The following is a 72,089-nucleotide window of genomic DNA, read 5'->3' on the forward strand; positions in this document are numbered from 1 at the left end:
GAAAATTTTTCTAAGTCCCAGAAAGTTGATTTTTTCAAAAAAATTTTTTTTTGAGATGACACTAAATTTCGATGTTTTATGCAGTTTTAAGAGTTTTGGCATCAAAAAAAATTTTCGATTTTGGAAATTTCATGTACTCCCCCCTATGGTGCTTTTTCAAGATCGATAATTGTCAAACCTTTACCACCGGGCAGCACCCCTTAAGCATGTCCGATTTAGGTCAAATTTTGCATGAAGGCTTTTTTCGAGGTGCTTAAACTTTTGAGCACTAGAACTTTACGAAAATAGAGTTGATCCCAAAATTTTGGCACCCTTATATATACAAGAGCGGTAAAAATCAACGTGTTTTGTCGGTTACGTCACTTATACCATCATATATCTGGAACCAAAAGTCACAACCATTTGATCTTCGAACTTGATCAACGGCCCGACAGTAGCTTTCAAACGAGCCCAAGTTTGTTAAAATCGGATCAGCCATCTCTGAGAAAATTGAGCGCGTTCAAATACAACGCTTTTTGTCGATTACGTCACTTATACAATCATATCTCCGGAACCAAAAGTCACAGCCATTTGATCTTCGAACTTGATCAATGGCCCGCCAGTAGCTTTCAAACGAGTCCAAGTTTGTTCAAATCGGTTCAGCCATCTCTGAGAAAATTGAGCGCGTTCAAATACAACGCTTTTTGTCGGTTACGTCACTTATACAATCATATCTCCGGAACCAAAAGTCACAGCCATTTTATCTTCGAACTTGATCAATGCCCCGATAGTAGCTTTCAAACGAGCCTAAGTTTGTTAAAATCGGTTGAGCCATCTCTGAGAAAATTGAGCGCGTTCAAATATCTTCGAAAAGTGCACACACATACACACACACACACATACACACACACACACACACATACACACACACACACACACACACACAGACATTTTCCGATCTCGTCGAGCTGAGTCGAATGGTATATAACACTATGGGTCTCCGAGGCTCCGTTCGAAAGTCGGTTTTTCCAGCAATTCTAATACCTTTCTATAGAGAAAGGCAAAAAGCCTTCTTAGTCCACTTAGTGAAATTTTCATATATCTTGAAAAATCACCATAGGGGGGAGTACATGAAATTTTCAAAATCGAAAAAAAAATTTTGATGCCAAAAGGCTTAGAATTGCATGAAACGTCGAGATTTAGTGTCATCTCGAAAAAAAATTTTTTGGAAAAAATCGACTTTTTGGGACTTAGAAAAAATATGAAAATTTTTCTAAGTCCCAGAAAGTTGATTTTTTCAAAAAAATTTTTTTTTGAGATGACACTAAATTTCGATGTTTTATGCAGTTTTAAGAGTTTTGGCATCAAAAAAAATTTTCGATTTTGGAAATTTCATGTACTCCCCCCTATGGTGCTTTTTCAAGATCGATAATTGTCAAACCTTTACCACCGGGCAGCACCCCTTAAGCATGTCCGATTTAGGTCAAATTTTGCATGAAGGCTTTTTTCGAGGTGCTTAAACTTTTGAGCACTAGAACTTTACGAAAATAGAGTTGATCCCAAAATTTTGGCACCCTTATATATACAAGAGCGGTAAAAATCAACGTGTTTTGTCGGTTACGTCACTTATACCATCATATATCTGGAACCAAAAGTCACAACCATTTGATCTTCGAACTTGATCAACGGCCCGACAGTAGCTTTCAAACGAGCCCAAGTTTGTTAAAATCGGATCAGCCATCTCTGAGAAAATTGAGCGCGTTCAAATACAACGCTTTTTGTCGATTACGTCACTTATACAATCATATCTCCGGAACCAAAAGTCACAGCCATTTGATCTTCGAACTTGATCAATGGCCCGCCAGTAGCTTTCAAACGAGTCCAAGTTTGTTCAAATCGGTTCAGCCATCTCTGAGAAAATTGAGCGCGTTCAAATACAACGCTTTTTGTCGGTTACGTCACTTATACAATCATATCTCCGGAACCAAAAGTCACAGCCATTTTATCTTCGAACTTGATCAATGCCCCGATAGTAGCTTTCAAACGAGCCTAAGTTTGTTAAAATCGGTTGAGCCATCTCTGAGAAAATTGAGCGCGTTCAAATATCTTCGAAAAGTGCACACACATACACACACACACACACATACACACACACACACATACACACACACACACACAGACATTTTCCGATCTCGTCGAGCTGAGTCGAATGGTATATAACACTATGGGTCTCCGAGGCTCCGTTCGAAAGTCGGTTTTTCCAGCAATTCTAATACCTTTCTATAGAGAAAGGCAAAAAGCCTTCTTAGTCCACTTAGTGAAATTTTCATATATCTTGAAAAATCACCATAGGGGGGAGTACATGAAATTTTCAAAATCGAAAAAAAAATTTTGATGCCAAAAGGCTTAGAATTGCATGAAACGTCGAGATTTAGTGTCATCTCGAAAAAAAATTTTTTGGAAAAAATCGACTTTTTGGGACTTAGAAAAAATATGAAAATTTTTCTAAGTCCCAGAAAGTTGATTTTTTCAAAAAAATTTTTTTTTGAGATGACACTAAATTTCGATGTTTTATGCAGTTTTAAGAGTTTTGGCATCAAAAAAAATTTTCGATTTTGGAAATTTCATGTACTCCCCCCTATGGTGCTTTTTCAAGATCGATAATTGTCAAACCTTTACCACCGGGCAGCACCCCTTAAGCATGTCCGATTTAGGTCAAATTTTGCATGAAGGCTTTTTTCGAGGTGCTTAAACTTTTGAGCACTAGAACTTTACGAAAATAGAGTTGATCCCAAAATTTTGGCACCCTTATATATACAAGAGCGGTAAAAATCAACGTGTTTTGTCGGTTACGTCACTTATACCATCATATATCTGGAACCAAAAGTCACAACCATTTGATCTTCGAACTTGATCAACGGCCCGACAGTAGCTTTCAAACGAGCCCAAGTTTGTTAAAATCGGATCAGCCATCTCTGAGAAAATTGAGCGCGTTCAAATACAACGCTTTTTGTCGATTACGTCACTTATACAATCATATCTCCGGAACCAAAAGTCACAGCCATTTGATCTTCGAACTTGATCAATGGCCCGCCAGTAGCTTTCAAACGAGTCCAAGTTTGTTCAAATCGGTTCAGCCATCTCTGAGAAAATTGAGCGCGTTCAAATACAACGCTTTTTGTCGGTTACGTCACTTATACAATCATATCTCCGGAACCAAAAGTCACAGCCATTTTATCTTCGAACTTGATCAATGCCCCGATAGTAGCTTTCAAACGAGCCTAAGTTTGTTAAAATCGGTTGAGCCATCTCTGAGAAAATTGAGCGCGTTCAAATATCTTCGAAAAGTGCACACACATACACACACACACACATACACACACACACACATACACACACACACACAGACATTTTCCGATCTCGTCGAGCTGAGTCGAATGGTATATAACACTATGGGTCTCCGAGGCTCCGTTCGAAAGTCGGTTTTTCCAGCAATTCTAATACCTTTCTATAGAGAAAGGCAAAAAGCCTTCTTAGTCCACTTAGTGAAATTTTCATATATCTTGAAAAATCACCATAGGGGGGAGTACATGAAATTTTCAAAATCGAAAAAAAAATTTTGATGCCAAAAGGCTTAGAATTGCATGAAACGTCGAGATTTAGTGTCATCTCGAAAAAAAATTTTTTGGAAAAAATCGACTTTTTGGGACTTAGAAAAAATATGAAAATTTTTCTAAGTCCCAGAAAGTTGATTTTTTCAAAAAAATTTTTTTTTGAGATGACACTAAATTTCGATGTTTTATGCAGTTTTAAGAGTTTTGGCATCAAAAAAAATTTTCGATTTTGGAAATTTCATGTACTCCCCCCTATGGTGCTTTTTCAAGATCGATAATTGTCAAACCTTTACCACCGGGCAGCACCCCTTAAGCATGTCCGATTTAGGTCAAATTTTGCATGAAGGCTTTTTTCGAGGTGCTTAAACTTTTGAGCACTAGAACTTTACGAAAATAGAGTTGATCCCAAAATTTTGGCACCCTTATATATACAAGAGCGGTAAAAATCAACGTGTTTTGTCGGTTACGTCACTTATACCATCATATATCTGGAACCAAAAGTCACAACCATTTGATCTTCGAACTTGATCAACGGCCCGACAGTAGCTTTCAAACGAGCCCAAGTTTGTTAAAATCGGATCAGCCATCTCTGAGAAAATTGAGCGCGTTCAAATACAACGCTTTTTGTCGATTACGTCACTTATACAATCATATCTCCGGAACCAAAAGTCACAGCCATTTGATCTTCGAACTTGATCAATGGCCCGCCAGTAGCTTTCAAACGAGTCCAAGTTTGTTCAAATCGGTTCAGCCATCTCTGAGAAAATTGAGCGCGTTCAAATACAACGCTTTTTGTCGGTTACGTCACTTATACAATCATATCTCCGGAACCAAAAGTCACAGCCATTTTATCTTCGAACTTGATCAATGCCCCGATAGTAGCTTTCAAACGAGCCTAAGTTTGTTAAAATCGGTTGAGCCATCTCTGAGAAAATTGAGCGCGTTCAAATATCTTCGAAAAGTGCACACACATACACACACACACACATACACACACACACACACATACACACACACACACACACACAGACATTTTCCGATCTCGTCGAGCTGAGTCGAATGGTATATAACACTATGGGTCTCCGAGGCTCCGTTCGAAAGTCGGTTTTTCCAGCAATTCTAATACCTTTCTATAGAGAAAGGCAAAAAGCCTTCTTAGTCCACTTAGTGAAATTTTCATATATCTTGAAAAATCACCATAGGGGGGAGTACATGAAATTTTCAAAATCGAAAAAAAAATTTTGATGCCAAAAGGCTTAGAATTGCATGAAACGTCGAGATTTAGTGTCATCTCGAAAAAAAATTTTTTGGAAAAAATCGACTTTTTGGGACTTAGAAAAAATATGTAAATTTTTCTAAGTCCCAGAAAGTTGATTTTTTCAAAAAAATTTTTTTTTGAGATGACACTAAATTTCGATGTTTTATGCAGTTTTAAGAGTTTTGGCATCAAAAAAAATTTTCGATTTTGGAAATTTCATGTACTCCCCCCTATGGTGCTTTTTCAAGATCGATAATTGTCAAACCTTTACCACCGGGCAGCACCCCTTAAGCATGTCCGATTTAGGTCAAATTTTGCATGAAGGCTTTTTTCGAGGTGCTTAAACTTTTGAGCACTAGAACTTTACGAAAATAGAGTTGATCCCAAAATTTTGGCACCCTTATATATACAAGAGCGGTAAAAATCAACGTGTTTTGTCGGTTACGTCACTTATACCATCATATATCTGGAACCAAAAGTCACAACCATTTGATCTTCGAACTTGATCAACGGCCCGACAGTAGCTTTCAAACGAGCCCAAGTTTGTTAAAATCGGATCAGCCATCTCTGAGAAAATTGAGCGCGTTCAAATACAACGCTTTTTGTCGATTACGTCACTTATACAATCATATCTCCGGAACCAAAAGTCACAGCCATTTGATCTTCGAACTTGATCAATGGCCCGCCAGTAGCTTTCAAACGAGTCCAAGTTTGTTCAAATCGGTTCAGCCATCTCTGAGAAAATTGAGCGCGTTCAAATACAACGCTTTTTGTCGGTTACGTCACTTATACAATCATATCTCCGGAACCAAAAGTCACAGCCATTTTATCTTCGAACTTGATCAATGCCCCGATAGTAGCTTTCAAACGAGCCTAAGTTTGTTAAAATCGGTTGAGCCATCTCTGAGAAAATTGAGCGCGTTCAAATATCTTCGAAAAGTGCACACACATACACACACACACACATACACACACACACACATACACACACACACACACACACAGACATTTTCCGATCTCGTCGAGCTGAGTCGAATGGTATATAACACTATGGGTCTCCGAGGCTCCGTTCGAAAGTCGGTTTTTCCAGCAATTCTAATACCTTTCTATAGAGAAAGGCAAAAAGCCTTCTTAGTCCACTTAGTGAAATTTTCATATATCTTGAAAAATCACCATAGGGGGGAGTACATGAAATTTTCGAAATCGAAAAAAAATTTTTGATGCCAAAAGGCTTAGAATTGCATGAAACGTCGAGATTTAGTGTCATCTCGAAAAAAAATTTTTTTGAAAAAGTCGACTTTTTGGGACTTAGAAAAAATATGAAAATTTTTCTAAGTCCCAGAAAGTTGATTTTTTCAAAAAAAAATTTTTTCGGGATAACACTAAATTTCGATGTTTTATGCAGTTTTAAGAGTTTTGGCATCAAAAAAAATTTTTTATTTTGGAAATTTCATGTACTCCCCCCTATGGTGCTTTTTCAAGATCGATAATTGTCAAACCTTTACCACCGGGCAGCACCCCTTAAGCATGTCCAATTTAGGTCAAATTTTGCATGAAGGCTTTTTTCGAGGTGCTTGAACTTTTGAGCACTAGAACTTTACGAAAATAGAGTTGATCCCAAAATTTTGGCACCCTTATATATACAAGAGCGGTAAAAATCAACGTGTTTTGTCGGTTACGTCACTTATACAATCATATTTCTGGAACCAAAAGTCACAGCCATTTGATCTTCGAACTTGATCAATGGCTCGCCAGTAGCTTTCAAACGAGTCCAAGTTTGTTAAAATCGGATCAGCCATCTCTGAGAAAATTGAGCGCGTTCAAATACAACGCTTTTTGTCGGTTACGTCACTTATACAATCATATCTCCGGAACCAAAAGTCACAGCCATTTGATCTTCGAACTTGATCAATGGTCCGACAGTAGCTTTCAAACGAGCCCAAGTTTGTTAAAATCGGTTCAGCCATCTCTGAGAAAATTGAGCGCGTTCAAATAGCACGATTTTTGTCGGTTACGTCACTTATACAATCATATCTCCGGAACCAAAAGTCACAGCCATTTGATCTTCGAACTTGATCAATGGCCCGCCAGTAGCTTTCAAACGAGTCCAAGTTTGTTCAAATCGGTTCAGCCATCTCTGAGAAAATTGAGCGCGTTCAAATACAACGCTTTTTGTCGGTTACGTCACTTATAGAATCATATCTCCTGAACCAAAAATCACAGCCATTTGATCTTCGAACTTGATCAATGGCCCGACAGTAGCTTTCAAACGAGCCCAAGTTTGTTCAAATCGGTTCAGCCATCTCTGAGAAAATTGAGCGCGTTCAAATATCTTCGAAAAGTGCACACACATACACACACACACACATACACACACACACACATACACACACACACACACACACAGACATTTTCCGATCTCGACGAACTGAGTCGAATGGTATATAACACTATGGGTCTCCGAGGCTCCGTTCGAAAGTCGGTTTTTCCAGCAATTCTAATACCTTTCTATAGAGAAAGGCAAAAAGCCTTCTTAGTCCACTTAGTGAAATTTTCATATATCTTGAAAAATCACCATAGGGGGGAGTACATGAAATTTTCAAAATCGAAAAAAAAATTTTGATGCCAAAAGGCTTAGAATTGCATGAAACGTCGAGATTTAGTGTCATCTCGAAAAAAAATTTTTTGGAAAAAATCGACTTTTTGGGACTTAGAAAAAATATGAAAATTTTTCTAAGTCCCAGAAAGTTGATTTTTTCAAAAAAATTTTTTTTTGAGATGACACTAAATTTCGATGTTTTATGCAGTTTTGAGAGTTTTGGCATCAAAAAAAATTTTCGATTTTGGAAATTTCATGTACTCCCCCCTATGGTGCTTTTTCAAGATCGATAATTGTCAAACCTTTACCACCGGGCAGCACCCCTTAAGCATGTCCGATTTAGGTCAAATTTTGCATGAAGGCTTTTTTCGAGGTGCTTAAACTTTTGAGCACTAGAACTTTACGAAAATAGAGTTGATCCCAAAATTTTGGCACCCTTATATATACAAGAGCGGTAAAAATCAACGTGTTTTGTCGGTTACGTCACTTATACCATCATATATCTGGAACCAAAAGTCACAACCATTTGATCTTCGAACTTGATCAACGGCCCGACAGTAGCTTTCAAACGAGCCCAAGTTTGTTAAAATCGGATCAGCCATCTCTGAGAAAATTGAGCGCGTTCAAATACAACGCTTTTTGTCGATTACGTCACTTATACAATCATATCTCCGGAACCAAAAGTCACAGCCATTTGATCTTCGAACTTGATCAATGGCCCGCCAGTAGCTTTCAAACGAGTCCAAGTTTGTTCAAATCGGTTCAGCCATCTCTGAGAAAATTGAGCGCGTTCAAATACAACGCTTTTTGTCGGTTACGTCACTTATAGAATCATATCTCCTGAACCAAAAATCACAGCCATTTGATCTTCGAACTTGATCAATGGCCCGACAGTAGCTTTCAAACGAGCCCAAGTTTGTTCAAATCGGTTCAGCCATCTCTGAGAAAATTGAGCGCGTTCAAATATCTTCGAAAAGTGCACACACATACACACACACACACATACACACACACACACATACACACACACACACACACACACACACAGACATTTTCCGATCTCGACGAACTGAGTCGAATGGTATATAACACTATGGGTCTCCGAGGCTCCGTTCGAAAGTCGGTTTTTCCAGCAATTCTAATACCTTTCTATAGAGAAAGGCAAAAAGCCTTCTTAGTCCACTTAGTGAAATTTTCATATATCTTGAAAAATCACCATAGGGGGGAGTACATGAAATTTTCAAAATCGAAAAAAAAATTTTGATGCCAAAAGGCTTAGAATTGCATGAAACGTCGAGATTTAGTGTCATCTCGAAAAAAAATTTTTTGGAAAAAATCGACTTTTTGGGACTTAGAAAAAATATGAAAATTTTTCTAAGTCCCAGAAAGTTGATTTTTTCAAAAAAATTTTTTTTTGAGATGACACTAAATTTCGATGTTTTATGCAGTTTTAAGAGTTTTGGCATCAAAAAAAATTTTCGATTTTGGAAATTTCATGTACTCCCCCCTATGGTGCTTTTTCAAGATCGATAATTGTCAAACCTTTACCACCGGGCAGCACCCCTTAAGCATGTCCGATTTAGGTCAAATTTTGCATGAAGGCTTTTTTCGAGGTGCTTAAACTTTTGAGCACTAGAACTTTACGAAAATAGAGTTGATCCCAAAATTTTGGCACCCTTATATATACAAGAGCGGTAAAAATCAACGTGTTTTGTCGGTTACGTCACTTATACCATCATATATCTGGAACCAAAAGTCACAACCATTTGATCTTCGAACTTGATCAACGGCCCGACAGTAGCTTTCAAACGAGCCCAAGTTTGTTAAAATCGGATCAGCCATCTCTGAGAAAATTGAGCGCGTTCAAATACAACGCTTTTTGTCGATTACGTCACTTATACAATCATATCTCCGGAACCAAAAGTCACAGCCATTTGATCTTCGAACTTGATCAATGGCCCGCCAGTAGCTTTCAAACGAGTCCAAGTTTGTTCAAATCGGTTCAGCCATCTCTGAGAAAATTGAGCGCGTTCAAATACAACGCTTTTTGTCGGTTACGTCACTTATACAATCATATCTCCGGAACCAAAAGTCACAGCCATTTTATCTTCGAACTTGATCAATGCCCCGATAGTAGCTTTCAAACGAGCCTAAGTTTGTTAAAATCGGTTGAGCCATCTCTGAGAAAATTGAGCGCGTTCAAATATCTTCGAAAAGTGCACACACATACACACACACACACATACACACACACACACACACATACACACACACACACACACACACACACACACACACACACAGACATTTTCCGATCTCGTCGAGCTGAGTCGAATGGTATATAACACTATGGGTCTCCGAGGCTCCGTTCGAAAGTCGGTTTTTCCAGCAATTCTAATACCTTTCTATAGAGAAAGGCAAAAAGCCTTCTTAGTCCACTTAGTGAAATTTTCATATATCTTGAAAAATCACCATAGGGGGGAGTACATGAAATTTTCAAAATCGAAAAAAAAATTTTGATGCCAAAAGGCTTAGAATTGCATGAAACGTCGAGATTTAGTGTCATCTCGAAAAAAAATTTTTTGGAAAAAATCGACTTTTTGGGACTTAGAAAAAATATGAAAATTTTTCTAAGTCCCAGAAAGTTGATTTTTTCAAAAAAAATTTTTTTTGAGATGACACTAAATTTCGATGTTTTATGCAGTTTTAAGAGTTTTGGCATCAAAAAAAATTTTCGATTTTGGAAATTTCATGTACTCCCCCCTATGGTGCTTTTTCAAGATCGATAATTGTCAAACCTTTACCACCGGGCAGCACCCCTTAAGCATGTCCGATTTAGGTCAAATTTTGCATGAAGGCTTTTTTCGAGGTGCTTAAACTTTTGAGCACTAGAACTTTACGAAAATAGAGTTGATCCCAAAATTTTGGCACCCTTATATATACAAGAGCGGTAAAAATCAACGTGTTTTGTCGGTTACGTCACTTATACCATCATATATCTGGAACCAAAAGTCACAACCATTTGATCTTCGAACTTGATCAACGGCCCGACAGTAGCTTTCAAACGAGCCCAAGTTTGTTAAAATCGGATCAGCCATCTCTGAGAAAATTGAGCGCGTTCAAATACAACGCTTTTTGTCGATTACGTCACTTATACAATCATATCTCCGGAACCAAAAGTCACAGCCATTTGATCTTCGAACTTGATCAATGGCCCGCCAGTAGCTTTCAAACGAGTCCAAGTTTGTTCAAATCGGTTCAGCCATCTCTGAGAAAATTGAGCGCGTTCAAATACAACGCTTTTTGTCGGTTACGTCACTTATACAATCATATCTCCGGAACCAAAAGTCACAGCCATTTTATCTTCGAACTTGATCAATGCCCCGATAGTAGCTTTCAAACGAGCCTAAGTTTGTTAAAATCGGTTGAGCCATCTCTGAGAAAATTGAGCGCGTTCAAATATCTTCGAAAAGTGCACACACATACACACACACACACATACACACACACACACATACACACACACACACACAGACATTTTCCGATCTCGTCGAGCTGAGTCGAATGGTATATAACACTATGGGTCTCCGAGGCTCCGTTCGAAAGTCGGTTTTTCCAGCAATTCTAATACCTTTCTATAGAGAAAGGCAAAAAGCCTTCTTAGTCCACTTAGTGAAATTTTCATATATCTTGAAAAATCACCATAGGGGGGAGTACATGAAATTTTCAAAATCGAAAAAAAAATTTTGATGCCAAAAGGCTTAGAATTGCATGAAACGTCGAGATTTAGTGTCATCTCGAAAAAAAATTTTTTGGAAAAAATCGACTTTTTGGGACTTAGAAAAAATATGAAAATTTTTCTAAGTCCCAGAAAGTTGATTTTTTCAAAAAAATTTTTTTTTGAGATGACACTAAATTTCGATGTTTTATGCAGTTTTAAGAGTTTTGGCATCAAAAAAAATTTTCGATTTTGGAAATTTCATGTACTCCCCCCTATGGTGCTTTTTCAAGATCGATAATTGTCAAACCTTTACCACCGGGCAGCACCCCTTAAGCATGTCCGATTTAGGTCAAATTTTGCATGAAGGCTTTTTTCGAGGTGCTTAAACTTTTGAGCACTAGAACTTTACGAAAATAGAGTTGATCCCAAAATTTTGGCACCCTTATATATACAAGAGCGGTAAAAATCAACGTGTTTTGTCGGTTACGTCACTTATACCATCATATATCTGGAACCAAAAGTCACAACCATTTGATCTTCGAACTTGATCAACGGCCCGACAGTAGCTTTCAAACGAGCCCAAGTTTGTTAAAATCGGATCAGCCATCTCTGAGAAAATTGAGCGCGTTCAAATACAACGCTTTTTGTCGATTACGTCACTTATACAATCATATCTCCGGAACCAAAAGTCACAGCCATTTGATCTTCGAACTTGATCAATGGCCCGCCAGTAGCTTTCAAACGAGTCCAAGTTTGTTCAAATCGGTTCAGCCATCTCTGAGAAAATTGAGCGCGTTCAAATACAACGCTTTTTGTCGGTTACGTCACTTATACAATCATATCTCCGGAACCAAAAGTCACAGCCATTTTATCTTCGAACTTGATCAATGCCCCGATAGTAGCTTTCAAACGAGCCTAAGTTTGTTAAAATCGGTTGAGCCATCTCTGAGAAAATTGAGCGCGTTCAAATATCTTCGAAAAGTGCACACACATACACACACACACACATACACACACACACACACATACACACACACACACACACACACAGACATTTTCCGATCTCGTCGAGCTGAGTCGAATGGTATATAACACTATGGGTCTCCGAGGCTCCGTTCGAAAGTCGGTTTTTCCAGCAATTCTAATACCTTTCTATAGAGAAAGGCAAAAAGCCTTCTTAGTCCACTTAGTGAAATTTTCATATATCTTGAAAAATCACCATAGGGGGGAGTACATGAAATTTTCAAAATCGAAAAAAAAATTTTGATGCCAAAAGGCTTAGAATTGCATGAAACGTCGAGATTTAGTGTCATCTCGAAAAAAAATTTTTTGGAAAAAATCGACTTTTTGGGACTTAGAAAAAATATGAAAATTTTTCTAAGTCCCAGAAAGTTGATTTTTTCAAAAAAATTTTTTTTTGAGATGACACTAAATTTCGATGTTTTATGCAGTTTTAAGAGTTTTGGCATCAAAAAAAATTTTCGATTTTGGAAATTTCATGTACTCCCCCCTATGGTGCTTTTTCAAGATCGATAATTGTCAAACCTTTACCACCGGGCAGCACCCCTTAAGCATGTCCGATTTAGGTCAAATTTTGCATGAAGGCTTTTTTCGAGGTGCTTAAACTTTTGAGCACTAGAACTTTACGAAAATAGAGTTGATCCCAAAATTTTGGCACCCTTATATATACAAGAGCGGTAAAAATCAACGTGTTTTGTCGGTTACGTCACTTATACCATCATATATCTGGAACCAAAAGTCACAACCATTTGATCTTCGAACTTGATCAACGGCCCGACAGTAGCTTTCAAACGAGCCCAAGTTTGTTAAAATCGGATCAGCCATCTCTGAGAAAATTGAGCGCGTTCAAATACAACGCTTTTTGTCGATTACGTCACTTATACAATCATATCTCCGGAACCAAAAGTCACAGCCATTTGATCTTCGAACTTGATCAATGGCCCGCCAGTAGCTTTCAAACGAGTCCAAGTTTGTTCAAATCGGTTCAGCCATCTCTGAGAAAATTGAGCGCGTTCAAATACAACGCTTTTTGTCGGTTACGTCACTTATACAATCATATCTCCGGAACCAAAAGTCACAGCCATTTTATCTTCGAACTTGATCAATGCCCCGATAGTAGCTTTCAAACGAGCCTAAGTTTGTTAAAATCGGTTGAGCCATCTCTGAGAAAATTGAGCGCGTTCAAATATCTTCGAAAAGTGCACACACATACACACACACACACATACACACACACACATACACACACACACACACACACACACAGACATTTTCCGATCTCGTCGAGCTGAGTCGAATGGTATATAACACTATGGGTCTCCGAGGCTCCGTTCGAAAGTCGGTTTTTCCAGCAATTCTAATACCTTTCTATAGAGAAAGGCAAAAAGCCTTCTTAGTCCACTTAGTGAAATTTTCATATATCTTGAAAAATCACCATAGGGGGGAGTACATGAAATTTTCAAAATCGAAAAAAAAATTTTGATGCCAAAAGGCTTAGAATTGCATGAAACGTCGAGATTTAGTGTCATCTCGAAAAAAAATTTTTTGGAAAAAATCGACTTTTTGGGACTTAGAAAAAATATGAAAATTTTTCTAAGTCCCAGAAAGTTGATTTTTTCAAAAAAATTTTTTTTTGAGATGACACTAAATTTCGATGTTTTATGCAGTTTTAAGAGTTTTGGCATCAAAAAAAATTTTCGATTTTGGAAATTTCATGTACTCCCCCCTATGGTGCTTTTTCAAGATCGATAATTGTCAAACCTTTACCACCGGGCAGCACCCCTTAAGCATGTCCGATTTAGGTCAAATTTTGCATGAAGGCTTTTTTCGAGGTGCTTAAACTTTTGAGCACTAGAACTTTACGAAAATAGAGTTGATCCCAAAATTTTGGCACCCTTATATATACAAGAGCGGTAAAAATCAACGTGTTTTGTCGGTTACGTCACTTATACCATCATATATCTGGAACCAAAAGTCACAACCATTTGATCTTCGAACTTGATCAACGGCCCGACAGTAGCTTTCAAACGAGCCCAAGTTTGTTAAAATCGGATCAGCCATCTCTGAGAAAATTGAGCGCGTTCAAATACAACGCTTTTTGTCGATTACGTCACTTATACAATCATATCTCCGGAACCAAAAGTCACAGCCATTTGATCTTCGAACTTGATCAATGGCCCGCCAGTAGCTTTCAAACGAGTCCAAGTTTGTTCAAATCGGTTCAGCCATCTCTGAGAAAATTGAGCGCGTTCAAATACAACGCTTTTTGTCGGTTACGTCACTTATACAATCATATCTCCGGAACCAAAAGTCACAGCCATTTTATCTTCGAACTTGATCAATGCCCCGATAGTAGCTTTCAAACGAGCCTAAGTTTGTTAAAATCGGTTGAGCCATCTCTGAGAAAATTGAGCGCGTTCAAATATCTTCGAAAAGTGCACACACATACACACACACACATACACACACACACATACACACACACACACACACACAGACATTTTCCGATCTCGTCGAGCTGAGTCGAATGGTATATAACACTATGGGTCTCCGAGGCTCCGTTCGAAAGTCGGTTTTTCCAGCAATTCTAATACCTTTCTATAGAGAAAGGCAAAAAGCCTTCTTAGTCCACTTAGTGAAATTTTCATATATCTTGAAAAATCACCATAGGGGGGAGTACATGAAATTTTCAAAATCGAAAAAAAAATTTTGATGCCAAAAGGCTTAGAATTGCATGAAACGTCGAGATTTAGTGTCATCTCGAAAAAAAATTTTTTGGAAAAAATCGACTTTTTGGGACTATGAAAATTTTTCTAAGTCCCAGAAAGTTGATTTTTTCAAAAAAATTTTTTTTTGAGATGACACTAAATTTCGATGTTTTATGCAGTTTTAAGAGTTTTGGCATCAAAAAAAATTTTCGATTTTGGAAATTTCATGTACTCCCCCCTATGGTGCTTTTTCAAGATCGATAATTGTCAAACCTTTACCACCGGGCAGCACCCCTTAAGCATGTCCGATTTAGGTCAAATTTTGCATGAAGGCTTTTTTCGAGGTGCTTAAACTTTTGAGCACTAGAACTTTACGAAAATAGAGTTGATCCCAAAATTTTGGCACCCTTATATATACAAGAGCGGTAAAAATCAACGTGTTTTGTCGGTTACGTCACTTATACCATCATATATCTGGAACCAAAAGTCACAACCATTTGATCTTCGAACTTGATCAACGGCCCGACAGTAGCTTTCAAACGAGCCCAAGTTTGTTAAAATCGGATCAGCCATCTCTGAGAAAATTGAGCGCGTTCAAATACAACGCTTTTTGTCGATTACGTCACTTATACAATCATATCTCCGGAACCAAAAGTCACAGCCATTTGATCTTCGAACTTGATCAATGGCCCGCCAGTAGCTTTCAAACGAGTCCAAGTTTGTTCAAATCGGTTCAGCCATCTCTGAGAAAATTGAGCGCGTACAAATACAACGCTTTTTGTCGGTTACGTCACTTATACAATCATATCTCCGGAACCAAAAGTCACAGCCATTTTATCTTCGAACTTGATCAATGCCCCGATAGTAGCTTTCAAACGAGCCTAAGTTTGTTAAAATCGGTTGAGCCATCTCTGAGAAAATTGAGCGCGTTCAAATATCTTCGAAAAGTGCACACACATACACACACACACACATGCACACACACACACATACACACACACACACACACACACACACACACAGACATTTTCCGATCTCGTCGAGCTGAGTCGAATGGTATATAACACTATGGGTCTCCGAGGCTCCGTTCGAAAGTCGGTTTTTCCAGCAATTCTAATACCTTTCTATAGAGAAAGGCAAAAAGCCTTCTTAGTCCACTTAGTGAAATTTTCATATATCTTGAAAAATCACCATAGGGGGGAGTACATGAAATTTTCAAAATCGAAAAAAAAATTTTGATGCCAAAAGGCTTAGAATTGCATGAAACGTCGAGATTTAGTGTCATCTCGAAAAAAAATTTTTTGGAAAAAATCGACTTTTTGGGACTATGAAAATTTTTCTAAGTCCCAGAAAGTTGATTTTTTCAAAAAAATTTTTTTTTGAGATGACACTAAATTTCGATGTTTTATGCAGTTTTAAGAGTTTTGGCATCAAAAAAAATTTTCGATTTTGGAAATTTCATGTACTCCCCCCTATGGTGCTTTTTCAAGATCGATAATTGTCAAACCTTTACCACCGGGCAGCACCCCTTAAGCATGTCCGATTTAGGTCAAATTTTGCATGAAGGCTTTTTTCGAGGTGCTTAAACTTTTGAGCACTAGAACTTTACGAAAATAGAGTTGATCCCAAAATTTTGGCACCCTTATATATACAAGAGCGGTAAAAATCAACGTGTTTTGTCGGTTACGTCACTTATACCATCATATATCTGGAACCAAAAGTCACAACCATTTGATCTTCGAACTTGATCAACGGCCCGACAGTAGCTTTCAAACGAGCCCAAGTTTGTTAAAATCGGATCAGCCATCTCTGAGAAAATTGAGCGCGTTCAAATACAACGCTTTTTGTCGATTACGTCACTTATACAATCATATCTCCGGAACCAAAAGTCACAGCCATTTGATCTTCGAACTTGATCAATGGCCCGCCAGTAGCTTTCAAACGAGTCCAAGTTTGTTCAAATCGGTTCAGCCATCTCTGAGAAAATTGAGCGCGTTCAAATACAACGCTTTTTGTCGGTTACGTCACTTATACAATCATATCTCCGGAACCAAAAGTCACAGCCATTTTATCTTCGAACTTGATCAATGCCCCGATAGTAGCTTTCAAACGAGCCTAAGTTTGTTAAAATCGGTTGAGCCATCTCTGAGAAAATTGAGCGCGTTCAAATATCTTCGAAAAGTGCACACACATACACACACACACACATACACACACACACACACATACACACACACACACACACACACACACAGACATTTGCCGATCTCGTCGAGCTGAGTCGAATGGTATATAACACTATGGGTCTCCGAGGCTCCGTTCGAAAGTCGGTTTTTCCAGCAATTCTAATACCTTTCTATAGAGAAAGGCAAAAACTGGGGCATACAGCTACCCATTGCAGCAATAAGCCACGTTGTGCTAACTGTGGGGAAGCTCATGCGGACGGCTCTTGCGGTAAGGATGCTGAAAAGTGTCTCTACTGTAAGGAGGGTCCGGATGACCTCTCTGATTGTCCCGCTTACAAACTGCGAGGTGATCGAATGAAGCGTTCCCTAAAGGAGCACTCCAAGCGTTCTTTCGCAGAGATGCTTAAAAGTGCCACCCCTCCTAAACAGACAACGAACCCATATGCCTGCTTGTCAACTGACGAGAGCGATTCTGACGACCCTTTGGAAGGTCCATCTTCGGCGGTCCCTCATAGCTGTAGGAAAAGAATAAATAAATCCTCTCATAAGCTACCTAGTAAGGGTTCGAAGGTGTCTTCCGAAGGGCTTCGAAAAGTTACAGCTAACGGGAATCGGGACACAACACCGAAGCAAAAAGCTCCTGGTCTCGGAAAACTCAATTCCGAGATGGAATTCCCACGACTTCCCGGGACTACAAAATCCCCAAGCGTCCCAGAAAATCTACCAGAGAACCAACTAGGTGCTGGACTTATCAAGTTCTCTGATGTTGTGGACTGGATTTTTACAACTTTCAATATTTCAGACCCTCTTAGAAGCATTTTAATTGCTTTCATGCCAACAGTAAAAACATATTTGAAGCAGTTGACTGCAAATTGGCCCCTTCTCTCAGCGATTGTATCCTTCGATGGCTAAATCATCCACCGAGGTCACGGATCTAATCACTGTTTTACAGTGGAATTGCAGAAGTATCATCCCAAAAATAGATTCTTTTAAATTTCTAGTAAATAATCTGAAATGTGACGCATTTGCATTGTGCGAAACTTGGCTAACTTCTGAAATATCCTTAAACTTCCACGATTTTAACATTATTCGCCTGGATCGAGATGATCCCTATGGAGGAGTACTTTTAGGGATCAAAAAGTGCTATTCTTTTTATCGAATTAACCTCCCCTCGATACCAGGTATTGAAGTTGTCGCATGTCATGTTACAATCAAAGGTAAGGACCTTTGTATTGCTTCCATCTACATTCCCCCTAGAGCCTTGGTTGGGCATCGGTGGCTCAGTAATATCATAGAGCTCCTTCCCGCACCGACGTTGGTTTTAGGAGACTTTAACTCACACGGTACGGGATGGGGCTGTCTTCACGACGATAACAGATCAGCTATGATCCATGATATTTGCGACAACTTCAATATGACAATCTTGAATACGGGAGAAATGACACGGATTCCTGCACCACCAGCAAGACCAAGTGCGCTGGATTTATCCCTTTGCTCGACATCGCTACGGTTGGATTGCACGTGGGAGGTAATTCCTGATCCCCACGGTAGTGATCATCTACCGATCGTAATATCAATCACCAGCGGCTTAAAACCATCGAAGACAATCAATGTTTCGTATGACCTCACACGAAATATTGATTGGAATAGCTATGCGACCTCGATATCTGAGAAACTTGAAAGAACTCAACAACTTCCTCCGGAGGAAGAGTACACGTTTTTGGCTGGCTTGATTCTCGATACTGCGATTCAAGCTCAGACGAAACGTGTACCCGGCGCAAAAACTAACATCCGTCCTCCCAACCCGTGGTGGGACAAAGAGTGCACAAATTTAAACGCGGAGAGAGCCTCCGCGTATAAAAAATTCAGAAAAAATGGAACACCTGATAATTACCGGAATTACGCGGCGTTAGACGTTAAAACTAAGAACTTGATTAGAGCCAAGAAACGCGGTTACTGGCGTCGGTTTATAGACGGCTTAACGAAAGAAACATCTATGAGCACTCTTTGGAACACAGCCCGACGAATGCGCAATCATAACACCACGAATGAAAGCGAGGAATACTCCAACCGCTGGATATTCGATTTCGCTAAAAAAGTATGCCCAGACTCTGTTCCGGAACAGAAGATCACCCGCGCCGCGACACCAAATACAAACGAATCACCGTTTTCGATGGTAGAGCTCTCACTTGCACTTTTGTCATGTAACAATAAAGCCCCGGGATTAGACAGAATAAAATTCAACTTGTTGAAAAATCTGCCTGACCCCGCCAAAAGGCGCTTGCTGAATTTATTCAACAAGTTCCTCACGGGTAATATTGTCCCACACGACTGGAGACAAGTCAGAGTTATCGCCATTCAAAAACCAGGGAAACCAGCCTCCGATCACAATTCGTATCGGCCGATTGCTATGCTTTCCTGTATCCGGAAATTGTTCGAAAAAATGATTCTGTTTCGTCTAGACAATTGGGTCGAAACTAATGGTTTACTTTCAGATACACAATTTGGTTTCCGCAGGGGCAAAGGAACGAACGATTGTCTTGCGTTGCTCTCAACAGAAATTCAAATGGCATTTGCTCGTAAAGAACAAATGGCATCAGTTTTCCTAGACATTAAGGGGGCTTTTGACTCAGTTTCTATAAATATCCTATCTGAGAAGTTGCATCAGCATGGTCTTTCGCCAGTTTTGAACAACTTTTTACATAATCTATTGTCTGAGAAACACATGTACTTTGCGCATGGTGATTTGTCGACAATACGATTCAGCTACATGGGTCTTCCTCAGGGCTCATGCTTAAGCCCCCTTTTATACAATTTTTACGTAAGTAATATCGATGAATGTATCAACACATCTTGCACGCTAAGACAACTTGCCGACGACAGCGTTGTGTCTATTATAGGACCCAAAGCTGCCGATCTCCAAGGACCATTACAAGATACTCTCGACAACTTATCATCATGGGCTCTTCAAATGGGTATCGAGTTCTCTACGGAGAAAACTGAGCTGGTTGTATTTTCGAGGAAGCGAGAACCAGCACAATTACAGCTTCAACTAGGGGGTGAAACCATAGCTCAGGCCTTCACATTTAAATATCTCGGGGTCTGGTTCGACTCCAAAGGCACCTGGGGATGTCACATTAGGTATCTGAAACAAAAATGCCAGCAGAGAATCAACTTTCTTCGTACAATAACCGGAACTTGGTGGGGTGCTCACCCAGGAGACCTGATCAGGTTGTACCAAACAACGATATTGTCCGTTATGGAATATGGATGCTTCTGCTTCCGATCAGTGGCGAACACTCATTTCATCAAGCTGGAAAGAATTCAGTATCGTTGTTTGCGTATTGCCTTGGGTTGCATGCAATCGACTCATACGATGAGCCTCGAAGTGCTGGCGGGCGTTCTTCCACTGAAAAACCGGTTCTGGGATCTCTCATATCGTTTGCTCATTCGATGCGACATTTTGAATCCTCTGGTGATTGAAAACTTCGAAAGGTTAGTTGAGCTTAACTCTCAAACCCGTTTTATGTCCTTGTATTTTGATTACATGGCTCAGAATATTAATCCTTCTTCGTTTGTTTCCAACCGTGCTCATTTCTTGGATACTTCTGATTCTACTGTGTTTTTCGACACATCCATGAGAGAAGAAATTCATGGAATTCCGGATCACGTGCGCCCTCAAGTGGCCCCAAATATTTTTTATAATAAATTTAGAACAGTCAACTGTGAGAAGGTGTTTTACACTGACGGATCAAACATCAACGAGTCCACAGGCTTCGGCATCTTCAATCAAAACATCACCGCTTCTTACAAACTCAGTGATCCGGCTTCAGTTTACGTCGCAGAATTAGCTGCTATTCAGTACACCCTCGAGATCATTGAAACCATGCCCAAAGACCATTACTTCATTGTCACTGACAGTCTAAGTTCAATAGAAGCTCTCCGGGCAATGAAGCCAGGAAAGTATCCCCCATATTTCCTGGGGAAAATACGGGAACATTTGAGAACTTTATCTGAACGGTCTTATTTAATATCGTTAGTCTGGGTCCCTTCGCATTGTTCCATTACGGGCAATGAAAAGGCAGACTTATTGGCTAAAGTGGGCGCATTGGAAGGTGATATTTATGAAAGACCAATCTGCTTCAATGAATTTTTCAGTATTTCTCGTCAGAAAACTCTCGAAAGTTGGCAAACTTCATGGACGAATGACGAACTGGGACGATGGCTACACTCCATTATCCCTAAGGTATCGACGAAACCTTGGTTCAAGGGGATGAACATGAGTCGTGATTTCATTCGCGTTATGTCACGGCTCATGTCAAATCACTATACATTCAACGCACATCTCCGGCGTATCGGGATCGTGGAGAACGGGCTCTGCACCTGTGGCGACGGTTATCAGGACATCGAGCATGTCGTGTGGTCGTGCGTAGAGTATCGTGACGCCAGGTCGAAGCTACTGGAATCCCTCAGGGCCCGAGGTAGACCGCCTGAGGTGCCGGTTCGGGATGTGTTGGCGAGTCGGGATAGTTCATATATGCTTCTCATATACCAGTACCTTAAACACATTGATATACAAGTGTAATGTGTTATTCCTCGCTCAGAAAATATAATCTCCACCTACAGGTTCGACACTAACATCCGCCCGATTCTCTCGATCCCCGTCCCTGTCCACCATCTTCATTGGAATTAACAAGATCTTTTTTTTTTTGTCACTAACTTTTTCGTTCCCCTTTCCCTGTTTTTTCACCATCTCGATGGCAACTAATTAGATCTCTGTCGTTTTCAAACATTTTGTTCCCACACCCCTTTTTTACCCCGTTTCCCACAATATTTACTTCTTTTTTTCATTCTCTTCCGTAACATCACCATCACCGGAAGACCGCTCCAGTCAATGACCAGCATGCGGGCCACCCGCCGGGCCTTCGTAGCCTGGGGGTGTTTCCCGCGGACCCTCACGGACCGAAGAATGCGGCCAACATAGAAAATTACCATCGCCATCTGGAATCATCTCATCCTAAATTCAATTCACCGGCCACTACCGATCGCCAGATACTATATTACATAATGATACTACTCTAGTTTTAAGTTAGACGATAATTAAGATTAGTAAATACCCTTGGCATCTAAGAGCTTAAGCAGTGTGCCTTAATATTATATTATATTATTGAATAAAAAAAAAAAATATATATATAATAGGGCTGAAAAGTCACCACTTGTGGCTGAACACCCAATTTAAATCTTAATAATTTAATTTTAACTCATATTCCAATAAATAGTTATAAAAAAAAATATATATTTCAAAACTGGACTCAAATCAATTTCAATCGATGTGCCTTGTCAGTTGACGGCCAAGCAAATGATGAAAAAAATCATCATTTTTGCGAATTTTTTTTATAACTATCGTTCAACAAAATAAATTCAAATTTTTTGTATAATAAAAAGCATCATTCGAACAACATCTTGTATTTTTTTTTTTCGTGGAAAAATATTGAGAAATAAGTAGGTGAAGAGATATTTTTGAGGACGCTTCTTAAAAATCATGATTTGCGGTGTCCACTGTATCTCAGCGCAGACTAATCAGAAGTGAACAAATCAAAGCAGCATAGTTAGAGCAGAAGTTTTTCTAGACCCCAACGTTTCTGTTTGATTTTTTTTTAGTTTTTTGAATTTTTGGTGGTTGTTTAAATTCAAAAGTCCGATTTTTCACGAAAAAATCCGCCATTTTGTTGCTGTAAAACATCCCCAAAGTAACAAATAACAAAAAGGAAAACGTTGGGGTCTGGTTTTTATACGTAGAAAGTGTGTGCAAAATTTGAAAAAAAAAATGGTGCAGTAGTTTTTGACGATGGACACGGACTTTCAAAACCTGCTTTCGAGAAAAACGCGTTTAAAGTTTATTGTCTATAATACCAAGGATCTAACATTCTCAAAAGGCCATATTTTTTCTTTTGTATTTTGTTATAATGAAACATTTCGAGAATGTTTTGTCAAGTTTTTAAGTCAATCGAAGCAGAAATCTTGGGCCTGTGTGCGCAGCTCTTATTTCTTCGTAGTATGAGATCAGCAACGATAAAGGCCCATAACTTGCTGAGTTTTGTTCCGATAGGCTTCAAAATTTCACAGAATATTCTTGAAACGTTTACTATCAGAAAATAAAAAGAATATAATAAATGATTTTTCAAAAGTGTTAGACCCTGCCCGCCCCCTAAAACGAGCTCTGTAAGTAACAGGAGCGCACGTCCATTGATTAATCGAAATAGTGCATGAAATGTAAATCAACCAGCTTGAATTAAAACAACTTTCTTGTCTCTATAATCAGTATACAAAATGAAATATTTTTGCATTTCTCATATGAAAAGTTTATGCAATTATTTGAAATACCGACTAGTAGAAATTGGCCTGGAGAGCCAAGTGTCCTATACCATTCGACACAGTTCGTCGAGCTGAGTATTGTCTGTGTTTTTTGAAACTTTTTTCAAAACTACTTCAATTGGTAGTCGTTGCCAGTAGGCTTTCCTGGCTCTCGGTTTTCGATTAACGACCGGAGATTAAGACTAGTATAACATTACCTATACTTTTAGAAAAAATGAAATTCACTTCTGACGTGAATTCAAGCATACTGTAATTTCTTCGTTGATAACACAATATTACATCTGTAATATTAACATGTAAAAATAATTTTTGTGTCTGTAACGATATGAGTAAATATGAGCCTTTTTCAAAAGACAGTCTAGATCAATCAAGCTCGGGTTGAACGCATAGGGCGCTGGTGTTACAAACCAGTTATCATATGTTCGAGTCTCAACTTCGAAGGTCAATAGGATCATAGTACTAATAGTACATGTAATGATTCTGTACGCTATGAATCGGCTGCAAAGTCTGTTGGAAAAAAGGCCGAATTCCACAAAAGGAATGTAATGCCAGGACTTCGTTTTGCCTTTCTCATATAGAAAGATTATACAATCACTGCAAAAACCGACTTTTGAACACCGACGCGCGGAGGGCCGAATGTCATATACCATTCGACTCAGCTCGACGAACTGAACAAATGTGTGTGTGTGTGTGTGTGTGTGTGTGTGTGTGTGTGTGTGACAAATATTGTCACTCACTTTTCCCGGAGATGGCTTAACCGATTTTCACAAACTTAGATCCAAATGAAAGGTCTCATAGCCCCATACAAAGTTCCTGAATTTTATTTGGATCCGACTTCCGGTTCCGGAGCTACAAGGTGATATGTACAAAAATTGTGAAAAAAATGTCACTCACTTTTCTCCGAGATGGCTGAACCGATTTTCACAAACTTAGATTCAAATGAAAGGTCTCATGGTCCTATACAAAGTTCCTGAATTTCATTAGCATCCGACTTCCGGTTCCGGAATTACAGGGTGATATGCACTAAAAAGGGGGAAATAATGCATTAACAATGTGAAAAAAATGTCACTCACTTTTCTCCGAGATGGCTTAACCGATTTTCACAAACTTAGGTTCAAATGAAAGGTCCTGTGGTAACATACGTAATTCCTGAATTTCATTCGGATCCTACTTCCGGATCCGAAAATATAGGGTAAAGTGGGTTAAAAATTGTATACCATCACTGAAAATGGGGAAAAACCTTAAAAAAAATCTAAATCGACCTCAAATCTTTTCCAATTGATAGTTTTTATCAGTAGACGGTCAAACAAACCGATTTCGGTTATTCTTTTCAGAATCGAAGAAAATTATTTTGAAGGATACCACAGTGTTTTATATGATAGTATGATTGATATGAGAAAGGCATCATTACACCATTAGGTGGATTAAAACAGGTTTTTTTTTGGATCAATTTTCGGAAAAACAAAGTCTACATATTCAGAAAGTTTTATTGAAATTTTAGAGAATATTTCTAATTTCAAATACGATTTGGCTCGAAATGCATCAATAATAACCTCTTGGCTCAACTGGTTCGACAAACACAACTTAGGACCAATACAGAACCAAATTTCATAGCGATAACTGCTTTGATATTGAGCCACTCTGGAGATATGGGGGAAACCATAAGAACCATCCCATAAGAAAAAACCTGTTTTAATCCACCTAGTGGTGTAATGGTGCCTTTCTCATGTACATATAATATTGTGGTATTCTATTCAAAAATTTTCTCTTCGATTTTTGAAAGAAACCAAGTGATTGTTTATGCATAACATACAGAATAAAACAGTGCTTTGATTGCGTAAGCCATCCTTAAGAGAACGAAATGGGTTCAATATTATATGCACTTTCGGCACCGGAACCCGAGAACCGGTATAATCGAAGTCGGTTAGTCGGATGAAATTCAGGAATTCCGTATGGGACTGAAGACCTTTCATTTGAATCTGAGTTTGTGAAAATCGGTCAAACCATCGCTGAGAAAAATGAGTGAGATCCATTTTGGTAGGGTAAGGGCTCCCTATTTCATCTCATTTGTAAGGACGTCGCCTTCAAACCCCGATTTAGCCACTAAAATCACTGTAACTATTTCATATTACTGCATCATTCGCCTTGCTCCATGTTGAAAATTGATTCACATTTCTTGAAAATTCAACTAATATTTATAAAACAGCTAAAAACACTAATGATGTTTTCACTACCCTGCTCCTAATTTCATCTCAATGGAATTTTATCCATCCTATCGTTGATCTTTTATTCATCCTATAAATTAGCAAAGGCGACAGCAATCAAAACAAAATATTCCACTATTACACTCTCACCCGCATTCGCATGGCTGCCAGATGGCTGACTAAACGCGGCCAGCTGGAAAATATGGCTTGCCGACATTCTGGTGACCGACTGCCTTACCGCTGCCAGATATACAACTCAAACGATACAACCGTACCCACCAGGATTTTTCCACATTATTATTATCGGTAAAAAATTTACTCGTTGAATTATCTAATTAATGGGGCAATGACTTACGGAGATCTAAAGAACTATCTTTTAACATCATTTTATTAGTGAAAACAGATAGAACAGATATAGACTTTCTATGCAAAGTAATACATATTTTCTAAGAAAATACCTGGCATCTCTGTGCACAGCCGATGAAACACACACACACACTTCACAGCGTTATGTTGGCGTATAGCGGAATGAAACCAGTGCTACTAGATTTGCCACAATGGTTATTTCATTAGTATTTAACACGTTCTTTCTGGTAATATTCGAAGCAAAAACAGTTTTATTGAAATATTAATATCAATAATATAATTAAACTAATGTCACGGATACCAAAAACATACTTTTTGATGATAATTTGAAGAAGATAAACAATTTTTGTTTTGTAACATTATGAGATAACTTGGCAACTTTGCGAAACCAAATGAGATGAAAACAAAGCGCAATCAAGTGAACGAAGTGAAAAACTTTCATCTCATATTTTTGAAGACTTTTATTGCTTGTCGGGTAAATTTTGAAGTTTTTAATCGTTAACTAAATAAGTGGCAAGTGAACATAACTAATTATGAAGTCATCCAGCATTCAATGGTAGTGTAATTGTGCGAAATAGTGATCATGTTTTGAGACGAATCGATTAGTAGATATTCAGAAACATGACGAACTGTAAATCTTGAGACGAAAGTGTGTCCTAAATTGAAAAGTGAGTTTATTTTATATGAAAAAAACGATCACCGAAGAATTTAAAACCATTTCTTTCAATAGGAAAGTGTGACAATAGCTTTTCAAATCATTTTAAAACATTTTACAGTTTGCTTCCGGTAGGTTGTAAAATATTATTCAAGTTCAAAGTTATGAAGTGAAGGGATGAGATGGAAATAGGAGCTCAGATGAAATAGGGAGCCGTTGCCCTATATATGACCACTATTTCTGGTACTTCCGGAACCGGATACCGGGAATCAGGATAGCCGGAATCGGTTTGTTTAGTTGCCTACTGATAATGAATATCGATTTGTGTAGTTTTGAGACCAGTTTAGAAAATTTTTTACGTTTTTTGTTTCGCCGGTTTAAGTGACGGTGTACAATATTGAACACACTTTACCCTATAATTCCGGAACCGGAAGTCGGATCCGGATGAAATTCAGGAATTCCGTATGGGACCACGAGACCTTTCATTTGAATCCTAGTGAGATTATTTGACACATACACACACACACATACATACACACACACACAGACATTGCTCAGCTCGATGAACTGAGTCGAATGGTATATAACACTTGGCCCTCCGGGCCAATTTTCACTAGTCGGTTTTTCAAGTGATTGCATAACCTTTCTATATGAGAAAGGCAAAAATATTAAACAAAAACCGCGACCGGTAATTTTCTATTTTTAAACCTTTATTACGTCTTTTGTAACTTTTTGGATACTAATTCAAGTTGGGTATATAAAATTAAATGAACAAAACAAAATATTTTCGAAATGTTTATTTCTGATTTATGCAATCGATCGCAAAACCCAATTAATCTAATTACAACCTCATTTGTTTATTATTTGTTGATTTTCCTGATCTAAAATTTAATTACACATAAGAATACTGTATTTACAATAAAATAAAACTAATCTTTGTCATGTCACTTAAATTAAGAAATACATCAACTGTTCGTCAAAATTCCCTTCGATATCACATTCTCTACGGGAGCCAGTCGAGGCTTTTCATTTTTGTTCAAATCAAAAGACCCGAATCTTTTACCACCGAAAGGTGATCGGGAATGAATCCACCGAACTGCTGGATGCAGCATTTTAGTGTTATAAGCGTCTAATTTACTCCAGGTTGCTAAACTAAACACTATTCCTATGGACACTGTCAGTAAGGTTCCAAATACTCCGTAATACATGTACGAAACAGAATATAATCGATACAGAATGGATTCCTCCAGCAACGAAGAGTTTTGACTGATTGCTGTCAACAAGTTTTCTGTCTCGTTGAAATCTGGATGCATCTGAGAAACACAACCTTCGACTGAGGTTGACAGTAACGAGTCACTGTACTCCACATACATCATTCGACCGGCAACGATCCACATCGTAACAGCGTGAGAGACGATCATTCCCAGTGCAGCTCCCTTCCAGTTGGCAAAGGGAACAAACATTGCCAAGATGAATACTCCCAGCAAAGGTCCCGAGGTCGCCGACAGTACCAACACTGTTGATTCTATTACTCCCGAAAGAAGTCCAACCAGAAAACCAACGCCCATTATAATGATGGCATACACTGAACCCACAATCTTTATCACAGTTAACTGAAAGCTGTCGCTTTTCTTTCTCATACTAGGCAGTATCGAAAGAAAATCTTCCCATGTCACCGTTGCAAGAGAGTTTAAGGTAGAAATGTTGAACGTCAATGCTCCATTGAAAAGAGTTCCAACGAACAGTCCCCACACTCCTGGCACATTGGCAAAAAAGTCCACTATGAAATAGGGTAGAATTTGATCCATCTTTTCAATCAATCCGGCTTTCAACGGATCACAATTATGGTACACAGCAAAAATACCCATCCCGACGAGCCACGGTAGGGTGAACAGAGCGGCCACTAGCGGAACGTTGACCAACATAGTTCTTTTAATCTTACAGAAAGTTGGCATACTCAAGTAGCGCTGCACGAAGTTCTGCTGGCAGCCCAACAGACTCAATGACATAAACAATTCGCCCAACCATGCAGACGTCGTCGTAACCCTCAAATGTAGATCAGCCGCAAAGTTGAAAAAATTCATTCGTCCTGGAAATGGTGAAAAATAATATATCATAATCATATGTCAATCCATAACAGAAAATACTAACCATTTTCTTTGCCAATCTCATAAATCCTCGTAACTCCACCACTTTCAATGGTACAATATATCACGATGCCGACTAGCATTGCAGTCATGCTAAGGCTTTGAATAACGTCCGCGGCTACAGCGGCTTTCATTCCTCCGAGAGCGTTGAAGAAAATACTGATGCAGGTGATGCACAGAAGAGAAACCCAATATGGTACTCCAATGATAGTGTTCAGTGCCACCGTCGGGGTGTAGATTGTAATTCCCAGACTGAGCAACGAACGCATAATGTAAGTTCCCGAGGCAAGACAACGCACCAGCCGACTATTGAACCTACAAAGAAATGAATGTTCACGTTAAGTCAAAATCAATGACGGACTACGACCAGAGCTTCAAACCTTAGTTCCAAGTACTGATAAACGGAGGTTATCCCGAGATCGAAATACACTGGAATGAAGACGAAACACACTATCGGATACGCGGTGATTATCCCGTACAACGTTTCCCACATCGCAGTTCCCCGGTAGAAAAATTCGCTCGGGTATCCAAGCACCGAAATGACACCCAGCGTACCACGCGTTATGGAGAGCATCATCGCCAGCATCGAGATGTGGCCCGCCCCGAACACGTAATCCTCCTTCGTTTTCACCTTTCGGCTGCATAGTCGCTTACGAATCGGAATCAATGCCGAGACCACCACGAATGCCACAAACACCAGATAGTTCCAGAGATTGTTGACTGTCGGCTCTTCCAGTTGCCGTTGCTGGAAATGGAAATGATAGCTAATCAATTGTTGTTACACATCAGGTTTCTACGAATAATCAATCTAAATTGATAAAATATGAAAGGTCTATTGTCTTCGGAATGCACAACCGCGGTGAAGCCCTATAGCGATCATGCTACTACGGGTAGGATGTGTGACAAATACGCCATAACAATTCGAGGTTCCTACTATCGCCTATCGCCGTCGAAATCAAACTGATACTCTCCGGATGTTAGATGATAAATTGATAGTGTAAATTAAAAAAAAACATAATTTTGTGATTCTTTTCGGAACAGGTATGTTGATATGAACTAACATTAATTCAAAGAAAGACACAAAAGTATGACACATTATTCTGGAACGTGTTTCCTACATTCGTTTGACGTCTTACTTTACTATGATGCGCCTTTCCAAAAAATTTTCGTGCAAAATTTTCAGCAGCATGAATTGAACGAATCATCGCACAATGCGTACAGTGTGAAACCGACACATAGAACTACGGAACATTTTCAGTGATTGAGTGCCGTGGGCTTACGATATGTTTTGCACGCTTGTAAAACAGACACTAACTAAGTATGGTTATAAGCCATCCGTATTTTTATCTGACTAATATGAAGGAAATAAACTTATGCATGTTGTTTAAGGCAATCTAACGGGCACCATTTTTGCAAGTTTTAAAAAAATGAATTCAAATGTTGTTAAATTCGTTAAAAAAATGAATTCAAATGTTGTGCATAATAAAAAGCATCATTCGAGCGACATTTTGTTTTTTTTGTAGAAATATATTGAGAAATAAGTCAGTAAAAAAGTATTTTCGAGGACGCGTTTTTGGAATCATCAAAATTACCAGAAGTAAAAAAAAAACAAGTAACATATTTGTAGTAAATGATTTTCTTGATTTCGACGTTTTTATTTGACATTTTTCAATTTTTTTGATATTTGGTGGTTGTTTAAATTCGAAATTTATAGCTATGAAACCTCCCCAAAAGTAACAAAAAACGAAAAGGAAAACGTTGGGGCTGAGTAGGGCGCTGGTCTTACAAGCCAGTGGTCGTATGTTCGAGTCCCGCCCTTCAAGAATTCTTAGTATCGTAGATCGTAGTACTAGTCATGCTATGGTCCTGTACGCTATAAATCAGCTGCGAAGTCTGTTGAAACAGAAAGTCCAAATTTCACAAAACGAATGTAATGCCAAGACTTTGCTTTAGAACTCCTGGGTCTGTGCACTAGAGATGGTCGGGTAAGCATTTTTTCAAACCCGAACTCGACCCATACCTGAACGATAATAAAAAAACCCGTACTTGACCCGAACAGAAAATTAATTTTTCGTCCAAACCCGACGCGTACTCGACAAAAAATTAAAATTACTCTTCTCTACCCGAACCCGAAGAAAGTCCCGAAATCTGAAAAAGAAACTCGAAACTCGAACCCGACTCATACCCGTTGAAAATAAAAAAGCACCCGTATCCGACCCGAGCCAGACAAATTTATGTTTTTCTGTACCCGAACCCGAACACTACCGGTCGTGTTCGGGTTCAGACACGGGTTGGGTTTGGGGTATTTGTACCCATCTCTTGTCTCTTCACAGTATGAGATAAGAAACGATAAAGGCCCATAACTTTCAGAGTTTTTACCTTTTTTTATATATATAAAAAATAGATATAGAATTCGCTCAAACTTTCGAAAAATTTTCCGAGGCCCGGAGAGCCGAATGTCATATACCAATCGATTCAGCTCGACGAACTGAGCAAATGTCTGTGTGTGTGTGTGTGGGTGTGTGTGTGTCTGTATGTGTGTTGTCAACTAAGAGGTCGAGATCTCAGAGATGGCTGGACCGATTTTGATCAAACTAGTCGCAAATGAAAGGTCTCTCCGTCACTCAGAACGCTATTGAATGGTTTTGAGATCGGATGTTTACTTTTTGAGTTATACGAAGTTTTATGTCAAAATTTTCAGTTTTTTGACAGTATCTGTCACAATTGACCTTGAAAACAGAATATGTTTTCAGACTTAGATTCCGCACGGTAATAGCTATCCAACAAGCCATAGATTGTTGAAATCCGTCCATTTTTAACGGAGATATCGAATTTTTTGTGTAAGCGACTTTTCCCCCATATTCCAGCAGTAGAAGTTCTGAGCGCTGTATGGCAAAGAAAGGCTTGGGAGCAACGTAAAACACGATTTTTTATACTGTTACATACAATAGTTTCTAAGTACCTAAAAGACTGTAAACAGCATTATTTTTCATGACATTTTGCCTCGGACCAATTTTAGCACGGTTCGTTTTTGGCAACATAATCGTTCGAATATGACATATTGGAAAGATGGCAGTACTTCCGAATTCTGAACAATTTCATAATTATATTGATTTAAACTGCTTACAGCAATAAATGCTGGAAGAACAAAACACCCATATACCATTTGAATCAGTTCGTCGAGATCAGCAAATGCGTATGTGACAAATAATTTCACTCAATTTTTTACCTTATTTTCGAAGATGACTCAACCGTTTTCTACAAACTCAGATTCATATGAAAATTCGTATGCTCCTAAACAAGGTTCCTGAATTATGTTTGGATCCGACTTCTGGTTCCGGAACTACAGGATGATATGTGAAACGAAATCAAAATTGTGTAACTTATTTTCCTCGTAGATGGCTGAACCGATCTAAGATTCAAATGATATCTAAGAATCATCTAAGATTTGCTGATTTGAATAGTCGACAACCAAATAAACTTATTTCAGTTTTAGTGGTATTCAGTTTTCGATTCGGAAGGCACCCAACAATTTAACTCGTACTACGATTTCTCAAAGATGTCTGTACTGATTTTCAAACATATTGAAACAAATGTAAACTAATCAGCTCAATCGTTTTCTCAAATAAAGCCAAATCGAATTTCAGAAACAAAAATTCAAATTAAAATAAACTTATAGTCCCACACAAAATTAATTAATTTTATTCAATGCTGACTTCCGATTCTGGAATTACAGGAGGATGAATTTTTAAAATTCAAACCGATATAGAAGATGATAATTCCGAAAAGCTTGAAAGTTGGACTCAAAACTATTGCAATTTATTCGTCATATGGCCATACGAATCGGTTTGGTTTATGCTGGTTCCTGAATACCGGCTCTGGAAGTACCTTAAATTACCGTAAATTCTAAAGTGGAACTCATTTCGACATATCATGAAAAGTTTAATCGATTGTAACCTTTTTAGATAGAGTAATGAGTGATTAAAATGTCAAATTGCAGCTTAAAACGACGGTCATTAAAATAATGTCATGAAAACCGAAGAATATTCATGAAAAAAACACATGCGGATTGATAAAAAAAAGGTATCATCTCACTGATAGGTGGATTAAGCACGTTTTTTTCGATTAGCTTAAAAATTTGACAAAATATTCTTCAAATGTTTTACTATAATAAAATACAAAGAAAAATCAAATGATTGATAAGAAAGTTATTGAAACTAATGTTATATTAATTCCTGTATTAATTATTAACTTAAATTTAGACAGACTGGATAGCTAAAAACGATTTGTTGTGGATATTCAATTTATGAATGAATTTGATTTAATCGGTCTTGTCTCCTACACCTGTAATTTTTTTTGCTCTCGTGTGTTTTGCCTTATTAATGTTCAGTTAAATTAATGAAGTATTGAAAGTTTGCCAAATTCACACAATCAACTAGTACGTGCGATTATCGATATTCGGATATGTGGAAAAAGCACGTCAGTTTTATTCGTATTCACGTCATCCAGTTAGGCCTCTGACATTACTCTCCCGCCTTTTTCAACACTCTTCACCTCATGTTCCAAGAATCGAAATGCTGATCCTGATAAAATTTTATAGTCGGTAATGTGACCATAAGACCTCACGTTGTGATATGCGGTAACCGAGAAAATTGAGAGAACTTTTTCTCATTTTATCTTGTCAATAGGAAACCGTCGGTCTGATCTAGTTAATTTTCACGCTACGGGACCATAACCCCCATTCATTTGAATATGCGAAAATCCGGATAAAATGTCATAGCAAGATGACTGTGAAATGTGTGATATTTTAATTAAAAGTTGCAAAAATAGATTCAGCCGTGTCAGAGAAAATCGAGTGCACCGCGCATTTTACCCTGTTAATCCTGACCCGACAGACGGACCCAGACAAAATTCAATAGCAGGCTGTGGGACCATAAGACATTTGCAGCAGACATTGTTGCAGCAGTTCACGAGAAAATCGAATGTACTTTGTTCAATTATATTACACATCTTACCTCGTTACAACAGCAGGGAAGTCGTATCCGGACCTAATTCAATAGTACACTATGGAACTTCGCGGTTTTTATATCAATCTAGGCTTACGATAATCGGTTGAGCGGTTTTTTAGAAAATCTCGTTCACTTTTTATACACATTTTACCTCGCTATTTCGGATAAAATTTCATAGCAGGCTGTTAAGCTATGAAATCTTTCATTTGAATTTAAGCCTATGAAAAATGGTTCAGCGGTCTCTGAGAACGATAATATTGTTACAGTGGCGTATCTAAGGGTGGCGAAGAAGGCACTCACCCGGGTGCAACGTTCTTTAGGGGGCAGAGAGTCAAATCAATCCTCTTCGGACTATTTTTTCTTACCTAATTTCAGAGATAAAGTTGAGAAAATTTTAATTTTTAGCTCACTAAACTTAGTTTTGGCCCGGGTGCAAATTTTCTTCTATAAGCAACTGTTTGTATACATTTTTTAATATTACTACACATTTACCCATTACTCCGGAACCGGAAATTGGATATTGACTAAGTTTAATAACAGGTTATGAGACTCACTGCTCACTAAACTTAGTTTTGGCCCGGGTGCAAATTTTCTTCGATAAGCAACTGTTTGTATACATTTTTTAATATTATCACACATTTTCCCATTACTCCGGAACCGGAAATTGGATATTGACTAAGTTTAATAACAGGCTATGAGACTATAATAACTTTGATCAATAGCTACGTTAATTGAAATCTGTGGAGCGGTCAATGAGTAAATTGAATACAGTTATTTTCATTTCTACTCCAGAACCGGAGCTCGGAGCCTGATAAAACTCCAATTACAAGCCATTTGAGCCAATTTGTTCTGAAAGTGGAACTCACTTCGACATATCATGAAAAGTTTAATCGATTGTAACCTTTTTAGATAGAGTAATGAGTGATTAAAATGTCAAATTGCAGCTTAAAACGACGGTCATTAAAATAATGTCATGAAAACCGAAGAATATTCATGAAAAAAACACATGCGGATTGATAAAAAAAAGGTATCATCTCACTGATAGGTGGATTAAGCACGTTTTTTTTCGATTAGCTTAAAAATTTGACAAAATATTCTTCAAATGTTTTACTATAATAAAATACAAAGAAAAATCAAATGATTGATAAGAAAGTTATTGAAACTAATGTTATATTAATTCCTGTATTAATTATTAACTTAAATTTAGACAGACTGGATAGCTAAAAACGATTTGTTGTGGATATTCAATTTATGAATGAATTTGATTTAATCGGTCTTGTCTCCTACACCTGTAATTTTTTTTGCTCTCGTGTGTTTTGCCTTATTAATGTTCAGTTAAATTAATGAAGTATTGAAAGTTTGCCAAATTCACACAATCAACTAGTACGTGCGATTATCGATATTCGGATATGTGGAAAAAGCACGTCAGTTTTATTCGTATTCACGTCATCCAGTTAGGCCTCTAACATTACTCTCCCGCCTTTTTCAACACTCTTCACCTCATGTTCCAAGAATCGAAATGCTGATCCTGATAAAATTTTATAGTCGGTAATGTGACCATAAGACCTCACGTTGTGATATGCGGTAACCGAGAAAATTGAGAGAACTTTTTCTCATTTTATCTTGTCAATAGGAAACCGTCGGTCTGATCTAGTTAATTTTCACGCTACGGGACCATAACCCCCATTCATTTGAATATGCGAAAATCCGGATAAAATGTCATAGCAAGATGACTGTGAAATGTGTGATATTTTAATTAAAAGTTGCAAAAATAGATTCAGCCGTGTCAGAGAAAATCGAGTGCACCGCGCATTTTACCCTGTTAATCCTGACCCGACAGACGGACCCAGACAAAATTCAATAGCAGGCTGTGGGACCATAAGACATTTGCAGCAGACATTGTTGCAGCAGTTCACGAGAAAATCGAATGTACTTTGTTCAATTATATTACACATCTTACCTCGTTACAACAGCAGGGAAGTCGTATCCGGACCTAATTCAATAGTACACTATGGAACTTCGCGGTTTTTATATCAATCTAGGCTTACGATAATCGGTTGAGCGGTTTTTTAGAAAATCTCGTTCACTTTTTATACACATTTTACCTCGCTATTTCGGATAAAATTTCATAGCAGGCTGTTAAGCTATGAAATCTTTCATTTGAATTTAAGCCTATGAAAAATGGTTCAGCGGTCTCTGAGAACGATAATATTGTTACAGTGGCGTATCTAAGGGTGGCGAAGAAGGCACTCACCCGGGTGCAACGTTCTTTAGGGGGCAGAGAGTCAAATCAATCCTCTTCGGACTATTTTTTCTTACCTAATTTCAGAGATAAAGTTGAGAAAATTTTAATTTTTAGCTCACTAAACTTAGTTTTGGCCCGGGTGCAAATTTTCTTCTATAAGCAACTGTTTGTATACATTTTTTAATATTACTACACATTTACCCATTACTCCGGAACCGGAAATTGGATATTGACTAAGTTTAATAACAGGTTATGAGACTCACTGCTCACTAAACTTAGTTTTGGCCCGGGTGCAAATTTTCTTCGATAAGCAACTGTTTGTATACATTTTTTAATATTATCACACATTTTCCCATTACTCCGGAACCGGAAATTGGATATTGACTAAGTTTAATAACAGGCTATGAGACTATAATAACTTTGATCAATAGCTACGTTAATTGAAATCTGTGGAGCGGTCAATGAGTAAATTGAATACAGTTATTTTCATTTCTACTCCAGAACCGGAGCTCGGAGCCTGATAAAACTCCAATTACAAGCCATTTGAGCCAATTTGTTCTGAAAGTGGAACTCACTTCGACATATCATGAAAAGTTTAATCGATTGTAACCTTTTTAGATAGAGTAATGAGTGATTAAAATGTCAAATTGCAGCTTAAAACGACGGTCATTAAAATAATGTCATGAAAACCGAAGAATATTCATGAAAAAAACACATGCGGATTGATAAAAAAAAGGTATCATCTCACTGATAGGTGGATTAAGCACGTTTTTTTTCGATTAGCTTAAAAATTTGACAAAATATTCTTCAAATGTTTTACTATAATAAAATACAAAGAAAAATCAAATGATTGATAAGAAAGTTATTGAAACTAATGTTATATTAATTCCTGTATTAATTATTAACTTAAATTTAGACAGACTGGATAGCTAAAAACGATTTGTTGTGGATATTCAATTTATGAATGAATTTGATTTAATCGGTCTTGTCTCCTACACCTGTAATTTTTTTTGCTCTCGTGTGTTTTGCCTTATTAATGTTCAGTTAAATTAATGAAGTATTGAAAGTTTGCCAAATTCACACAATCAACTAGTACGTGCGATTATCGATATTCGGATATGTGGAAAAAGCACGTCAGTTTTATTCGTATTCACGTCATCCAGTTAGGCCTCTGACATTACTCTCCCGCCTTTTTCAACACTCTTCACCTCATGTTCCAAGAATCGAAATGCTGATCCTGATAAAATTTTATAGTCGGTAATGTGACCATAAGACCTCACGTTGTGATATGCGGTAACCGAGAAAATTGAGAGAACTTTTTCTCATTTTATCTTGTCAATAGGAAACCGTCGGTCTGATCTAGTTAATTTTCACGCTACGGGACCATAACCCCCATTCATTTGAATATGCGAAAATCCGGATAAAATGTCATAGCAAGATGACTGTGAAATGTGTGATATTTTAATTAAAAGTTGCAAAAATAGATTCAGCCGTGTCAGAGAAAATCGAGTGCACCGCGCATTTTACCCTGTTAATCCTGACCCGACAGACGGACCCAGACAAAATTCAATAGCAGGCTGTGGGACCATAAGACATTTGCAGCAGACATTGTTGCAGCAGTTCACGAGAAAATCGAATGTACTTTGTTCAATTATATTACACATCTTACCTCGTTACAACAGCAGGGAAGTCGTATCCGGACCTAATTCAATAGTACACTATGGAACTTCGCGGTTTTTATATCAATCTAGGCTTACGATAATCGATTGAGCGGTTTTTTAGAAAATCTCGTTCACTTTTTATACACATTTTACCTCGCTATTTCGGATAAAATTTCATAGCAGGCTGTTAAGCTATGAAATCTTTCATTTGAATTTAAGCCTATGAAAAATGGTTCAGCGGTCTCTGAGAACGATAATATTGTTACAGTGGCGTATCTAAGGGTGGCGAAGAAGGCACTCACCCGGGTGCAACGTTCTTTAGGGGGCAGAGAGTCAAATCAATCCTCTTCGGACTATTTTTTCTTACCTAATTTCAGAGATAAAGTTGAGAAAATTTTAATTTTTAGCTCACTAAACTTAGTTTTGGCCCGGGTGCAAATTTTCTTCTATAAGCAACTGTTTGTATACATTTTTTAATATTACTACACATTTACCCATTACTCCGGAACCGGAAATTGGATATTGACTAAGTTTAATAACAGGTTATGAGACTCACTGCTCACTAAACTTAGTTTTGGCCCGGGTGCAAATTTTCTTCGATAAGCAACTGTTTGTATACATTTTTTAATATTATCACACATTTTCCCATTACTCCGGAACCGGAAATTGGATATTGACTAAGTTTAATAACAGGCTATGAGACTATAATAACTTTGATCAATAGCTACGTTAATTGAAATCTGTGGAGCGGTCAATGAGTAAATTGAATACAGTTATTTTCATTTCTACTCCAGAACCGGAGCTCGGAGCCTGATAAAACTCCAATTACAAGCTATGGAACTAACTACGATACCATTTATTTGAATGTACACGGAACCACCCGCGATCCCATTTCAACCAGCATATTAGTTGATTTTCTGAATTCGATTGCCTCAAATTTGGTACAACTAATCGATTGTTGTTTTAACTAAACTGTCATTTTTGTTTTTCGATTAGCGGAAACGATGGTTGAAACAATTAATTGAAACAAACTAACAGTTGTTTGAAAAAAAAAATGATGTCAATTAGTGAGGACACATACCTTTCAATTTCAACAAATATTTTAGTTGAAATAGGGTAACAGAGGTATTTTGGCCAGTTCATATATTTTGGCCCACTTAACAAATTTTATGGATTTAATCGATGTTATATAACCCATGTTGCATCATTTTGACGCTAATCACATTAAACTACCTACCTAGTGGATATTTTTACAAAGTGGGTCAAAATAAAATCAATCCTAAAGTGGGCCAAAATACCTCTGTTACCTTAACTGGTGTTGTTATTGAAACAAAATTCTGTTAGTTGAAAAATAAATCAACTCGAACAATGTTATTGATTTGCGAAAATAATCATAATATACTTACTGATACACGTCATGATCTATTTGAAATAAGTTCGGTATGTTGAGATTCATGAAATAAATATCGTTGTTAAAATATAAACAGAATTTTATATTGACATGTAATATCATTATGGCTGGAAAAACCACCGATCACTGCAGATTTCAAGTGATCTTAACCACACGGAAAGACCGAAATCAGCAGTTTGGTGAAAAAATTAGTTGATTTTCTGATTTTAGTTAGTTATTTTTTGAGACAACTAAAAAAATCTTACTTTTGCTAATTTAGATTTTTTAATTCTAATTCCCTTAATTATAATGAATTATTTGTTGAAATGGCTATTTTTGTAGGTGAATTCACCAATTAAACGTGTTGTCATTTCTTAGCTAAGGCACACTTCATATCCATTCAACTAATTTTTTAGTTGAATTAGAGAAATAAAACGTTGTTTTCAATCAACATAAATGGTTGAATTGGCTTCTGCAATTTGCAGCTATATGGCGCTCTGTCACCGAGAAAATGTTAACACCGTAATGGCTACTAGCCACTAGATGGCACACTACTATCGAAAAAATTCAGTCGCGATTGTCTTTTCTATATTGGCTGGTATGAATTAGAGATGGTCGGGTATAGAAATTCTTATACCCGAACCCGACCCGTACCCGAGTGATCAGCAAAAAAATTTACCCGTACCCGACCCGTACCCGATTAAAAATTTAAAAAATTACCCGTACCCGACCCGTACCCGATCAATAATAAAAAAAAATTACCCGTACCCGACCCGTACCCGATAAAAAATAAAAAAATTTTACCCGTACCCGACCCGTACCCGATAAAAAATTACCTGTACCCGTACCCGACCCGAATGAGTAGTAAAAATTTTACCAAAATTCAGTATGGAAAAAATAAAGTGTTTTAGATATCGAGCCGTATCAGGCTCTAGTTGGTAAGAAAAATACATTAAAATGCTTCTTTACTTTTAAACATATCAATACACTGTGAAGCATGAATAATGTAATGTAACTTTTTTTTAAAAATGCAAAAAAAACAAACGGCTCATTCGAATTCAAAATTTATTTTTTCATGTTAATGTACAACCCTTCCGGGTAATTGTGGAATATAATTTCATTCAAATGGCTGCCTCGGCTGGCCTTGCAGTACGCCATACGGTCGGTCCAGCTTTTTAATACATTTTCGATTGTATGCAGCTTTATTTCAGCTATGGATGCACGAATGTTATCCTTCAAGGCTTGAATTTTCTCTGGCTTGTCCACATAACACTTATCTTTGACAGCCGCTCAAAGATAATAGTCTAACGGTGTCAAATCCCAGCTCCGAGGCGGCCAAACGACATCCGAATTTCGGCTGATAATTCGATCTTCGAAGACTGTGCACAGATGATCGATCGTAGCGTTGGCTGTGTGGCACGGAGCGCCGTCTTGTTGGAACCAAAAGGTGTCCAAGTCTTCCTCTTCAAGTAACGGGAAGAACCAATCGCTAATGATGGCGCGGTACCGCTCGCCATTGACCGTGGCGGCGGCTCCTGTCTCATTTTCTAAGAAAAAAGGCCCAATGATGCCGCCAGACGAAAATCCGCACCAAACCGTCACTCTCTGAGATCGGCTTCTCAATGATGACGTGCGGGTTTTCCGTCCCCAGATGCGACAATTTTGCTTATTAACATACCCGCCGAGATGAAAATGTACCTCATCCGAGAAGATGATTTTTTTGCACACATTCCGCAACATTACCATGATTTTGAAAGTAAAACTGCACTATTTTCACGCGGTCCTCAAGCGTATACACAACCATTTTCGTTCAGCGGAAGGATACAACTAAGTTTCTGTCAAATCAGAAGTGACATTGAGGTTACCAATGTCGAAATAACCGCTAGTTCAAAAATAAATGTTAGATGGCGGACCCTGTAGATTTCCAATGTCTTTGGTACTTTATACTCATTTACAAATGTCAACAAAAGGGGGTAATATCAACTCAAATTTTTCGAGAAGCATATTTACCCAAAATGTCGTAATACCCGTTGTATTCAATTTTGGGTAGGTATGGTTTTTACGAAACAGTGCGACTTTTGATCCAATTCTTCAGAACCACAAGTAAGCGTGCTTGTTATCTTGACACACAAATAAAAATTCACATTCGAATCACTTGAAAAATCACGTAAAATAGTTCCAAATGTCAAATTGAATATTATACGTGACGAAAATGAATGTTATGCGAACATCCCCTAAAATGAATAGTGTGTTATCAGTTCGTTTACGTGAATTGACCAAAGAATCAAACAATGTACGTGTATTCCCGGTGTGAAAAATTCAATTTTGAACATGGTGAACAGTGAGTCCTTCAAGTGTAAGTAGTTTGAACATGCGTAGGAAATTTTCTTGGTTACAATTTTTTACTACAAAGCAAAATGAATTATGATTTTGATTTAAATTAATCTGTCAACTATGCCCGTTTTGTAAGCCTCACAAACCCACACCCACGATGTTATAGGTAGCTGGTGGTTTTTACAGCCATTGAACCGGTGGAACCCTCAACGAGTGAACACGGTGAAAATTTGAGTATTTCGCGAGAAAAGATTTTCACCCTTACTTTTGCGACTCCACGTTGTCACGCATCGAGATTTTCACTTGTAGTCCAGTGAAAAGAAACGAAAATTAACTAACAATATAGCCCAACTTGCTGTGCCATCAATCGGTGTCAATTCAAGTGAGGTGACACCACCCAGAAGTGCAGAATAAGAAGAACTTCTATGAAGATTTTCTAAAATAAATGTTCATGTTTTTATGGTAAGAATCCTAATGATTTTTTATGAAAATTTTGAAAATCTCCAACCAATATTTAAAATAACAGTTTTCTGGTATCTGAATGTGATATAAGTACTACACTACATTTTGTATACTGTCCATACTTGCATATCAGTCCCCTTATGGGAAATCGGCATGTTGAGAAAAAGGCGATCAAAAGATTATTTCCGAATTTTTTTATTTATTGTGCTCCCTAATGCAATGCATAGGACGCTGGTCTTACAAGCCAGCTGTGGTATGTTCGAGCCCCGACCTGGAAGGATTCTTAGTGTCAGTAGGATCCATAGTACTAGCCATGCAATGATTCTGTACGCTAAGAATCGGCTGCGAAGTCTGTTGAAACAGAAAGGCCAAACTCCACGAAAGGAATGTAATGCCAAGACTTTGCTTTGCTCCCTAATGCTAAATCTTGGTATTATTACATGAAATATCGGTAATACACCTTTGCTGTTCCAATATTGCAACAAATGAAATTATTGAAATTTTGCACTGAATGGGACTGATATGCGGATACTTTAGCATATGGGACACAGAAATGAGTTGATATTTTTTTATATTTTACTGAACAAACCATCAACTTTCATTGCAATTTCTGAGAGTATATTGAGGAAAGACTCCATTCCTCAAGCTAACTCAAAATTGGCGAAAATCGATATGAGACTGACATGCGAGTATGGGCAGTATATTAATGAAATAATTTTTACTGAATTGTGCATTAAACAGTTTTAAAATGGCAGTCTATTAAAACCTACGTGAAAAGTAGATTCCGACCGCAACATCATAGAGCTAAGGCAGTATGTCTTATTAAATATGTTATAAACAAAGTAGGGCGGGAAATATTCACATAACTTTTCTCGTAACTATGACATCTTTTTTTAAATGAAGAAAAAAATGTTTTTTCTGGAAAAAGATGCCAGTTGACAGGTCTGGTCCTAGGCGCGATTGTCAAAACCCCTTGAATCAAATTGATTATTTTTCGGAAGAACTGTTTTGCAATGAAAAAATCTCGTCAACGTGTAAACATATTTATGTGAAGTACAAATGGTCGGGTAATCGATCCGAAAAAAAAATTTACCCGTAACCGACCCGTACCCGAGTGAGCGGTAAATTTTTTTACCCGTACCCGACCCGTACCCGAGTGAGCAGTAAAATTTTTTACCCGTACCCGACCCGTACCCGATTGAAAATAAAAATTTTTACCCGTACCCGACCAAAAACCCGTCGGGTACGGGTACGGGTCGGGTTTCGGGTAAAATACCCGATACCCGACCATCTCTAGTATGAATACGATGTTGTATTGGAGAAAAAGACATAAACGAAACATAAACCTCTTTTTGAAAATTTTTCTTCTAAATCGCTGTTTTCTTCATTCGACTTCGCGAAATCGACTTCGCGAAATCGACTTACTCACTGAAAACTTTGAGCACTCGGAAAACAAAAACCGAATACAAGTAATACACCGGACGACGTAGCCCGGAAGGTTGGAAGATACAAAAAATATCATTTGACATATACAATTAGAATGCAACATTCGAAACTCTCTTCACTGTTACGCGTGAAAATATTATTACGCACAATCGCTTCAAATGCGCACACATTTTGAATAAATACACTTTCCACTAAGAGTTTACGTCATTTTTACAAATCGATTTAGAAATTTATATATGGATATATCGTAACACATGCAAAAAACATCTAAACAATTTGAAAGAAGTTTCAACAAGACTGTCCTTTTTAGCTTTTTAATGGATTGTTTTGCTTTGACACTTCTCATGAGTTTTTGGCTAATAAACTTGTTAATAAAACCGATTTCATTTTTGTTTTCTTTGTGCTGTCGTTCAGTAATGATGGTGATAGATAAATAGAAACAAATTTTCTGATTTTAATAACAAAATAAGTTGTCAATTAGAATTTCGTGTTGGATTGAAATATTGCAGGTTTGTGTCCAGGATATTCGCCAACTAAACACATTCTCTAAAAATAAAAGTATTTTTCAGCAAGTATTTCTCAATTTTAACTAATTTTATAGTTATTTTGGAAATTTTGTTATTGGAATCAACTAATCCAAAAACAGTAATACGAATTAGGTGCAGAGCTAATTTCGGTCGTTCCGTGAAAGGAATAAATTATCATTACGAAATCAGAACTGATTGATTGATGAAGTGATTTTGATTTTTGTATGATCATGATCATGTCTAGTCGAGATCAGTAAAGATCTAAATTCTATAAAAATACTTCTTATTCGAACGGAAATGATTAATGTAAAAAAACGTTTTTAATCAGCAAAAGTGCCCGGAGGGGCGAGTAAATTAGCGAAATTATTAAATTTACCTAAAATGAGTATTGAAAGATGATGCCTTCAAACGGTTGAATTAAAGTTATGCACTGATAATTTTAGTCAATTTATATGAACTTTGGTGCATCAACCGCTGGGAATTGGAATTTTGCGTCGGCAATTCAAACGCGCCATTCAATCGTAGCGCGTTCTGTGTGTTTGAAACCCTTCGCTCCTGTTACTTTTATAAATCAAATTCATGTCAAAAAGCGTTTTATCAAACAGCTGGAAGTAAAACAGTCTGCTGGAAGTAAATTAATGATCGAATTTGAAGCATTAAATTTTTGCGCATACGAGATGATCATTCATTAACATTTTCTAATTTGTCACCAAATCTTTTTCATCTTAAACAAGGTTAACTTTATCACAACACCGCTGTTAGATAAACACTTGTTATGGAATCATAACTATCTCAAATCGAATGGACACAATTTCACCAAACGCTTTAACCGTCGATGTTGTTTTCATTGACATTTTGAAGCGACGCGAACAGATTTCAACTAAAAAAGTTGTTGATTTTGCATTGCGAATATTGTTTTGCTTTCAACTATCTTCGGCATTTGACAGCATTCAACACAACATATTTTTCAACTACTTGAATTTATGCAAATCAAAAACCATATTGGTTGAATCCAGAAGAAATTAGTTAAATCAACTATCGCAAAAATCAAAAACTGCGATATCGCAATTTTATGATCGAAGGGTTCTCCGTGTAAGTTTGCCGAAATCGGTCCAGGCGTCCCGGAGTAAATCAAGAGTCCATTTGTGAGATATACATACATTAAATTCGATTATCTCGAAAATTTATTTTTAAAATAAAAGAAGTTTATTGCACTATAGATTTAGATGAAGAAATAATGGACAAACAGGTTATAGGGATTTAAAAATAGGTAGATTTTTTGTAATTGTTGAAACATTTTTATTTAAAATTTTATTCAATGTATAGTTTATTTAGAGTGCCCGATCTTCATACTGCTTCTACTTGAACATCATTTTTATGCGAATTACAGTTTGCATTACAAATGCAAAAATACATCCGCCCTTTCAAATAATCTGCTTTGAGTTCATACGGTTTATTATAGTGATAAAGAGTGCAAAGTTTCATCCTAATCGAAGCAACTTGATTCTAATTTTGCCGCCTGTTTAATCATGAATTTCTGAAATTGTACAACAATTTCTAGGACTGGTTGACTTTGGACCACTAGGGCAATGCAAGAAACCGGAAATCGGCATGTTAGAAGACGGAAAGAAAGGTTAAACCAATCTGTACACTGATCTCGCTTTCCAGTTTCGAAAGGCTCAGAAATAGTGATCAAAAAATCGGTAATGTAATCCACATCGGTTTATTATAAATTTTTTTTAAATTTTGATTCAAATGTTTTACTGCGTCGCCACAAATTAACTATAGCCGAATCCAATTCTGGTACAATGCTTGGTACGGAAAAGAGGTAAAAAAACTGAAAAATTCGCACTGGTCCCGTGATTTAATTATCTCATAATTACAATTGATGTACAATAGAGCAGGCTTCACAAAACTTCGAAACGGTAGCAAAGTAGGATTCCTAAAGATTTATAAATCAATCATAATTATCATAATAATGATGCTTTCTGAGGTTCCAGTATCGAGATTCTTAGTAAATAGCTTTTTTTCGATTCCTTACAGGGGTCAAAGACAAGTTCTATGAAGGAAAGTTTGTTCGAACGTAATCTAGAAACAATTTTCGAACCAAAACATCCTATAGTTCAGGAACTGGAAGTATTATCCACTACGAATTCAGGGATTTTGTATGAAACCGTAAGCCTTTCCGCTCGAATATATGAGTTTGTGAAAATCGATTTGGCCATCTAGAAGAACAAAAAGGTAGATTATTTTTGCTGTTTTTTACCACTATTTCCAATACTTCCGAAACCTAATTTCGTGGACCGGAATAGCCGAAGTTTGTTCGTATCACTAGCAACAAATATGACCTACAAATTGAAACAGTTTTGGACCTAATTTTAAGGAAATTATTGTGTTTTTTTCTTCCATGCCAGCTTGTACCAGTGCGTACTGGTTTTATATTGTCATTTTATTTTACGGCTTGAAAGCTGTAATTGAGGAACCGGAAGTCAGATACAGATGAAATTTCAGAGTAAGTAGATAATTTTAGAACCTTTCGTTTCAATCTCAGTATGTAAAAATCGGTTCCACCATGTAAAAAGTGAGTGCATATTTTTCCATATTTTTTCCATATTTTTGGTGCATATCACCCTGTATCTCCGGAGCCGGAAGTCGGCTCAGGATGAAATTCATTAGCAGGCTATGGGACCATAAGACCTCTCATTAGAATCTAAGTTTGTGAAAATCGGTTTCGCCATCTCCGGAAAAAGTGAGTGCATATTTTTGTTACATAGATGTAAACATACACACAGACATTTTCTCAATTTTTCGAGCTGATTCGAATTCGGTTAAAAAATCGGTTCCCACAGTGATTGCATAACCTTTCTATACAAGAAAAGCAAAAAACAGAAATTGTTGCTTCACATTGAAGAAGAATAAACTTGGATATTTCTCACCATTCAATATTGATGGAATCTTTTACATTTACTAAATTTACTGCTATTCAAAAGTTTGTGGATATTCATATATAATCTTCGATTGATTCATGTCATGATTTTGACGTTTTTTCACTAAAGATGCACATCAGTGAAGTACCGACTGCACTCGCTCGAATTCGGCAGTAATCAAAACATTCATCGAATCAAGACATCCTTTTATGCCCTACACCGTCGTAATACTAGTGCAGAAAACGAAAATGCCATTAGCTGATTCATATGTTTGCTTTTTGTGGCTTCTGTCAATCTATAATAAGTGGAAGTGCGATAAGACTTGCAATAATGGAAATAAATTTAGACACAATTGAAGGAAACCGTTCGAATTCAGGGGTTGTATACCTTCCGGCTCCAGAATCAATCTACTAATCAAGAAAGTGTGAAAATGATTTAATTTTAATAAATTATAAAGCTTGTAGTTTGTGAAAAACTGTATATTGTACGCTCCCTACTTCAGAACGTCAGTCAACTTTAATCAAAATGATTTTCAAAATAAGCATTGTTTTTGCAATTAACTTTATTTTCAGAGGAAAACGAAACCTCTAACTAATAACTTCAACGAAGAAGACATTATTGAGCCTTCGGTTGCTATATTCTCATCCATACAAAAAGAAAAACACATTATTTTACAAGATCTAATACAAACTTCATTCCTAGGTGAACTTAAAATAGTTTTTGGATTTATCGAGGCAAATTGAATTATCACTACGTTCTGTAACAAAGTTTCGCATGTGATGCTAGTATAGACAAACTGGAACATTTTATTTCAAAACATCACTTATCTCACATTTTGTAGTTTACAGTTATGACTCGGTTGCACGGTTCATCAATAAATTGATATTCGTATACATATATTGAAAAGCATCGCTCAGATTGAATGAACACAAATTAATATACCAACTCAGCCATGTTATGTTGGCAATTTAATGATTCTTTTTCAAAATAACTTTCAACTTCAATTGAATGATATTTAACTTTTTCCATGCCCAACTCCAATATCAAGCTTCAACTCAACCAAACCAGTTAATCACACGAGCAGTTCCAGGTAAACAGTTTATTACTCTGAATCGACAATATGCTTGAACTAAACTGACATCATTTCAGTCATTTCCCAGTATGACCCAGTGTGGCGTTCTATGGGAAACCAAAACACCCCCAAGGCCTCTCCAACTGTCAAATGTCACAGATAAAAATGATTTAGCGACTATCCAAAACATGCGAGGTATTCGGTTCATTGATAAGTAAATACCGTCATTCCTAACAGACTAACCGTCGACAATCCGTTCGATTGTCAGACAAAGGTGGTCATCACAACAAATTTGTAGCACATGTAACACAACTCCGTGGATTGTTCACATATTGGGCACACTCGGATGATAAGGTACACGTGCTCGAATGTCACCCGCCACTCACATGTCGTAACACAATCCTCTAAACAAAACTGCAGCCTTTGCTAAACAGATCCACAAAACCCAACGCGAGTGTCCTCGTAGTTGCATTGGACAACAAACATGCTACGTAGATATATACAGACAGTCTAGCAGCACCAAAATTACCAGCATTTTTGTTTATTGTCAGCAAACCGTCTCCTGCTTCCTCCAACACACTTTCTTCTGTCTACGAAAAATCACGATTAACTACAACGGGCAAGCTTTCACCAAGAACTACCCGGAGTACTCCACGCGGGAAAACAACCTGCGATCACCCGCGCGTCCAGCAGAGATACGCGCACCGATGATGACTGAAAGCGTTCGAACATGTGTATCATCTACGAAATGTTTACCCAAACAATGTCCGTGACGGTAGTGGCTACACACCGTGTTTTATCGTTAACAAGCCAAACAACAGACAACCACGAATTGAGTGGCGTGGAAATTCGTTCACAGGGCTTCTGGCACTTCTACGAACCAGCTGCAATTCGCGACGAAACTGTACTGGGAACTGAAGCAATTAAAACGGCTACCCGGTACTATATAGGTTTCGTGGATTGCGGTGAAGACGTAAACGACTGCTGACCGATCGCCGACATGTGCCTAGGGATGTCAATCATAAACGCCAAGATAAAGCAATTCCAGATGGTCGTGAAATGGGCTGACTGCGTTGTGACTTCAATGAAACTATGTATTCAAGAAATGATGTTCTTTTGAGTCGAGTGAAATGGGATAAGCGACCAGAAATAGCTTTTCTAATAAAACTGGTTTCAATGTAATATTTTTGTGACATTTTGTCCTGGCAAAACTTTCGACATTTTCTATACATTTCAATATGAAGCCCCAGCAAATGAACATGTACTTTTAACAATTTTCGACACCAGAAACTGTGATGAATTGTTTTCAGAATTATTAAATGAATAAAATTACATTTAAGTAAACAAATGTAAAATCCTTATAATTCACATCGAATAGAAACTTGGTCAAATATCAAATATACCATAACATACAAAACGTCCTATTCGACTACAGAAAATATATCCCTTTATGTAAGATGTTAGGAAGTGAGTTAGACGGATATCGTAGAGAGAATGAGATGAAATTCGTATGAAATCTTATCTTAACTTCATTTAAATATTATAGAATTCCTCAACCAACTAATTATTAGTATCATTAGTAGCAAATAATAGCAAATCAAAGAAATCATATTAACAAGATATCCAGCTCTCACAATTCCAGAACAAATCATTGGCAACATCCTGTTTTTTGCAAGCATGGCGCCCTCAGGCGAGTCCGCATCGAATCTTGCACATAGAAGTATGGGAGAGAAATGTCAAATTCATGTGCGCAAAAATAGCAGCACTGCGCACCCATACAATTGATATGATATGTTGAATGTCATGCCGTACGATGGCGTTGCTGAACTGAAGATTGATTTTACTCCAATCTGACAGGGTCTGGTATTGTTCTTAATTTTCTTTGATTTCTTTATGACAACGCTGTTTTTGACAGATCACACGTGAATCGTGTCTTGTGTCATTGTCCAACTTTTTCAGATTGGTTTATAATTTATTCATGAATGGAGAGTCATGGAATTCAACCATAAGTGTTGAAGAGAGTGCGCCAAAATTGGACCTTGCGCATAGGCCATCTAAAGCAGAGCCGCGGCCAACATTTGCATGAAATCATCTTCAAACCAAGGGTGGAAATAAGCAAATGTTTTAATTCACAGTAAATAAAAATAGTCAGTATTACCTTTTCATATCACGTATTCATTGTAAATATTATAATGAATTTTGAAACAAATTATTTTTGATGAGATAAATTTTGGTTATACTTAGAATTTAAAAATGTCTTCATCGTTATCAGTATCACTGTCTGATTCGGAATCAATATTTCAACAAAGTTAGGCTCGTTCTAATGCTACTCTGTGTTTATTAAACAGGGTTGAAGTTCGAATGGCTGTCATTCTGGTGATATGATTATCACTCAATTTTATCGGATATGGATTATCCGATATCAATAATTTTGGGCTCGTTGGGTGAGTTTTTTTCGTCGGTCGCATCGAAGTTTCATGCGTCGTGATGTATTTTAAATTTATTCAGCAATACCGTCTTGGTGGAGTAATATCATCAATAAAAACAGCTAATAATATTAACATACATGCTGCGATGAATAATAATTGTAATAATAAGAATAACAAGTCCAATCTTTGTGCGCGTTATGCAGTTGATTAATATTACCCTATTCAGTTTTTATATCATACACAGAAGTAACAGAAGTGCAGGATTTTGATACGTCAATTCAAACACACCATTCAAACTTTGAATCTATGTTCCATTTTGGATGTATAGACGACCGTAATTTTAAATGTTTGCATCGCGATTCAAACGAGCAACAACAACAACAAAAATTTCTGCGGTCTAATACACATATTAAAGTTAACGTGAATAAACATGAAGGGAACATTTATTTTTAAAGCTTTTTATCAATAAATCCTTATGTGTGACACTGCACAGTGGGAAAAAATCTATGAAAACCCGCAAAGAATTCTGTAACTCAAGCACTAATCGAGATAGGTCAAAAAACTAAAGCGTTTCTTATGTATAAATGTCCAAGAAATTCAATGGAATGGTTTACAATGGCCTCATGAATCGCAATCCTGCCAGTTTTACCCCAAATGTACAGCAGTTTTTGGGTTTCCTATGACATTCGCTCTGTAACTTGAAAAGAAGTCGAGTGCGGTATTCTGGAATAGCCTACTTTCATGTAAAATGTCTGGAGAATCGATTAGAAGAACCCACACTGGCCGCACGAAACGTTTTGGTGACTATTTTACTCCAATTCCTCCATTTCATGAGATCCTTACTGTAAATCGTCCTTAAATCTTGGTAAAACTTATTGGAAGTTCACTAAATCTAGCTTATCTTATGTAAAAAAAGTCTCTAGAACAGAATGGAAAAACCTACACTGGCCGCACGAAGTTTTACCAAGCAAACCGATTTACAATAAAATACCATAAAATGGAGGAAATGGGGTAAAATAGTCATCAAAACGTTTCGTGTGGTCAGTGTAGGTTCTTCCATTCGATTCTCCAGACTTTTTTTTTTATCTAATATAAGATAATTGTTGTATGCTTTCAACGTGGTTCGCTTGATACTTAAGGGTGATTTAGATGAAAATTTCACATATTGGAGGAATTGGGGTAAAATAGCCACCAAAACGTTTCATGCGGCCAGTATAAGTTCTGGCATTCGATTTTACAGACTTTTTTACACAAGATAAGCTAGATTTAGTAAATTTCCAATAAGTTTACCCGAGATTTAAGGACGATTTACAATAAGATATCATGAAATGGAGGAAATGGGGTAAAATAGCCACCAAAACGTTGCATGCGGCCAGTATAAGTTCTGGCATTCGATTCTACAGACTTTTTTACATAAGATAAGCTAGATTTAGTAAATTTCCAATAAGTTTACCCGAGATTTAAGGACGATTTACAATAAGATATCATGAAATGGAGGAAATGGGGTAAAATAGCCACCAAAACGTTGCGTGCGGCCAGTGTACACTATTCCAGTCGATTCTCCAAACATTTTTACATAAATTCAAGCTATTTCGCACTCGATTTCTTTTCAAGTTACAGAACAAATACTACAGAAAACCCTGAAACTGCTGGGCATTTGGGGTAAAACGAGTAGGATGGCAACTCGTGCGGCCATTAAAAACCATTCCATTGAATTTTTACATAAGAAACACTCTTGTTTGTTGCTTTTTCCATGGTTCCCGATTTCTTTGTGGGTTTCCTGGATTTTTTCCCACTGTGCACTGTTTAAAACATAGCAGATTTCAAAAAGTGATTGAGCGTTATATGAGTAGCTAATAAGTGCAACTTATCGTTGAAACTCTTCAAGTTTATTTTATATCGTCTATTTATAGCCGGCTTTAACCTAATTTTAGTCGTTCGCCGGGTTGTCCCCTTTAAGTAGTTTTGAATACGAAAACAGAATTAATATTTTGTGCGCCTAAACCGGACTAGAACTTTCCAGAGCAGAAACCGTTTAAAGTCATTTTTAGTGCAACAACCGGAAACAAAACTTTGAATGAGATAACCGGATAAAATCTTAGCCGATACTTTCAGAGCAAATGTGTGGATTTTTGCATGGAAACTTTCTACGTGTTTCCCTCGGCTGCGGGATTCATTCCACATTTTGAATGTTATGTATTTTATCTAACAGATTCAAAATCGTTTGCTGTATTAATTAAACGTATGCGCTTCCATCCTACTATTTAACCTACAAGTTGTTTGAAATTTAAAAGATTTTTGAATACTGGATATTGATGACGAACATTTCATTTTAATCTAATTGAACGAATCTTGACGAATTAAGCTCGATAATATCAATATTCATCCAAGTGTAAAAAATACACTAATTATCAATATTATCAGGACTAGAAAGTAGTTTAATTTAACTGAAATTAATTTTAATTTAATTTTTTTATTCACGGTGTTCGGTTTTTTGATTCACAATAAGATATCTTGATTCACATTCTCGTGCGCAAAATGGGCTTATTTCCACCTCTGCTTCAAACATTAAATTATATTGATCGTTCTATCGATTCCAATTTTCAAATCCAATCCTATGCCTTTAAAAAATCACCCTTTATTAGTCACACGACCACATAGATTAACCACTCCAATCCATTCATACGCAGATTAGGCAATACTTCCCGCTGTGTGAGAGAAGAACACCATTCTACTTTACCGATCGCGGGTAATAATAACCACTGTAAAACCATTATATTTTGGTGATTGTAGCATATTATACGATAGGCCCTTGCGAATGTTACAAAATGTTATGTTCATTACTCGCATCTAAAGCAAAGCAAAGTCTTGGCATTACATTCCTTTCGTCTAATTTGACATTTCTGTATCAACAGACTTCGCAGCCGACTCTTAGTGTTAAGAATCTTTGCATGACTAGTACTACGATCCTACTGACACTAAGAAACCTGGTCGGGGCTCGAACATACGAAAACTGGCTTGTAAGATCAGCGCCCCATGTATTCGGAACCGGAGCACCACCAACTTCTAAACATGAATAATTGGAGGAATTGGTCGATCAAGACCAATCGCTAATGCAAGAAAAGCTTGCAAAATCACTCGAAGTTGCTCAGTCAACCATTGTCAACGTTTCAAAGCAATAGGAATGACTCAAAAGGTAGGCAATTTGGTTCCGTATGAGATGAATCCAATGAAAGTCGTACTCCCTTCAAAACCGTAATCCAAAACGTCTGGCAACGTATGGATATCCCGGTTATGCATCATCATCTAGAGCCGAATATTCATAAAACAGCTGCTTACTACAATTTTAATCCATTCAATTATGTATCAAACTTTGCAATGAAAATAAATTAAATTTAGTTTGAAAAATATATGTTGACAGTAGGAATGTGAAAGTAAGTCTATTCTATACGGGGATACTTGTACTACTTAGTTATAGAAACGTATAGCTATAAATTCAATACAATTATTATTTTCCTTTGGAACGCAAGCAACTTATGACTTGCATAGTATATAAGAGAAGTTATGTTTGCCATAGAAATTTCGCACAATGTTTCTAAAATTTTCTTATGAATTCCATAAGGCTTTCTATTGGAATTCCAATTACGTGACTTCATTAGGCGATTTTATGACTAGCTTACGATACTCTTGTGGCTAAAAACCATACGATATCATTATGGAATTCCTTATATAGTTTTTACCTGTGTGAATCATAGTGTCAAATATGTCTTTCAGACGAACAGCTGTCGTCACTTTGATTTTCACCGTAATAATCGGAAGAGAAAGTAGACTAAGTGCAACTGTCATTTGCAGATAGTATTTTTTCAAATGTTTGCCTTCATATATCGGAAATCCATATGGAATCGGGAATGCTACACGGAACCGCAAAACTACAAAATTTTGAGTAAGTTGCATCCAATTTCGAGGTTTCGTTCAATTACCTAATTTTAAGCAAAGTGGCTTTAAGTAATTTCCATAAAGCATTGGAATAAATATACGGTGAGATAAGCTATATATAGGGTAAGGACTCCCTATTTCATCTGAGCTCCTATTTCCATCTCATCCCTTCACCTCATTACTTTGAACATGAATAATATCATACAACGTACCTGAGCCAAACTGTGAAATGATTAAAAATGAATATTTAAGCCATTGTCACACTTTTCCATTGGAAGAAATGATTTTAAATTCTTCGGTGATCGTTTTTTTTTGTTTAAAACAAACTCACTTTTCGATTTAGGACACATTTTCGTCTCAAGATTTACTGTTCGTCATGTTTCTGAATATCTACTAAACAATCCGTCTTAAAACATGATCACTATTTCGCACAATTACACTACTATTGAACGCTGGATGACTTCATAATTAGTAATATTTACTTGCCACTTGTTTAATTAATTATTAAAAACTTCAGAAACTACCCGACAAGCAATAAAATTCTTCAAAAATATGAGATGAAAGTTTTTCATCAAATCGCTTCTCGGCCTAAAGGCTAAGATCAAAGTGTAGAAAGTTTTTCATCTCATTTGGTTTCACAAAATTGCCAGGTTTTCTCATAATGTTACAGAACAAAATTGTTTTTCTATTTCGGCTTTGAATATTACCAGAAAGAGCGTGTTAAATACCAATGAAATAACCATTATGCAAATCCAGCAGCACTGATTTCTTTCCGCTATATGTCAACATAACGCTGTGAAGTGTGTGTGTTTCATCGGCTGTGCACAGAGATGCCAGATATTTTCATAGAAAATATGTATTACTTTGCATAAAAGGTCTATGTCTGCTCTATCTGTTTTCACTAAAAAATTTTGTTAAAAGATAATTCTTCATATCTGCGAAGGTTTCCATTTTAACATGCGATTTGTCCATTGAATAATGAACTTTCAAAGAATTACTGCAATCAAATAGTAATAGATACTCACAGAGAAAAGTCCATTTTCTTACTTCTCACTTTTTATGAACCTGTACAAATCTGTATTACATTTAGGAAATCTGTATAAAATCTGTACTCCGATTTAAATCAACGCAAAAATCTATACAATACAGATGAATCTGTATAAATGGCATCTCTGGCTCTGCATTTTGTTTTCAGAAGGGCTAAATAAAAACAATTCCTTTTTTGTTTTGTTGTTAAGTTTACCAAATTCATTGTACAGTAAAATTTTAAATTTATATTAAAATCTGTATTACATTTAGGAAATCTGTATAAAATCTGTACTCCGATTTAAATCAACGCAAAAATCTATACAATACAGATGAATCTGTATAAATGGCATCTCTGGCTCTGTATTTTGTTTTTAGAAAGGCTAAATAAAAACAATTCCTTTTCTGTTTTGTTTTTAAGTTTACCAAATTAACTGTACAGTAAAATTTTAAATTTAAAACGAAAGGTAACGAACACTACCAAAAAATTTTTAAACGTCGAAATGATACAAAACTGGTTTTAAAAATATCGTGTGTTGTCCTATAGTTGGCATCAGGCCTTTTTTTAATAAAAATTCGGACATTTTGAACCTGAGAGTGTAATAGTGCAATGTTTTGTTTTGATTGCTGTCGCCATTACTAATTAATAGGATGAATAAAGGACCAACGATAGGATTAATAAAATTCCTTTGAGATTAAATTAGGAGCAGAGTAGTGAACATATTAGAAGTGTTTTGGCTGATTTATGAACATTATTTGAATTTCCAAGGAATGTGATTCAATTCTCCAAGGTGAATTAAACAGAAATATGAAAAAATCATAGTAATTTTAGTAGCTAAATCAGGGTTTTAAGGTAACGTTCTTACAAATGAGATGAAATGGGGAGCCCTTACCCTACTCGCTAGTAAGTTATCTTTCTTAATGGTTGAGTTCTATTAACTCAATCTCAGTTTGAATGCGGTTTACCTCATCTCAGCTTATTGAACAAAACTCTCGGTGGGTGGATTTGTTCTTTGTGTTTTGACAGCAATAGAGAGAACGAATGGAAGGAAGGATTCATCAAAACTCAAAAAGAAGTCTAAAAATGGAATCATGTTAACCAGTTCAAAGTTTATCTCAAGAAATGAATTTAACAATAACATGTAATTTTATACACGACAATTAAAGCATTCAGAATTATCTAGAATGCATTATGCGTGTAGAATTAAACTATTGATTGTTTTATTGGTGGCTTCAATTGTCGTCCACTGGAATTGTTGTATAGGGCACTGAAGGTCGATGTACAGATTGTGTTATCGAATAAACCCTTCGCAAATCTTTTTCCTATCACCCAAGAGTACTTACGATAAGAACAATACAAACTAGAAGGGCCGTCTCTGTGGATTTACCCTTAATGACTTATAAGGGAAATCTACTTTGGCCCTTCTCCCTCCATCGTGGTGCGGGAAGCACCGATAGAAACGGTCAAGATATACCGGAATGGAGCTTTTATTAATATTCCAGAGATGGTGAGACCTCAATTCAAATGAATATAAATAAATAAATGAATGCATGAATAAATAAATAGAAAAATAAATAAATGATAGCAAGTCTTGTAGTTAATACCCACACAAACTTTTCCGGTTATGCCTGTCTCCAGTTGTCAGATTCAATCTGGCACCTATATCTGAGATCCGTTTGAAAAAGAAATACTACATCTTTCGATTTGATTTTCATGAATTTTTTTTTCAGTTCTGCAGCTATTTCATATTTTTGTTTTTTTATCAAGAAAATGCGAAGACAGCAAATGAACTAATTATTGTCCAGTATATATTAAGCTAAAATATTTCTTATTCTCATAGTAGATTTTTAGTTGACGAAAGCCTTGGACACAAACCAAAAAGCAACCATTGTATGGCTGGTGCAACGATCCTAGTTACACTAAAAATCCTTCCGAGTTGGGTCTCGAACATACGATAACTGGCTTGTAAGTTCAGTGCGCTATGCATTGAGCTTCCAACCCGGGACACAAATCAGCAACAATTAATTGAACGGTTGAAAGCAAAAATCGGATAAGTGCAACTTAGTTTGGAAAACCCATTTAAGTATTTTTGAATGCAAAAATCGGATAAAAACATTGAGAGCAAAAACCGGACATGGATTTTGCAATGCAAGAATCGTTTAAAAACACCTTTTCTGCAAGAACCGGACAAAACAACTTTGAATGCCAAATCCAAAACAAATGTATTTATCTGGTTTTTGCATTCAAAGTTTTTACCGACTTTCGCTGTGGACGAAGCATGGTTTGCTTGTTTGTTAAGGGCAACTTGATCTAAGCTGCGTTCCCACAGCGGCAGTTTGTAAAAACTTTGAATGCGAAAACCAGATAATTACATTTGTTTTGGAAGAACCGGTTAAGTTTTTGTCCAGTTTTTGCATTCAGAGTTATTTTGTACGGTTCTTGCAGGAAAGATGTTTTTAAACGATTCTTGCATTGCAAAATCCATGTCCGGTTTTTGCTCTCAATGTTTTTATCCGATTTTTGCATTCAAAAATACTTGAACGGGTTTTCCAAACTAAGTTGCATTTATCCGATTTTTGCTTTCAGCCGTTCAGTTGTCAGACGAATTAGAGCTCATTGAAAACAAATTTGAAATGAGCTTCATTTACTAATTCATTGGTGGAAAAAATACAAATTGTTTCTGAGTAATATCAAAACAATACAATACAGAAAAAGAAACGTGCGTGTTGAATATGCTTGTTTGTTGTAATGGTGTTCGTCTTAACTTAAAGCTTTTATATGCGAGTATTAGCGGAAAGCTATTTTAACAGGAACAGAAGGAATGGAATGAAAGTGAGTCGATGAAAAACACGAATTAACGTGAATTCTGTAATGCAATATTTGTAATCAACATATCTTCACTGCCAAATATATGGCCAAGTGAAAAAATTCACTAATGAAATCTTCGTGAGCTATCACTATTTTTAAAACGCCATTGAATATTATTATAATAAAAATATTTCATTGAACTCAATATCAAATCAAAACAATTGTTTAAATAAGTAGAAGTATCATCGATTGAAATCAATTTTTGCTCAAACCATTTGTGTACATGTATGTTTAAAGCTGTTAGTGTATTACTTAATTCTACAAAGATTATTATCAAAATGAAATTATCGAATATATTTCTTAATTGTCTGATATTTCTAATTAATGTCTATTATTGAATTCAACAATTCGAATTAGTTGGAAGTAAAATTTTTATTAATTTTTATATCGTTTATTTAGACCCGGTTTTAACCTAATTTTGATCGCTCGCCGGGTAATGTTTTGTCATTTCAACTTAAAAACTTGTCGAATGAAACTTTACTGAAACTCCGCAAAAAAATGAGCACATGATTAGTCGGTAGATCCAATTTAGAAGAAATAACAAAATAGTGCAGAAATTGAAACCGTTAACATCTGAACAATCTGTCATATGATGTGGTGCCTCGGAAATTGAGATAAGTATTGATGCAATCACCCTATCATCTGTAGACGCCACTGTTTTGCTCCAACTCTTTACTCTGATAACGACTAATTCATCTTTTCTTTGGGAGGCTTACCCACTCACGAATTCTATTGTCTGCTGCTGATAATGTTCCTTGGGGGCATTGAAATATACTGATAAGTGGAAATATCTTCACATAAACGAAGATGACAGTTCAGCACAAGAACGTCAGGAAATTCCGTCGGAACACTCATATTGTAATCTGTATCATATTTACTTGGACCACTTTGCCCGACATTAGGGATCTCCAAAATAAACGAAAAGTATAGTTATAACTCCAAATGCTTTTTATTCTAATAAACAGGAGCTTTTGAAATTACCAAAAATAAATCTAATGAAGAAGCGGGTCATACCGCCGAAAGTCATTTCATCGGAAGTTGTATCGCCGAAAGTTATTTTTCCGAGTCATTTTGCGGCAAACTATTTCGCCGAATTAACGATCAACAGACACCCATGATCATAAAAACTATGTTTTAAAAAAAACTGTGTAAAGCATTGAAGTAAAAATTCATCAAAATTCATCGATGTGTACAATTTGGCACGCATGAATTACCATTGTATGAATTGACCTTCTGTTTCAGCAGACTTCGCAGCCGATTCAGAGTGTACAGAACCATTGCATGGCTAGTGCTAAGATTTTAAGATCACTTAACAAATTTCAGATCTCTACTTGGATATCTGTTCTCTGTGATTTAATTGACAATATCGTATATATGTTAGCATAAATACAGCTTAATTTTTAACTATGATTTAACGACCGCAGATACAATGTAATATTGTAATGTTTGTTGGCTCCCTTAAATAGGAATAGCTGCTCGACGTTTAGGCAAGTGATTTTGGTCTTTAACAAGGAAAAACTCGTAACTTTCCTCGTCTGAAAATCTTACTGCCCTTACCTTTTTGAAAAGTCGGCGATTGGCCAAAAAGGTTAAAACCGGGTATAAATAAACGGCATTAATCCTCTTTGAAAATGTCTATAGGTAGTGAACAACAATAAAACAGGTGTATGCAGTTGCATGGATCCATTTTGCGAACAAAAGATAGTGAAAAAATATAACTTTCAAACAAAGGAAGAACAAGGACATATCTTTTGATAGTAACCAAAGCCAGTGTTCGAATTGTCGAGATATATAAATCAGCCGTTCTTATTTAAGAGACCGCTAGAGTCTTTGTATCCATTTTTAGTTGACGAAGTTTGTAGTTATGGAAGTGCTTCAGAGATGTGAGCGTCAGTGTGAATTCAACTTAGTAAGACAACAGCGAAAAAGTAAGTAAAAGTAACGAAATTTATAAATTTTATGTGTAAATATTTATAACCGATATTATATTTTACGCTCGGTTATAGTGATCTAAATATTTATTTCGCGTCGCGTAAAAGATAGTATTTCATCTGAAATATATCTCGAAATAATAACATATCCTACCATCCTCATTGAATGTTTTAGATGTATTTTTAAAGTCCCAGGTCATTCTTTTTCCATCGTCACTTAGGATTAGGCGGCGTCAAATTGGTAGAGACGCCGCACAAAAAGAGAGATGCCGGCTTTTTAATCTGAAACACGTGACGTTAAATGCGTCAAATACTTAAAACGTTAATCGGAAAATAACTTTTTACAGCATATGTAGAATACCTACCTAATATAGAAAGAAAACCCTATTCCCAATCCACCTAGTGGTGTAATACTGTTTTTCTCTTGTCATTGACTTAGCCCCATTAAAATATGTTCTACCTTTTAAAAGAGATAATTTCGGACCAGAATTTCGGATTGTTTTTGATGCAAATTCATTTATTCGGGTAGTTCACACAAAAGCATGATTCACGTCATCTACTCGGAAACATTCCGCAAACCAAATTTATTAGCAATATTAAAATGTTTGTCGTGAATACGATTTACTTTACTATGGGGCCTCTTTTCAAAATTTACCCTGTACAAGAATGGGCAGAACTTAATCGTAAATATCTCTTGCTGTATTTATGGCAGCAACATAATTTCTTCTGCATACCATCGAAAATATGTTCGGCCAAGGATGGCTTTTATCGTATCAAAGAACGCTCACTAGCAACTCTTCACACGATTCAATCAGTGCCATTAAAGAGAGACGGATATCATCGCAGCAACAAAAAACCGGAATGATTCATTGAACATAGAATAGACACCAGCAGGCCCGTACCCAGGATTTCGTTTCGGGAGGGGCCCAAAGATAAAAATTAATGTTACTGAAGATTGCTTATGTACCTAATTCTCGGTGTGCCTTCTACGGGTGTTTTGAACAAACACTTTAAACTTTTCCACTGAAACTGTTATTGTGTTACATTTCTTTACGTTCACTGTCTTGTTATTTCTGCAACACATGTCTTAGACCTTCTAAACAATTATATATCTGTTTTTGATTTCGGGAGGGGCCCGGGCCCCTCGGGCCCCCCCTCTGGGTACGTGACTGGACACCAGTGCGAGAGCGAATTTCTCTTGATGACCTGTCTGAGAATCAAAGGTGAGCTCGTTGCTGTGGGGATTCTCTCTGAAGCAACAAACGGTTGCTTATTCTCGTTTCGCGATCCGATTTTGTATAGGCAGTGAATAATTGCGATAGAATCATTTTACTATTGCCGCTTATTCTAACTATGTGCATATAACCTTTGTATAAGTTGTGCCTATGAAAATGTATGTGAATTCTCCACACAAGGGTTTTTAAATACACTAAGGTCTTTTTTATGCGGTCTCTTTTTATGCGGTTTTTTATGCGACTTTTTTATGCGATTTTTTAGAGTTATGCGGTTTTTTTTATGCGAAGTTTCAGAGTTACGCGGTTTTTTTATGTGAAGTTTCAGAGTTATGCGGTTTTTTTATGCGAATTTTCAGAGTAATGCGGTTTTTTATGCGTTTTTATTATGCGGTACGTAAACTCGCATAAAAAAAGACTTCAGTGTATTGCAACCTAGTATGAGAATCATCAAGTCGAATCATCGATTCGATTTTCTGCGATAATTGTCAACTTGCGATTCTCTTTTGCTAAATTCCACACAGCACTAATGTTTATCAGACTGTATTTTTTTTAAGGGCCGTGAAATACTCAGAGTATGAAATGTAGAAATGTAGAAAAATTCTCTCGTGGTTCATGCATTGAGAGACTCGAGTTCTTGTAGCATCTTCTACAGGATTGATAATGTTGTATGCAATATTGATAAATATCGAGCAGCTTCTGTCAAATTTTCGGCAATCACCAACACTTTGTTCAACATATATCCAAACATAACTTAAAAATGAAGTTTTCTGAAATGTGTGGAATGAACGAGCATTAAGGTGAAATTCAGTGCCAAAATAAGGCGCACAAAATTACAAACACATGATTTGAACCAATCATCGCACAAAGCGTATGATGCAGAGAAACCAGGTAAAAATTTCTAATATCTTTAAACTGACTTGACGCACAAACGTCGCTATAGTTTGAAAAGTCTGTAAATTTTAAGGAAAGTCTGCGAATAACTCGATTTTTAAAAGTCTGTAAAAAAAGATGCCAAGGGCTTTTTCTAATTTTAATTACAAATAACTTAAAACTAGGATAGTATATTTAGATAATGTAATGCCTTCAGCTGGCGATCGGCACCGACCGGCTCAAAAATGAGTAGATAGATGATAACTCAAGTTTAGAGTACGTGAACTATTTTATGAATTTGAGTGGTGTGTCACTTAATGTTGAGTTATGTTCAAAGAGGGTGTAGGTTTACGACCAGAGTTGCCATATTTAAATCTGTGTTTAAACTTGAAAAATATTTTTGCAATCTGTGTTGCATATTTTCGATCTGTGAGAAATGTTTTAAAATCTGCCATTTTGATAAATTGTTCATAAAAATCTGTAGGGATGTGTGAATTTTCATAAAATCTGACCCAAAGTCGATTTTTTTTCAATTTCTTCTTAAATTACACCAGATCTAACCTTTAATTTCTAATACCTTTGACATCAAAGCATTGTTTCAGTTTTGCGGTTTTAACGCGGCTGAAATCCGCGATTTTTCTTCACGTGTAAATGAATTTCCAGTATCTTTGTTTACTTTTTCTATAATGAATAGCTATGGAATTCACCCAAACTAAAAGGAAAATGTGTAAAAGTATGTCAGTTTTATTCGTATTCACGTCATCCAGTTATGTTTCTGATATTACCCACACGTCTTTTTTATTCAATATTAAAACTGATCACTTTCTAAATCACTATCTGAAATAATTGTTCGATTATATCTCCGGAACCAGAAAGGAAACAATTTGAACTTTGATCTCGATCTACAACACAAAATTGGTCTCATACGACCCTAAAATTATTAAAACCGGTTCATGAGTTTTGTCGTTTACTTCACTTTTACTGTTATTCACACCGGAAACTTGATAGCCAATTGAACTTCAAATCTGTTTATTGGATATAGCTTCCAAATGAGCCTAAGCTTGTTGACATCGATTCAACCATGGGAGAAAACCCCAAAAGTGGCTTTCAAACTAGCTCAAGATTGATAAAATCAGTTTAGCCATCTCCGAGAAAATCGAGCGGAGAGAAAACAATGCGTTTTGGTCTCCGGAGCTCCGATTAAAAGTTTATTTTTCAAACAATTCTATTACCTTTCTGTAGAAAATGAAAATGAAATATGGTTGAATGTAAAGTCTGTGATCACCTGAAGTATTAGAAACAGCCATGAAATGTGTCAAAGAAGGTCTCTAGGCATTTTTTCCATTATTCTTCTTTTCAATTTTTGCCATTGAAAATATATAAAAAATAAACACACCATTTACGGATTAACCTTGTTTGTGCTAGGGCACATAACCAATTTTTCTATCTTTACGTTTCGTCTTAGGCTCGTCAGTGCATAACAGTCTGACGAGTCTAGCACAAAAAGTAAAGATAATGAAATTAGTTATGTGCCCTAGCACGCACAAGATTAGTCCCTAAATTATCATCTGAATCGGCCAGTATTAGCTGAAACTTGTTTTCGTTCGGCACGGCAGGAAGGACTTGGTACTTCGGTGCTAAATATAAGTGTATTGCTAATAGTGATAGCTTTACGTCTGCCTAGCGGTTTATGTTGAACTGCAGGTGGCATAACAGTTCAACATAAACTGTTATGAACTGACAAATCTAAGGTGAAACGTAAAAATAATAAGTAAAATTACATTCACAGTAGCTTTTTCAATCAAGAATCAAGTATTTCCATCTTGTCCTACCAACCTCGATTTAATTCACGAGCTGCATATCACCCTGCAAAGTAGCGTTTCTTCAAAACAAAAAAAAAACATTTTTTTATTTGCTACTGCTAATTTATTATGATAAACATTGGTTTTCCTCTGAGCAAACACATCCGGTTAATAAGTGATGTTTAAAGTATTCTTCAAAATATTCACAGTAACGGTTCGTTACTTTCTGTTCATTTTATCTTAATTTAAAAAAATGCGGCATCTCTCCCCACTTTACTCTAAACCTCATAAAAGATTGGTGGGGCGTAGCCACATAACCGAAGGAAACGAACTTTCCGGGCAATTTCATTCTGAGGATCATAAATCAATCTTGAACGTTCAATCAAGAGAAGAACCTTTCAGAGAAAAAGAACCGTGACGAAACGGTTTCTCCCGTTATTTATAGTAAGCAATATTTCAGAAGTACGATTTTGAGGCACCAAACCAGGCGTGAACACTAGCATATTCTATCTCTCTTTAATTGAAAGAAATTTTCTGTAAAATGGCATTCGGCAAAATGATCCTTTCAACCGAATCGCTTTCGGCGTAATGACCCCGACCCAAGGGATATCTACATAATTAAATGTCGTTTTTGTGATAACAAATAGAAACTCTTGAAATTATCAAAAGTACATCTGATGGAACAACATAATGACAATTGTCTGGGTGTTTGAACTAAACTAATGTTCGAAAAAAACTTATAAATTATTGTTGTTGATTTTTTCTTCTCACTGTCACTGTTTGTTCATTGTATTGATTAGAAAAGTTTACAATTTGTTGCCATTCATCAGAAAAAATGTTATCCATTGCGAGAAAACTGGTTTAAGTACAATCGTTCAAAGGTCCGGTTCAGTACCGGCACTGTTCTGTGCACGGATTCCAAACGTTTCAGTGCATGTACTCACACCGTTTCATGCCGGTACTGAACAGGACAAGTGTAAATACACACATTGAGAAGCTTGGAAGAAAATTGGCGTCCGAGTACGGAACTGTTACGACACTGACCCGGAACGGAAATGTTTGAACAGACCTTCAATTCGATATACTACACGGATAAAAAAACCATCGCCGGTACCATGATTAATAAACCATGAAAATTATGAAACATTACTTGTCATGGGACCATGCCTATTACTGATGATTATGTGAGCAATCTCATAAAATTTTTCATGATTTAAATGATTTTGCTCATCATATCATTGAAAATAGGTATGATCTCATGAGAAGACACGTTTCTTAATTTCCTTATTTTCTTAATCATGGTACCGGTAATGAATTTTTATCCGTGTAGCTTTTTATATTATTTTATCGTTCAATCCTATTCACTGTTTTGATCAGATTGGATTCACCTAGACTTTTACTTACCAGGAAAACGTTGCAAAGCTGAAACACAGAATAGCCGGAATCCAGCATTCCTTCGAACAGTTACATAAATCCAGATACCAATTCGGTAATATTCAAAACTAAACAATATCCAATACGCTGTTCAACCACCACCGAAAACTATACACCAGCTCATCTGTACAGCGCTCGAAAAGGTGCTAATAAGATTACCTCGTTCGCGGACTTCACCGAATCCAGCTTCGACTCCGCACCGAGAAGTATGCTTCTCTACTGAAACTACCTGTTCGAAACTATCCATTCAACAGTGCACGGACACACAGCGAAGCAATGTGATGATCTCCTACCGAATGATAACTAATTGATGGCGATCGTCATTTAATGATGGGCGCATTGTGCATACATTATTATGAAAAGTACTATTTTCTGCAACGTAAACCGCTACTTTCAATTTCAGCAAACTATCCGGATCCATCATGCATGCACCTGCTAATAAATCTGTTGCACGTGAAAAAAACGACAGTCAGAAATGGAAACAGATCTAAATCATAACGAGCACCGCATACTGGCGACACAATTCAATGAGGTGGACTCAGCCACTGACCGACCGACTGAGTCTTGAATTACTCCAATAGTTTGAAACATTTTCACCGCTATGGCTATCAGCTATACCTAAGACAAGACCTAACAACTGGGAGGCTGGTTTTGTTCAAATATTATGTCAGAATGTTCAAGTTCCTCACAGAAAGAAATTATGAAATTTACATGACATGTTAACCAATAGTAACATGGAATAGACATGGGTTGAATCGAAATTTTGATTGAAAACTTTCATCGATGCAACACTAAATCGGATTGCATTGAATTTTCAATGAATATAACCGTATCTTTCAATTAACGCTTAGTTTGCGATTAAATTATATTGAAACCTACAAAATTGTGAAGTAACTTTAAGTTTAATCACCTGCTTCAAATATGTGCGTGAAAATAGATGTAAATTCATAATATATTTTTATCTGTGCTGATTGGCTGATTTCGATATCTAAGTATAAGGGAAATCAAAACCGTGTTTACTAAAATATATACTTTCAATTAGCCATGCAAAGCTTGCTTTCCTAGAAAAAAAAAGAATTTGATTTTTAAATAATATTATTATAGTTACTATTACTATATAATTAAAGCATTTTCCTATAGAACGAATTTACTTTTATATTCTTATTGCTTACACTTGTTTTTAGAAACCCAGATTTAGTTTATTTTAATAGCAAAAGTTGCAGTTTATAATTGCAAGCACAGTGTGAGGAAAAAAATGTAGCATGCGGCTCTTTTGTAGTACCTGGATGCAATTGTAAGCCATTATTTTCGATAGGCTACCTTAGAACGGAATTCATTCATATAAAACAATTGTCGTGGTGCTGGTTTTCTTGACTTAAAAAATTTATATGAACATATCTACATCAATAAATCTGACATCACTGTAACCGACACGTAACCCAGCAGTTGACATATTTTCAGCTAGGCTACAGTGACGATAAGAAGAACAATGAAGCAAGAATAAGAAACCAGTTGCCAGATCTTGGCGATAATGAACATTTGGTGTGAACCAGCCGTAATTGTTTTTGTTGGTATGACATCTGCCAAACATATTGATGTTGTTCTCGCTTGATGCCAAACCTAACCCAGTTTCCACCCTAACTGCTGCAGACCCTGTTAGCTTGGAGCGAAATCAATCTTCAGTTCAGCAACGCCATCGCACGGTGTCACATTCAAAATATCATGTCAATTGTATGGGTGCGCAGTGCTGCTATTTTGGCGCGCACGAATTTGACATTTCTCTCCCCTACTTCTGTGTACGAGATTCGATGCGGACTCGCTTGAGGGCGCCATGCTCGCAAAAAATGTTGTTGCCAATGATTTGTTCGGGAAATGTGAGAGCTGGATATCTTGTTAATATGATGTCTTTGCTGCTGTCAAACCGTTTGTTTGAAGCTAGTTTCGAACCTAGTTTCAACGTTGCTGAACTGAAAATCGAGTCAGTTAGAAACCTGCTTTTTATATCAGGTTTGCTCAAACCCCAGTTGCTAAGTGCGAACCCAACACAGTTTCGTGAAAAGTGTTTGTTTAATGAAACTATCCTGGGTTAGTTTCAGTATTCTCAAGCGAAAACGACATTAATCTACATCATATACAGTCATTTAACAAAAACATCATATTTTTTCATCGTGTTAAAACTGTTGAATTTTGTACCATAAAGTAATGATTTGCGGAAAGCATTATTTTATTTTGTTTTCCCTGTATTTTTCATACAGGTTACTCCATCTTTTATGTCGGTATGTAAACGCTGAAAACTTTCACATTTACCAACCGAGCGATTGCATAATTTCTTATTGAATCATATATAGAAATCGGTTGTTTTTTCTCAAAGTTATGCAATGTTCACATACCGACTAAAAGATGGAGCACCCTGTATGGTGACCATGCTCAATCAGAAGCAACATGCAGAAGATAGTTCAAACGGTTCAAAGGTAATGATTTTTATGTGAGAAATAAAGAACGCTGAACGGTTTGAGGATGCCGAATTGGAAGCAATATTGGATAAAGACACCCGAATGGAAAATATTGTAGAAAAACAATACGATTTGCTGTTACAAAACCTTCCACAATTTTGGTTTGACCATAGAAAACTATTTTAATGTATTGTTATACACTATTCAATTAATTTTGAACATGCTACAATTGAAGAATCCAACCAATTCTTTCGCGATTATTGGTCTATTTGCTCATGTTTTATCATCTAAATCAAATCTGTATGTGAACTGAAAATTTCAAATTTCATCCAAGATTTTCAAGTGTATAGAACAATTTTAAATCATATGTTTGATGACAACACTTGAATAATCATTTTTTTTACCCATATTTGTAAGGTTTTGCCTTCTGCTCAAGTAAATTGAAAAATTTGTCCAATATGTTTGGGATATGTTAAAAGAATCACCATAACGCTATCTCGTGGTGATCACTCTAATTGGATTTTTCAATAAAATATTGTAACCAATAGATCTTATTATGAATCTATTGTTTATGATGTGAAATTAATGGCTTATTTTTTCACAGGTGGCTTGTTCTTTACAATCGAGTGAAGATGAATTTTTCAATTTTCTTGAAGTTCACAAAACCAATATTACTACTGTGACCGAAATCATTCTGAAAACTCTGCAAGATTTGCAGTTTTTATAAACTTGAAAAGAAACTCAACTATGATTCATTGATTTGACTGTGATTCATTGATTTGACATTGATCCACCACCCAGGATTTGATATATTTAATCCATCGTCAAATCAAACATCAAATTCTACCGTTTTTCAATTCTAAAGTGATCGCAAGTTTGGAAATCTGGAATCCTTTTCATTGTTGCGACGTATTGACAATTTCAATTCAATTTTTGAAATCACTCAAGATATCGATCTTTTATTTCCAAATAACCGAACTTTTTTTCCTTTAACAATCGATCTTGGTTCTAACAGATCAAAGTTGTGTTTGTGCCAATTTCAAGAAAATGGTGTTTAGTGCTAAGACAAGACCTGACAACTGGGGGGGCTGCTTTTGTTCCAAAATAGACCAGTTTCTGATTGGCTGATTTTGATGTTGCTACCCGCACATTGTGAAAAGACAAAACTTTTGCAGGGTACGCGAGCAATGATTCCAAGTATAAAGAAGATCAGAAAACAAGTTTATTAAAATGTATAATTTTAGCTCACAAATGAAAATGAAAATTTTCAGAGAATGTTTAACTTTTTTTCAATCTCATTTGTAATAAATGATTATAGTGCAGCACTGTGTAATTAAAATCGTTTCTCTTTTAGTGAATTGAAGTGTAAACAAAAAAGATTGGTTAAATTAGTGTAAACTCGAAAGTGCGTTTAGTTTTACGAGAAGAATGAACTGTTGTATTCCACACTGCTGTTGCACTAAGCATTTCTATTCAAACTTGACTTTTTCCGATTTCCAAAAGATCCGGTAATACGTCAACAATGGATTCGATTTTGCATTCAACATGAGATATTTCGTGTTTTGTCATCAAAGCTCAATTAATTGTTTTAAGCATTAATATATAGTAAAAACAATGCATTCACCAAAACATTTTTCATATTTATTTTAAATCAAAAACCGAGTTTAAAAATTTAAATTTAATAAATATTTTTTTCTTACCATAGAGTTATTAAAAAATCTGTAAATATGGCTACACTGTAGCCAATACGTTGGTATTTATTCCACAGGGCGAAAATGACGAGAAGGATCATTCGGAAGGAAGAATAAGAAGCCAGTTGTCAGGTCTTGTCTTAGGTTTAGTGGCTTCAGATAATTCTTTTACTGTGCGATTCTGTTAGTCTATTGAAAAGGAACCGATTTAGAAAATAATTAAATTCACTTGAAGGAAATATGAACCAAAATATCAATTGATCTGTACTATTCCCGCAAATGCACTTTTCCATCGAAAATGTAATAAACATTTCAATTCCATATCCAGCTTCAAGTTGATATATCAAGCAACTGATGAAAGAAATTACCGCTTTGAATTCAGCATAATACATCTTAGTACGGGCAGAATGTGATGAAAAATATACATTGCACTTGATGCAATATGGGAAACATATGTTCATCGTGTGTGTGCACGCTAGCTAGTCAGCATGATTTGCAGTTTTTCACTAGCTTATCATTTGCATTCATCTGGACATGCCTGAAATGTCTTAGCCTATCAAGATCGACCTATATATCATTCGTTTACTCATCCAACGAGGAATCCATCTGGACGAGATTGCGATCAGTGTTATTCACTGGAAAACGAATGTCCTTCAGCTACAAGGAAACAGTAGAATGGGGTAAAAGATAAACCATATCCTGAGATTCGCCCCGATAAATGATTCACCTTGTCTTTTTCCTTTGATATCTGCGAAACTGTCATTTTCTATGCCTTATACTATATACTTATACAAGATACTTGATTAGTTTATCAAGGATTTCTTCCTGGCGTTTCTAATGAGGTCGAATATCTGCTAAGGCACTTGTTAAAAACTCAAGTCCTAGGATAAATGGTTTGTAATGTTCTATCTTTTGAATTATTTAGTATTCAAAGAAGTTTCATCTTCCTGGTGAAGTATTTATCAAAACAAAATGCAATTCTCTTGTGTGTGCTTACAGATTGGATAATATTTATGTCTATTCAATAACTCGTTCTGTATTTAATTCTATTCTAGGTTTTGTTTACAAATTCCGAAAAACATCCTGACCCTAAGAGCGAGGTTCGAAATCGAACCCTAGTAGACTGCGAGAAGGGCAATGGACGTATATTTGAATCTATAATTGAAAAGTTAAAAATGATGTTCGCGTAAAAAACTGGCGAAATAGTTTCTATTCGTTACAAAAACAGTGATTCTAAGACATCAGTTATTGTACTTTAGTTCACATTGCAATAAAATCAGTTTGTTGCCAATTAGTTACATTATGAGTTCAGGCATAAAAAACAATTTCGAAGTGTTGCCTGCATAATGAAATATTATGAAATTAACTCTGATTTTATACCCCGTACGAAAACTACTCATACGATCTACTCCTGAATGTTATACTCAGTGACATTAATTTTGTTTCACGTATGTAAAATCGCTGAACTCAAAGGAATCAATGGATGGGAACTACATTCCAATGCGAAATTTGACCTTCATTTAAGGAGCAAATGTAAACCAAGTTTACTTATGTTGGTAATTTGTGTATTACGTACATTTTATTTGGTACGTATGTCATCCATAGGACGCTGGTCTTACGAGCCAGCTGTCGTATGTTCTGGCCCGACCTGGAAGGATTCTTAGTGTTAGTAGGATCCATAATACTAGCCATGCAATGATTCTGTACACTAAGAATCGGCTGCGAAGTCTGTTGAAACAGCAAGGCCAAATTCCACGAAAGGAATGTAATGCCAAGACTTAAAGTATTAGGCTGTGAACCATTTCGCGGTTAATTTTAACTTTTTGTTAAAATCTGACACTCGAGTGGTTAATTTGATGTTGTCAAAAATAACCCTGCTCGAGAGCGTGGTTATTTTTGACAGATCGATGGTTATTTTCCAACACTGAAAAAAATCTTGGGATGAAAATTCTAAAATTAATTCTTTAGTTGAAATTATTTCCAGTGGAAAATAAACCCAAATAACTTTCCGTCCGTCAAATTTTGGAATGGGCCGCCGTTTTAGTTAAATTCAACTACTCGAAACAAAATAACCGCCCGAGTGTCATATTGTAACCAGAAGTTAAAATTAACCGCGAAATGGTTCACACCCTTAATGTCATCGATCCATGTATTTATATATGCAGTACAAAAAGTTTATCAAAGTGGCTTGAATTATTGAGTTTTAAACAATCTTATTAGCAATAATTTATTTTTAAACGAATGTAAAGCCTGACTTTTTGAATGAAATATCAGTTCTGATCAATTTTGCACCAATGTTTGATGAAAAATTGCTTACATTTTATAAATGTAGATTTTAATTCCCTAATAAAAAAGTTAGCAACACTTTATGTTGAAAAAGCAGTTTTATTAGCAAAACTAATGAATAGTTTAAATAAAATTAAAGGTTCCTATTTTGCGGGATTGCTGACACGGTACGTAGATCTTTATTTCGCAATAATTCCTGCAAGAGAAAATCCACATAGGAAT

General features: G+C 36.6%; 1 protein-coding gene across 1 annotated transcript; it reads right to left on the bottom strand.

Moving 5' to 3' along the window:
- Positions 1 to 27,521: 27,521 nt before the first annotated feature.
- LOC131440208 (sodium-coupled monocarboxylate transporter 1-like) lies at positions 27,522 to 48,802 on the bottom strand. The gene is made up of 4 exons (XM_058611287.1): positions 48,435 to 48,802; positions 29,213 to 29,577; positions 28,837 to 29,147; positions 27,522 to 28,774 (listed from the first exon to the last, which is right to left on the bottom strand). The coding sequence occupies exons 1-4, from the start codon at positions 48,438 to 48,440 to the stop codon at positions 27,651 to 27,653; spliced, it is 1,806 nt and encodes a 601-aa protein (XP_058467270.1). The 5' UTR covers positions 48,441 to 48,802; the 3' UTR covers positions 27,522 to 27,650.
- Positions 48,803 to 72,089: the final 23,287 nt, after the last annotated feature.

This window comes from Malaya genurostris, chromosome 1 (genome assembly GCF_030247185.1).
Source record: "Malaya genurostris strain Urasoe2022 chromosome 1, Malgen_1.1, whole genome shotgun sequence".
NCBI lineage: Eukaryota > Metazoa > Arthropoda > Insecta > Diptera > Culicidae > Malaya > Malaya genurostris.

Bases quoted from the DNA above. Each gene is read 5' to 3' on its own strand.
- LOC131440208 (XM_058611287.1), bottom strand. The intron at 29,148-29,212 runs GTTTGAAGCTCT...ATTTCTTTGTAG, and splicing joins TATCAGTACTTGGAACTAAG to GTTCAATAGTCGGCTGGTGC. The intron at 28,775-28,836 runs GTTAGTATTTTC...CACCATTTCCAG, and splicing joins TGAGATTGGCAAAGAAAATG to GACGAATGAATTTTTTCAAC.